Source organism: Bidens hawaiensis, unplaced genomic scaffold (assembly GCF_021521415.1).
Source record: "Bidens hawaiensis isolate Kalapana, Puna unplaced genomic scaffold, B.hawaiensis_p1.1 tig00025353_1, whole genome shotgun sequence".
Taxonomy (NCBI): domain Eukaryota; kingdom Viridiplantae; phylum Streptophyta; class Magnoliopsida; order Asterales; family Asteraceae; genus Bidens; species Bidens hawaiensis.
The window spans coordinates 200,247-269,256 of NW_027494039.1; the positions used below are offsets into that span (position 1 = coordinate 200,247).

Sequence of the window (69,010 nt, forward strand, 5' to 3'; positions counted from 1 at the left end):
GCTCCGCGCGCCTGTGAACATGGCGCCTGGAGCCAGAGCCGATCTGGATCTGCACATGCCGTACAGCCCACCAGTCAGAGGGCAAGTGGACGTAACCACACCCTACAGACCAGCCATCTTGGTGAAACACTCAAAGTTCACTGCGCGCATCGCGCAGGCTCCCATCCAGCACAAGACCAAGATGCCAAGTGGTTTGGGTAAATATGACGGCACGACAGATCCAGACGATTTCTTGCAAGGTTTTTACAACACGGGAAACCTAGAGAGCTGGACGATGCCAACATGGTGTCATATGTTTGCTCGCTGCCTAACGGGCGCGGCGCGAGTATGGTTCGAGAGCTTGCCGACTGGGCAAATTGATGGGTTCGAGGAACTATTAGAAAAGTTCCAAGCCCACTTCGTACAGCAGCGCAGGCACACGCGCGATCCTGATGACATCATGCACTGCGTGCGCAGGAATGATGAGACGATTGAAGATTACATCACTCGGTTCAATCAGGAGTCTTTGGCAATCGGAGGTATAACCGAGCAACTCCTGCGCGTGGCCTTTATACAAGGCGCGCGCAGTGATCAATTACGACGAGCTCTCGTAAGCAAAGATGGCATGCCCACCACGTGGGCCAAGTTAATGGAGGCATCGCGAGTTTTCGCGAGAAATGAAAAACAGATTGCCCAAGACAGGGCAAGAGAAAGAGCGCATCAGGCTGAATCACCGCGCAGCAAAGAGAAGAGGGCCAAACAGAACTCTGTATGGTCCAGGTTGCAGCCAACAAGTTTTTCTTCCGCAGAAAAGCAAGCGCAACCAAGCTCACCCCAGCCCCAAAAAGATGTTCGTAATCGCGGGGAGGGTGACAAGAGGGAGGGCGGCAGAGATCCTAGCAGACCTCTGCCAAGAATATGGACACCCCTCACTAAAACACCTTCACAGGTGTTAAGTACTGAGAATGTTCAATTCAAGCCCCCCAAGCAACTACACTACAAGGGACCGCAAAACAGTGGCAAATATTGTGAATTTCACAGGTCCTCGGGCCACAATACCGACGCATGCCATCATTTAAAGGATGCGATCGAGAAGGATGTAAAATCAGGCAGGCTGGCTTACTTGGTGAAAAACCAAAGAATAGAAGATGAGCAACCGGAAGGAGCCTCTGCCAGCAAGAAATACAAAAGAATCTGTGTGGCTGAGGGGGGACGACAAGGGCAGACGTCAAAAAAGAGAAGCGCGCAAATCCACGGAGATTGGCGCGAGCAGTAAGTCATCTTCCCAAGAATCAGGGGAGGCCCTTCAATAAGCAGTCCTCTCGTCATCACCACACACATTGCTCATTACGAAGTGTCAAAGGTCCTGGTGGACACTGGAAGCGAATCTGACATTATGTATGAGCAATGTTTCAGAAAGTTAGACCCGGCAGACCAAGCGCGGCTCGAAATTGTGAACGCACCAATCTGTGGTGTTTCAAATGAAATCATCCATCCCCTAGGCCAGATTCAGTTTGAACTAACTATGGGGGATGATGAGCACAAGCGAGCCGAAGTTGTCAACTTCTTGGTTTTGCCCACCACGTCATGCCACAATATGATCCTGGGTAGGGGAACGATTGCCCAATTTAATGCTGTACCGTCGCCAGCGCACGGCGCATTGGGGTTCCCTACACCAACAGGCGTAACATTTGTTTATCGCGATCATTTGTGCGCAGTGACAAGTACGCCGCGGGAAGGGAGAATGAAACTTCCAATGGCGGACAATGCGCCAGAGAAGTGGATTTTAAACCCACAATTCCCAGAGCAAACGGTCACAATTGGCGCTACCATTTCAGACGAAACGAGATTGAGAATGAAAAGGTTGCTCACAAAATACACGTCGGTTTTCGCGTGGCAACACTCCGATATGACGGGGGTCCCGCGAGACTTGGCGCAACATTCTCTTAACACGTTCAAGTCGGTGGAGCCAATTGCTCAGAAAAAGAGAATCATGGGGGATGAAAAGGCGAAGGCCATGAATGAGCAAGTGGAGGACCTGTTGCGCGCAAACATCATCCGCCCGATCCGATACCAGACGTGGGTAGCCAATCCTGTGATGGTAAAGAAAAGCAACGGGTCATGGAGGATGTGTATTGACTTCAAGGACCTCAACAAAGCATGTCCGAAAGACTGTTACCCCCTCCCAAACATCGACGCAAAGGTGGACTCCGTGACGCCATTCAAGCTCAAATGTTTCCTGGATGCCTACAAAGGCTATCACCAGATTCAAATGGCACCACGAGACGAAGACAAGACTGCCTTCAGAACCGACAAGGGTGTTTTTTGTTACACAAAAATGCCCTTTGGTTTAAAGAATGCGGGCGCCACCTATCAGAGACTTATGGATTCGGTTTTCAGTGAACAAATCGGAAGAAATCTAGAAGTCTACGTTGATGATTTGGTGATCAAGAGCAGGGAGGAGAGACAAATGCTCAAAGACATCGAGGAAACTCTTCAGCGCCTAACGGAAGTTAACATGAAGCTCAACCCGAGCAAATGTACTTTCGGCGCGGAAGAGGGGAAATTTCTTGGTGTAATGGTCACTAAGGATGGTTTCAAGGTGAACCCTGAAAAGGTGGAAGCCATCCTTGACATGCCTTCACCATCCACCATGAAAGAGGTTCAGAAGCTGAATGGTAGATTGGTGTCAATCAACAGGTTCCTAGCGAACCACGCCAGCAAATCTACTCCATTCGTTAACACTTTGAGGAACTGCTTGAAGAAGAGCCAATTCAAGTGGACGCCTGAGGCTGAGCAAGCTTTCAGTGAGATAAAAGAATGTCTCATAAAGCTGCCCGCGCTAACAGCTCCACTTCCTGGCGAAACCCTTACATTGTACCTGTCAGCTGGAGACCGCGCCATCGGCGCAGTATTATTGGTGGATCGCAAGGGGATCCAAACGCCAATATACTATGTGAGTCGGGTGCTGACAGACCCTGAGACGCGCTATTCCATCATGGAAAAGTTAGTTTTGTCACTAACACACGCGTCGCGCAAGCTCCATAGATACTTCAATGGTCATCCTATTGAAGTTCTGACTGGTTACAACATCCAGCAAGTCTTGCGACGCCCCGCGCTCTCCGGAAGGCTGACAAAGTGGGCGCTGGAATTAGGTGAACACACGATCACCTATAAGCCCCGTCCAGCAATAAAGGGTCAAGTTTTAGCGGATTTCATCACGGAAATCCCAGAGGGAAAGATTGAAGAAGCTCAGCGCGAGGTAGACCCTCCGCGAGCAAATGATGAAGAAGATGTTTGGAGGCTATTCACTGATGGAGCCTCCAACAGCGAAGGGTCCGGCGCAGGCCTCAAACTGGTGGACCCTGAAAATCATGAATATACTTATGCTATTAGATTGGACTTCAAGAGTACCAACAATGAGGCTGAGTATGAAGCCCTGCCGGCTGGTCTGCGCATTGCGCGCAAGTTTGGAGTTAAAAGGCTAGAGGCCCATGTTGATTCTTACTTGGTAGCTGCTCAGGTCAACGACCTTTATGACGCCAAGGAGAACACCATGCCTCTATATCTAGAGCAGGCAAAAAAGCTCGTTGAGCAGTTTGACTTCTTCAGAATCATACACATCTCGCGCAGCGAAAATAAGTCTGCTGACGCGTTGAGTAAGATGGCTTCAACTAATTTTGATCACTTTGGCAAAGATGTCAGGGTGGAAGTGATGAGCAACCCGTCAGTGCAAACGCAATCTGTCCTTGTAATTCATACAACCCCTTCATCCTGGATAACTCCAATAATGGAATTCCTGAAGGAGGGGAAGTTACCGGACGATCGCGCGCAGGCGAGAAAGATAAGACACAAGGCGCAGAACTATGAACTACTTGATGGTACATTATATCGACGCTCTTACCTTGGACCGCTCATGAAATGCCTGGATGCTGAAGAAGCAAGCTATGTGATTAGGGAGATTCACGAAGGAATCTGCGGAATACACGCTGGCCCGCGCATGGTGGTTGCCAAGGCAATGAGCTCAGGCTACTATTGGCCAGGCATGTACTTGGATGCGCTAAAAGAAATCCAAAAATGCAAGGCATGTCAGAGCTACGCGCCAAACACCATGCGGCCAAAGAACAACTTGATTCCGGTGACCTCTGCATGGCCTTTCCACAAATGGGCCATTGATATTGTGGGGCCCCTGCCGCAAGCGCAAGGGCGAGTGAAATTTTTGGTAGTGGCGATAGACTATTTCACGAAATGGGTCGAGGCCAAGCCACTAGCAAAAATCACAGCTGAGGCGATGAAGCAGTTTATCTGGAGCCACATCATTTGCCGTTTTGGCCTTCCTATGGAAATTGTGAGCGACAATGGCAAACAATTCACTGACAGGAAGATATCCAGCTGGCTCAAAGAATTGCACATCAACCAAATCTTCACTTCGGTCTACCACCCTCAAGGGAATGGCCAAGTGGAGCGCGCGAATCAAAGTTTGTTAAATGGGCTGAAGAAAAGGTTGGAGGGAGAATCCCATTCTTGGGTCGAAGAGTTACCTAATGTCCTGTGGGCGCACAGGACATTAAGCAAAACTAGCAATGGCGAATCACCGTTCAGCCTAACCTATGGGACAGAGGCTATGATCCCAGCAGAAATTGGATGCCCATCCCATAGGGTACTCATGATGAGCAAGACTGATAACGAGCGCGAAAGAAGATTGGACCTCAACTTGCTTGAAGGACGCAGAGAAGCGGCTATCATCAATGAAGCCAAATACAAGAAAAAGCTGGAAAAATATTATAATCAGCGCGTTAAAGAATGCCACTTCAAGAAAAATGATTTTGTCCTTCGAAACAATGAAGCTAGCCGCGCGATACCCCCAGGAAAAATGTCCCCCAATTGGGAGGGACCTTATCAAATTTCAGAAGATTTGGGGAAAGGCGCGTACACTTTAAAAGATTTGAATGGAAAAAAGATACCGCGAGCGTGGAACGCGGCACAGCTTAGAAAATGCTTCATGTAAAAGTTCAAATATGTAATCAAGGCTTTTAAGCCATCATGAATGATGATTCGCGCTATCTTTCAATATTTGTTCTATTACCTTTGCATACATGTTTCACACTTCCTTTATTAATTTGGAGCAATATGACAACACTATATTGACTTCAAAACAAAATAAAACGAAGTAAAACATACATGCGCGAGCCTTAGCTCAAACGCGTTAACGAGTCTTAACTCTAAAACGTCAGGGCCTTAGCCCAAACCTACGAGCTTTAGCTCAAACACGTTAATGAGTCTTAACTCTAAAAACGTCAGGGCCTTAGCCCAAAACAAAGAGCCTTAGCTCAAAACACTCACAAACATCCATCTTACATCCCGCGCAGCATGATCATAAAAATCCTTAAACACAACTAAGGCAAAGTACATGCCATATCATAGTTGTTAAGGTCTCAGGTCGAGGTCGCGCGCGGAATCATAGTGGATATCTGAGTAACACATGCTGACATGTAATGGCTAAAACTCATACTTCCATATAAAAACCGCGCGACAACGACGCGCAAAAAAGGAATTGAGAAAGATATCGCGCATGTCAGCATAAACAAGATACTGCGAAACCACTTACAAAATAGGACTATGGTTAAGTGAATAATTTCCTTACAACCTTGTTCTTATTTTAACGTGCAAGCATATCTTATATCTATACAAGCAAACATGAAGAGATGAATGGAAATGCGCAAGATGTGAAAAAGAGAAAACAAGTTTCATTCCATATAATTGAAATTTACAAGTATGATGAGTTACAAATTACAAGTATAAAAAAAATATATATAAAATTTGATGAAGGGCTTCTCAAGTCTCCACGTCGACGTCAGCCGCTTCATCACCCTCATCATCTCCCTCAGCATCTGGCGCGGCCCGCTCCTCATCTCCGAACTGACCATAGTCAAGTTCTTCCTCCTCAATGGAGTCTTCTATCACGACGGTGTCAGGAGCATATTCTTTCGCCGCGCCAGAGCCGCTGGCAGGGGCAACATCCCCCGCGCCACCATCATCGCCACCAGCCCTCTCGCATTCATCGAGCAACTTCTTTAGCGCGCCGAGGTCGGGCTGGTCAGCAAGCGCAGCTATCTGCAAATCATTAGAAAAGTATTGAGTACAAAACACTTGGAAAATTAATCAAGAAAAACTCATTAAGGTCGAGGTACCTGCATAAGGATGGGGATGGGAGTATTCATATACTTCTCCCCCACCGCGGCCATGTCCGCGCAGGCCGCGTCGCTCTTGTAAGGGTACTCGGATGGGTTCTTCTTCAACATGCCATATTCATACCCATCCGTAAACCCTTCAGCTCGACCCACCAAGCGCGCGGCAGCATTGCAGTCCATCACAAGGGCCTGAAACTCGGCGGAATATTTCATCGCCAAAGCGCAACGAGTCATGCCCTGTGACACCAGCCATTGGCGATCCTGCGCGAGGCCAGCAACAGACGTCTCGAGGGCAGGAACCTGCGAGTTTAATAACTCAACAGTTTCCTTGGTCTTTTTTAGCTCCTCCTTATCAGACGCTGCTGCCGCCAAAATTTTTTCTTTCTCCGCCTGCGCAGCATCAAGTGCCTCCTGGCTGGACGCTGCCGTCGCCAAGGCCTCATCTCTATCGGCCTGCGCGGCCGCCAACTCCTTCTTCAGGCGCGCAACCTCGCTCTCCAGTGATGATTTCTCAGTGATACTCTGGACGATAGCTTGGTCACGCGCCTCCGCCTGCTGTTCCAAGACACGCACTCTCCGCGCGTACTTGGCAACTTCGGCCTCCGCCACCTGCTGCTTCTCCCGCGCAGCTTGGAGCTCATGCCCGCGCTTAATAAAGGCGGTGTTGGCACTTGCTCGGTTTTCGCTGAGCTCCGCCTGGAGTTTCTCAGCTCGTGCGCGAGCATCAGAAAGGTTCCAGACGGCCACCTTAGCCTCTCGCTGGGCTTCCACAAGAGCATCGCGTATTTTAATATAATCACGACGAAGCTCCTGGGAGGCAGCAAAGAAAGCCGACCCAGCGAAAATATGGTCATTCAGCAAGTCCGCGCGGGTGCGCTCCTCCTGATACCTCCTTTCAGTAGGAGGCATGGCATGAGCCCAGAAGTCCTCGCATACGCCCATGGATTGGAAGGAACTGTCTTCATTAATATTCCATCTCGGGCGGTAAACGTGGTCACCTCCCTGCAAAACACAAGAAATGTTCTAAGTCATAAAACATACTTATATGGAGGTATGCGCAGCGGAGCAACAAATTAAAACATACCTGCGGGGATGAAGCAGAAAAGTCAGCGCCAGCCCCACCTGAAGTCTGCGCTGCGAAGTCTTGTGGCATCGCAGGGCTGGCGCGGTCTCCCAAGGAGTCCTCAGCTTGAGCCCCCTCATCCTCCTCATCTTCTTCAATAGGCCTCTTCTCCTGCGACCTGGAGGGCTCCAAACCAGTTTCGCGGGGAGGGCTGCGTGTAGGAGGAGGCGAGGGAGGTCTCGGCGTCGCCATTTCGGTGCGCAATACGGTTTCCTGCTCCTTTGTAATCCCAATAAGGGGAGACTCAGCACTAGCAGGAGCAGGAGCAGAACCAGCGGCGCCGGCAACGGCGCCAGGAGTGTCACCAGCAACTTGTACGCCAGCTACAACTCCTATGAACAAATCAACAAGGAAAATTGGTTTATGACTGGATCCAAAAGAAAAAATTCAGAAGACAAATGTGCAAAACATACCTTGGCGCAATTCTGTTCGCGCGGCGAACATCGCCATAAAGTTCATTCTACCCTTTTCAGAGGGTAGAACAGGGGACATAGAAGCAGACCCCGGCGCAGCCTCAGCACCTTGTGGCGCCTGCGGCTGATCTACGACCGTCGCCGGTCCTGCAAACATTCAAAGGAGCAAAGGTTTAATAATAATTCAATCAGATGAAGATAAGCAAAGTATACCTGTCGCAGGCGCGGCACTGCTTCTCTCTTCAGCCGCGCGAACGGAGGAGGTGACGCCACCATACCTCAAGTGGACAGGAGGTCTGCCCACTTTCACAGGCAGGGAAGCTAAAGAAACCTTGGTGGTAAACACCTGGGTTTCCTTAGGTCCCTTCGTTTGAGCATGGGGATGAGCGACAGGGGTGTCATCTTTCTTCTGTTTCTTGCTGCCCCCTGCGCCAGATTTCCCCTTAGCTTTGCGCTTTAGTAGGGGCGCCTCCTCTTCCTCCTCCTCCTCTTCCGCGAGCTCCAGCTCGTAGTTTTCGAGCGCATCTGCAAATACAAGCAACATAACTGTTAATAAACTTTGGTATTCTAAAGGAATAAGCATAAGTGCGAAGGCTTACCAGGCGCGTCACTATCAAAGTCAAATTCCAGATCCACTGGGATGAACATGTCATCGAAGCGATCTGGGAAACCAACCTCCCCAGCGCCAAGCGCGACGGAGCCACCCTCCACTTGATCATCATAAGCGGCGTGGATATAATCCTTGGTGACTGCGCAAAAACAAGTCAAGTGATATCAGCAAAAGAATTACGTTCGCGCAGAAAAAGAAATAAAGCAATGAAATAAACTTACACAACCCGTCGACTTGGATAACGGGCTCAAGCGCGCTGTCGGCCCACAGCCTACTCATGCCGACCCCCACCAGCGCCTCCTCGCAAATTTTCTTGGCGGGAGATGGTTCGGCGGTCAGTTTCTTAACCCAGGCGCCGGTTGGGTTCTTAATAACATCCGCATCCGCGGGCGCAGAATCGATCGCGCGCATCGTCATGCGGATGGGGATTACACCCGCCCGGATGTAGAAGAACCTCTCAGACCAGTCATGAAGGCTCTTGAATGACACGGTGCTGCACTTAACCTTCTGACTGCGAGGAATAAAGGAGATCCAAGAATCTTGGATCTTGGGCTTGTAAAAAAATTGAAAGCGCCGAGGGGTGGGCTCCTCGCGCTGTGATTTGCACATGAACTCGAAATGAGTCATGCGCACAAGTCCAAACGGATGGACTTGGGATATATGAATCCCGAAAAAACGTAACACCGCGCCTACAAACCTTGTCATCGGAAGACGAAGGTTGCAGTGGGTGAAAAAATGGGTGTATAATGAAATATAGCCGGCAGGCGGGTTCGCCGCCGTTTGCCCGGCCCCAGGCAACATGCAGCCAAACAGGGTGGGAAAGCCCTGAGAGGCGATGAGGCTGTCGAGATCGGCCTGCCTCAATTTGCAGGGGATTTCATTCCACCTTTTTGTGGCCTTGGTCCTCCCTACTTCCTCCGATGTGGTCTCAACAACCCTCTTCCCCTTCCCCTTTTGCTTCAATGTCGACATCACCACAGATTTCACACGGCGTCTTCGAGAGGCAATAGAGGTGATTGAGGGGCTAGACGAGTCTGAACTATCAGACATACAACTGCAGCAGCAGATAATCGAAGATTCGAAAGGATGAATACACTCAAATCAGAATATGAAAGGCAGAAATTCGAAAATTAGCAACAATGAAGATGAAGATAAAAAATTTCCTAAGGGCCTGCTTTTATAGGCCCAGGAGAGAGAAATGTGGCAACTGATCGGATTTCACGCGCCCCCACTCGCAGGTGCAAGCCAACGAGGGCGCGGCACGTGTCCCTAACACTGTTGAGGGGACATAAAAATGTAACCGACCTGCCACGGAGCAGAGACGCGCCCCCACTCGCAGGTGCAAACCAATGCGAGCGCGACACGTGTTCCAGACAGCTGTGCGAGGAGACATGAAAGGCAACTGTAGCACCTCGAGCACACGAAACGTCTGACACGTTTATGGCGCACGTCACCACCAACCAACCACGTGTTTGGACCCTTCGTTTCAACCAAATGGATAGAATTTCGCGCAACGATGGAAACAACCAAGAAAACGACAACACCACATTAAAAAGACCAAATCAGTAAGTCTAATATCTATCTTACCGCGCTAGCGCGAGATAAGATACACATTAGACTGGGGGGGCTTGAAGAGGTATGTACCCGCCTCAACACCGAGCAAGGCGGGTCAACCCACAAGATAAAGACATTATGAAGGCACAAAGCCAAAACCTATGCGCATAGCGCATACAAAACATGCTCAGGCATCATATGCCCAGGCACACATATGCTCGCGCATCACATATGCGCGCGGCGCATCAGCGCGGGGCGCATATCACATGCTCGTGCATACCACATCTGCCCAGGCACACATATGCTCGCGCATCACATATGCGCGCGGCGCATCAGCGCGCGGCGCATATCACATGCTCGTGCATACCACATCTGCCCAGGCACACATATGCTCGCGCATCACATATGCGCGCGGCGCATCAGCGCGCGGCGCATATCACATGCTCGTGCATATCACATCTGCGCATGAAATATCTGCGCGTGAGAATAAAGAGAAGACCTCGCGCATCCTCAGGATTGGCGCATATCACACATGCACATAATCGACCTCATCCTCATCCAAATCAGGATTAGGGCAACCTTGATTGTGCACGTCAGACAACCTTCCAGAAGGCATCTTTTTAAGGAGTAAGAATATGCTGATGTTGACAGCTGCCAAATGAAAGGTCGACAACTCAGCATGACACATGTGTTACCACGTGATTACAACCAACGAGAAAGCGCCAGGTGTCCCAGAGGACACGTGGCGCAGTGCGATTGGAGGAGGCCAACGAGGTTGAGCCCAACCAGTGGAAACCCTAGCACTATACACACAGCATCAACTCCACTTTGATGGGGACATTCATACTCAATCATTGACAGTTACAGGCAGTGATATCACATTCAATCATATTGAATTACATTCACTCACAGTCAGTTACATACAAACACACAGTCACACAATCATTACAGTATTCAGCTATTAAGCAATACTCTTGAGATTCCCTTACTCACACATTATTATCTTCTCCACCATATACTTATTCTCACGCCGGAGGGTTACCCCAAAGAGGACCCCTCTGTCCCTTTCTGAGGGGTAAGTTAACGGCGTTGTTCATTTTGTAGGTGGAAGAACACGGATCCAGAAGAACCATTGGTGAAATAGTACAATCAAAACCCGAGGAAAGTAGATCTGCTACCAGCGAGTAGATCCACGTTTCTTCAGTTATTAACATTGAAGGTTTTATTACATCAATAATACACGTGTATGAGTTTTGAATATTTGGGGTGTAACGAAATGAGTGTAGGTTTAGTCTTTTTCTCCCTCCTACTAAATCACCACATATAAAGTAGATAGTAATTTAAATTGCTACATCATAATTATAACTTTATATAAATATTAAACATTGGTGTCGTGAGAAGGCTATTTGTTTATTTGACGGTGTATTTTATTTTAAATCCTTTCTTTTTATTTCTCTTTTAAATTATTTATGTTACTTTTTAGAACCGGCCGAATTTATGTTAACATAACCGAAACCGATCTAATTCGCATTATTTCGCCGCAGCAAAGTCTGTGTTTTACCAATCGAACAAACGTCGTTTTAAATATGTTACTATTTTGTATCGTAAGCTACACGAGTATTCTGAACATTTACTAGTGTAATTTTTAGGTTTATAGTCAGTATCGTAACGAAGCTAACCGATAACCGTCAATTTGATTATAGTGTATTTCTTTGTCCCCTTCCGTTGTTCAATAATAATAAGAATAATACCACTTTCCTTATTAATCCTTGAAAATCTTCTCAACGATGAATTGAAGCCTGTATTAATGGAAACACAATCAAATCAAATCAAAACCAAAACCCTAACACCAATAATAATACTATTAATCATCACCGGCGACGATCCTACGGCACGGCCACATCAACGGCGGAAATGGAACCACAACATCACCGGACCACCGGCGAACTGCCCGCACTCGATTGCAACCTGACTTCTCTATGCGATCATATTCAATTGGAAGGATTTAATAATGGATCGTTTTCGGATGTAATTGTTCAGGCCATGGGCGCCACGTATCATCTTCACCGTCTAATTCTCTCTCGCAGCTCCTACTTTAGGTTAATTTCAATTGTTATTATTATTATGGATATTATTCTGTTTAGTTCTAGGTTTCAATTAGCTTAGTTAGTAGTTTTGTATGCTGAATAGGTCTAGTTTCAGAAATTATGAGAATTTGCAAGTTTTGATAAAAAAATAAAATAAATAATAATAATAATAATAATAACAAATAAAATAATAAGAAAGAAAAAAGACTACTTAATAACCGGATAAAGTAATAAGTAATGTACATGAAAATGAATTTTGTTTGATTAAGTGAGTGAGCGAACATGAACAGAGGCTGTGTTTGTTCAGTTGTGTTCGTGTACGCTTGATAATGTGTTTTTTATGTTTGTTCTTTTAAAGGTTTTGACTTTCGACCTTTGTTTCACATGAAGTATTCATATAATTAGGGCTGTAAACGAACCGAACATTCGGCAAACTGTTTGGCGGGAAGTTCGTTTTTTTTGATAAATGAACGAACATGAACATGGAATGTCGTTTGATTAACTAACTGAACGGATACGAACAGAGGCTATGTTTGTATAATTGTGTATGTGAATGTTTGATAATGTGTTCGTTTATGTCTGTTAACGTTTGTTCAATCAAGGTTTTTAATATTTTTTTAATGACCTTTCTAATCTTATTACATAGTTTTAAGCAAATTTATCAACTATGAAACAAAAAAATATTTGAGTATTATGTAATTAATTAATACGTAAAGTTAACATATTTGAGTATTATGAATATGAATGTTAAAGAAAAACACCAATACAAACTTGGTAGCCAGAGCGAACCGTTGACACTGACCGTTTTCTGTTAGCCAAACATTGTATGTGTTCATTTGTGTTTGTTTGTGTTCATGAAGTGCCCATGGGCAAGTTCATTACCTTAAATTCCGTCCGGTTAGGTGTTTGTGAAAGCTTAAAGAACGAACATGAACAAGACATTGTTCAGTTCAATTCGTTTACAGCCCTACATATAATGAAGGTGGCTTCCATTGTGCTCTGTAGGAACATGCTTCATGGTCCATGGAAAGATGCAAATGCACCAGTTTTGACCTTGCATGTGGATGACAACAATGTTAACAGAGAGGCCATTGCAATAGCCTTGGCATACCTTTATGGATATTACCCTAAACTTGATGACAATAATGCGTTCCGTGTTCTTGCTGCTGCATCTTTCCTTGATCTTCAGGTATCCCTATTTGTAAACTGTTCATTGTTCCTGTGTATGATTTAATCTTGTACAACTTTCTTGCAGGATTTATGTGAAATTTGCACCGACTTCATTATATCTGAACTCTGGACTACAAACTTCCTAGAATATCAGGTTTGAGGGCAATGCTTGTCAGAATGCATTTTTATGCTATCATAAGATTCACATCTTTTTTTGTTTATATTAGAATGCATTTTTATGTTTACTATAGGTGTTTGCTGAGGGCCAAGATTATGGCGAACATGGAGAGCGTGTTAGAAAAGCTTGTTGGGGATATCTTTGTCAAAGCGGGGCCATGGAGTTGAAAGAAGTAAGAAACATATCTCTTCACCTTGCAGCCCAGTTAACGTTTACGGTCTGATTTGTGTATTATATATATTAATATTTTCTATAATACTTACTAATAGGTGCTTCCAAAACTTTCCTCACAAACATTGCACGCTTTACTGACCTCTGATGAACTATGGGTCCCTAGTGAAGAAAACAGGTAAGGGACATTATTTTCAGAAAGTAAATTGCTATCGAAACAATATTTGAGTATTTTAACATTACCTTTTTATAAAGGTTTGAATTGGCATTGTACATCCTCCTCGCAAAAGGTGCATTTAGCAAGACACAACCTTTAGAACAAGTTGGTTTTGCTAAAGCAAAAGGAAAGAGTTTGATCAGTGGAGTCAATAGTCAAACAACATCATCTGAATTAGCCCGTCTGAGTTTGAAAGACGATAAAGAAGGTCGTGACACTGCTCAAACCATCTTAGTTGAGCTTGCAGACCAGGTAGTTCATTTCCAAACACAAGTACAAGAATCCGGAACCACCAATAAGTCAAACATTAACTCAAAAAGTCAATGTAGCAGTGAACAGACTACAACCACTAGTGCAAGTGAGAATAATAACTACTCTTCGTCATATCAAGACATGCCAACTGGCGGTGACATGACGGCAATGGAAGGGCCATCTGAAGAGGATCCATGTTATCAATTGAATAATAATAACTGGCTCGTTGGGGGCCAAAGATTTGGTAATGATGACATGTCAAATGAATGGGGAAGATGTGGCATGCCTATGTCATGGGGTGGAAGAGTTGTTGGCAGAAGGGAATATAAAACTTATGCTAAAGGGATTTGTGAGTTGAATAGTGATGATTATGACACATTTGTTAATATTTTTGAAGGTGGTTCTCTTTTATATTGTAATATGAGTTTTGAGGCCCTTTTAAATGTGAGGAAGCAGTTAGAAGAATTGGGCTTCCCTTGCAAATCTGTTAATGATGCTCTTTGGCTTCAGGTTTCAAACTAACTTATCAATTCTTTGTGATAAAATTTATTGTAATTCTAAAATTTTATATGTTTTTATGACTTTATGTTATCTTGTGACTTGTAGACACTTTTGAGTCAGCGGGTGCAGGAGATTGCAGCTGACACGTGCAAATGTTGTTGTCTTGTAAGTATGGCTTGTCAATGTAGGCCACAATACGGATTTGCACGCACAGGTTATTACATGCAAGATCATGATCAAAATACTGGAGCTACAGATGTGTATGTTACTGATGCCTCTCAAGGTGAAGTAAATGGACTATTTCGCCCTGTACGCGTGCATGTGCGGGGACCTATCGATGGGCTAGCGGGTATTGGACGTGGGTCTACTTATGTACCTGCAACCGCGTGGCCTCCAACGCGTCTTGTGTTTTCTCGGGTCCCGCTTAATATGGGGAACAGAAATTGTCAGCAGTCTCCTGGCAATGATGATTCTGAAATAGAGCTGATCATAACGGGGAGCATGGTGGTGATGGGTTGACTGCTTTGGTTGGACTTAGTCAAGGCAGTAACACGGATGAAGTTGGGTGTTCGGTTGCAGGCCCGAGTAGTAGTGGTGTACCCGTGCAGATGATGGATTCGTCTGATAATGATACCGCGGTTGAATGGGAGAACGAAAGTAATTCTATTATGTTGGATATGAAGACCCCTTTAAGTCATTTTCCTCCCTTCCGCTTTTCGTAAGTAAATAATTTTTTTTCATCTAAATATATTATATATTTGTTTTAACTATGTTTGTGTTTTGTTTGTTGCATAGGGTTGAATTTCAAGAAGTTCACCGACTTAATGATGGTCAAGTTAAACACTAGAGTATTTCTATGCTGGTTCCTTGTGGAAGGTATGTTTGTTATATATGTATTTTTTGTGTAAAATATTGAGGAAGTCTTTTAGACATTTTTCTTTTTTGGTTACCAAATTGGTTGTATAGGTAAGTGTTCAGGCTTTTAATGATGAAGATCCTCAAGGACGACGAACTCTTGGTAATTTTCTATCTAGTTTAATAATTTTACTTATTTAGCTGCAGTGTTTAGTGCCCATATATATCAAACTAGTTATATAATTTAATTTCAATTTTAATTTTCAGGACTATTTCTTCACAGAAGGAAGGCAGAGATACCTGAATACCTTAGAAAGGTTGGTTATAATAAAATAATGTGTTAATCTTGAGATATCGTTAATCAACTTATGACTAAGCTAACATAAGTCTTATTGTGTGTCTTTACAGGTTCATATGTATGTGGATGCTCGTGAGAAGGTTACTGCTCGTTATCAGGTAAAGTTCACGTAAAACAATACCAAAAGGGTTCCTTTTTTTAGTGAGAACTGGGCTGGTCGAGTGGGTTGGCTAATGGGTCAAAGTGTGGTGGGTCATGTTGACCCCTAAACAATGTCAAATTAGAAGAACATTTGGCAACATAACCTATATTGTATTTTTAAGTTGTAATGACTAATGACATTTTTTTTGTAAATATTTGCAGTTAATCTGTCCTTCAAAAAGAGAGGTGATGGTGTTTGGGAACTTTAAACAACCAGGAACCTTGCTGCCAAAAGCTCCAAAAGGATGGGGTTGGCGTACCGCTTTATATTTTGATGAGCTTGGAACCCATTTACAAAATGGGGCCTTGAGAATTGCTGCTGTATTGCAACTTATATAGATTTATAGTCTTGTAGTATTATAATATGTAATCATTGATTGTTAAGAAACTGTTAAAAGTAACTTAATAATTTTTCACCGTATATGTTGGCTTGAAGAGTACATTGACTGTTGTCTGTTCGCATTGGCCTTTTAAAATCTTTTTGTTGATATCTAGGTTATCTAAACACTATTACATGCAGTTGTTCAATACAAAACAAAATCACTCTTAGTCAAACCAATCTTAAACATAGAAGTTAAGTTTTAGCCTTTTGAACTTCTATGTATTAATTTCACAATGTACAGTCAAGCTTTGAGTCATTTATGCAGCAGGGCTCGAGGTGATGGGCCCAAGCCAAACTCCAGCTCTCAGCCAAGCTCAAGCCTAGTAGAACTCGGGTTCGGCTCATTTACATTCCTAGCATAGAATAAAGTAAACACGTTTTCGCCTAGGCTCAAGTTTATTATCAGTGAGCAGAATGTCATTAAAACCAATACAACAAAAACACTTTGTAATGCCATAAAAGGAACAATAGATAACCATGCAACTCAAAATAACAAAGGGTTTTTCAAAATAACATTGCATCTGGTTTAAAGTTCAAATTAAACTAACAATCACTCTTGAGGGGTCTTCATACTTTCAAAGCTATTTATGATGTCATCATTGTGAATCTTGCATAGAACTTCACTCTCTATATAAGTGACCGAACGATCGTTTAACAACTCGTCACTAACCTTATTCTTCAGTTCTTTCTTCACAAAACTCAAACCCGAAAAAGCTCTTTCAACACTAGCAGTCGCAACCGGAAGGATCAGCACCAATTTAATAAGCAGATAGACAAGATTATACACTTCATGTTTTTTCACCTCCACAAGCTTCTTAGACAGCTCTTTAACATCTTTTAATCCATTAAATCTTTCATCTTTCCGCACGTCACTAATATAGTTGTCGAGTTGATCATTGAGATGACACAGGTCAGCACTTGAAAACTCATTAGGATATAACTCTGCAAGTCTAACCAGCTTTTGCTTATCAAAGGAACAGAAAGAATCAGCGGGGCTTAAGCTGCCCATACAAACAAGCAACTCCATAACTACCTCATCAAACCGACTGTTGAGTTCTTGAAGGTGTAGATCAATGACTGCAAAAAACACATTAACTTGATAATGATGAAGGTTCGTTTTGGTTGGTTGTTTGCGTCTATCCTTAAACCGAGGGGTACGCACGTCTTCCATATTTAAAACTTTGATGTCGTTTTTGTTGCAAAACAAAACAACCGAGCTTAAGAGAGTTTCCCATCCTTCGTCTCTTATTATTTGCAATCGCTCCTTAACCGACTTCACAAGTGACATTGCAGCAACAATATTCTCGTCTTTTCTCTGCAAAAGAATGCACAACTCATTTGTTACCCCAAACACCGTCTTCATCAGATGTGCCGAGAACACAGAGTCAAAATTCTCGATCGTGCCACGCGTATCACCCCATAAAAGATAACTCGTCCCGATTCTATCACGGTGTCGAACTGAAAACGGAGACTCATTCACAACCTCGTCAATTATGTCAAGAATCACAGGATAAAACTCAATGAAATTCATAACCAACTTATAAGGCTCCCAACAGATAGTCTCTTGATGAAAACATTTTCCGTTTTCAATTTTTAAATCGTCAAAAGCTCGTGTAACTTTTTGGAACTTAGTTTCTTTCAGCATGTCATTTTCCTTCCAAGAAACTAAAACCACATTTAATAAATCTTCAAGATGGAAAAACAACTGACTTACATGCTCATTGTTTTCTTTGCTAACCTGAGCAAGTGTTGGTTCAAGTTCATTAGCAAAACAATGAATGTAGTAAGCCGATTGTGTTTCTTTCTTGATTAACGTTCGAAGACCACTAAAGTCACCCACCAGATTACTAACTCCATTATACTCTTGCCCACGGATATTAAACGGGCTTAATGAATGCTTCTCTAGCAACGCATAAACTGCGTTTTTCAAAGATGAATCCGTTCTATCTTCCATAACATTCATAATACCAAGAAACCTCTCTATAACATCACCGGTTTTATCAACATACCTCACACACATCACGATCGGATAGTTATCTTCGTAACAGAATAAGTATCCACCAATATGGCATAATAGTCACCACCAATGTCTTTCACAATGGATTTCGTTGTTACTTCTGAACACGACCGGATCAGATCTCTTTCGATTAATGGGACTTTCTTGATTACATCATCGGTAATATTATCATCATACGCAGCCAACATCTCTAGAAGCCCAACAACATCACCTTTGTCGGTTGGTCCAGGAAACCCTTCACCTTGTGGTTCCACTCCTTCGTCTAAGAAAAACCTTATGCAAAGAAGAGGGGCGGCTAGTGGATGTCGGGACTGTTTGATACTTAAGTAAGAGATCAATGCCGTTAAACTAGTAAACTGTCTATTGAAAATGCGAGCAAACGGGCCTGCGTTTTCCAAATACTGCGAATCAGTACTGTCATCTGAATCACTCGTTGTGTCCATTTCAGTTTCTTGTGTTTGGTTGTTAAGATCATTGTTAGAGTAAGTTGAGGATGAAGCATTTTCTCTCTTTGTTTTCGTAACGAACCCGTCCAGTGTCCCCTGCTTCTGTTTCTTCTTTTTTGATGAATCGTTGTCGTTCGCGTTCATTGTCTGGTAAATATAAAGACATAAGTACAGGTTTAGAAATACATATAGTCATATAGACTACAATGGTTTTCTTACTATTTGCATAAGGGTTGATTATTCATTAAACTTCAGATTCATTTGCGTTTGGTTAATGTTATGCCACTGACACTGCATCAAGAAACTTAATAAATAAAAAACATTTTTTTTCTAAAAAAATCAAAAATTAACATCTCTCTAATTAGTATTTTCTTTTGTATAAAACATATTTAAGAATATATCATATAACGTTTTTATAAAAATTTCAAATCAAATTTGACTATTCATTGTTTGGTTCAAGATTGATGTCATACAAGGAAATAACCAAACTTGTTGATTAAACCAAATACTATTTAATCTTTTTTTTATTTAATAACATACAGATCTTAAAAATGTGTTAAAAATATGTAAACAATCTCAAAAGCATTACTAAAACAATTATTGGAAAAAAAAACTTTTTCAAAATAAGAAAAAAAAGGTAATTATAAAAAAAAATTATAATATTATAAAAAATGCTGTGAAGATTTAAACAAAATTACTATTTTTTAAAACATTTTTAAAAAAATAAATACGTTTTTTTTTAAAGTATAACAATAAATAGTAACAAAATGACAAAGAAAAAAAAACATAAAAGGTTTGAAATGTAAAGGCACAAGTGATTTTAAAGCAACAAAGGCACAGTTGGTAGGGGTTTGTGTTTATGTTTAACTAACTTAACTGTCCACATTTTCACATAAAAATCAATATGAAATATTCGATTTATTTATCCAAGTAATAACATAATAATAATAATAATAATAATAATAATAATAAAATAAATGGAGAGTGTTTGTTTATGTGTTTACCTTTTGATTTTACAGAGAGAATCGGAGAAGACGGCAAGAAATGAAATGGTGAAAATTGACTGGTCAAATAGTAAGTAAAGACAAACTTGTGACTTACTTTATTATACAATTTAAAATCAAGAGGAGTATTTTTGGGATTTTTTATTTTATCTTTTTGTAACTTTTTAATAAGTTAATAAGTTACAAAAGTGTAACTTATTAACTATTTTTGCTCACACCAAAAGAAATCCCAAACACCTTATTCTTTTTCAAAAAGTTAATAAGTTATAAGTTGATAAAAATAAGCAAATCCCAAACACCCCCTAAATATGCATAAGATATAAGTACGTATTTCCGTTCCTTAATGTGTTACGCTAGAGAGTTATGCTTTTGTGGTGACACATCGATTGTCAGGTTAGGACAGTGTTGTGTATACTTGCACGATCCAACGGGCCAGGGCAGTGTTTTGTATACCCATGCGATGCTTCGTCTACATGACAAGTTATGTAAATGTATGTTATATGACCATCAATTAGATAATTAACCATCACGCATTATGGTTATAACCATATATGACCCCACCATATCTTGAAAATAGCATGTAACAATACTTAGTATATATACTTATATCGACATGTGAATTAAGAATCGACTGATCTCTCTCTCTCTCTCTCTCTCTATGTCACACCCCGACCAAAGGCGGCGGAACATGCCGGGGTGCAACGTGATTGGACAAATACACAAGACATTATTAAAGTGACAATATTTAATCAACTTATTAATTTCATTCAATCACCAAAGTAACACATATTGTTCATACAAATAACGTCAAAACATAAGAAATAGATATTGTTCATTCTTCTAATAACCTAGCGGTATCAAAATAGAATGACGTCTTCAAACTCCAACTCAAGTAATAATCAAACCTGTAACATGCATAAAATAACATTTGTCAACACGTATGTTGGTGAGCAATTTCATAGTTTTAAGTATATATAATATGAGTGAAATCCACAAACGTATATGAGACTATAAATAAAAGCATCAATCATGGTATATAAAACATATGTAAATAAGGATCCTTTCTAATCGGTAAGAATACCGACATACTTGGATAATGAGGCCCTATTCTACTAGCACAAGGCTAAGTAGTTAGGGGAGCGTATGATCATACTTAATGAGGCTCAACAACAACATAAAAATAAACACTCGCGCACGTAAAGCATATGAGACATATAACACACAATAGAGCAAGTATTCTAGCATCATATACCCTAAAGTTTGTGGTTTGAGAAATGAGTATAATATAAATCATTTTTGTTTGAATAAGTATGCATGTTACCCCCAAAAGATAAAAGTGAAAACGGGGGATCAAATGTACTCACGTTAACTAAGTAACTTGAAAGATTGATTCGTGAATAATCGGAGATCGGGTTTAACGAGCAAGACCTAGATTAAACGGGTCTTAAGTTAGTAGGTAGTCTTGGAAGGGTTTAAAATAAAATATGACAAGTAAAGTAAATAAATGAAGTTTATGGTTTAAAAATGTAAATACTTGGGAAATTAAAGACATGTTCTAAAAAGTAAGTTTACTCGAAACCGGGTCTTGGTATTTCATTCATAATTATTACTCAACCTATGTTAAGTAACTTATGTGGGTTATAATGCACTAATGCAAGACCCTTTGGGTATATGAACACCAAAACAAGGTTTTAATCGAGTGTTCGGATTTGTTAACTTGGGTCTAGATAATTAACTAAACTCAAAGTTAACTTTCCAAAATGTTTTGAGATAACTCAATAAAATCGAAAGACTTAACCAAGTATATAGTTCTATTATGAAGAACCTTAACGTCCGTTAAGTGTGTATTTGGTATCACCGGTCCAAGCTTGTTATAAGATCAAGTTGGATACCGACACACCAAGTAAGTTGATAAAATACTTAAAATTAGTTTAAAATACATTCTTAAAGAAAAGATGAGTTTCGATGGCCAAAAACACACTTGTGTGTCTTAGGCAAGTAAACTCGGTTTAGTTCGGTTTTGGTTCGGTCCTTGACTCGGAATGATACCGAGGATGGTTGCCACATACCCAAATACCATAGAACTATCAAAATGGTTTTAGAAGTTACTAGGTTCAAATCTTTCATAAACATGTTTATTTAACTATTTTAAACAAAACTAGTAAACAAAACTATTTAAAACAAAAGCTAGTAAACAAGAGTTCGGTCTTGGTTCGGTCTTGATTCGGGTCTAATCTCGGGATGAAACCGAGACTAGTGACTTCATACCCAACACCATGGAACTCTTTAAACATGAATTAAAACTAAACTACTTACAATATAAACAAAAGCATTAAAGGGAAATAGTATAAACAAGACTAGTAAACAAGAGTTTGGTCTTGGTTCGGTCTTGATTCGGGTCTAATCTCGGGATAAAACTGAGACTAGTGACTTCATAACCAATACCATGAAACTCTTTAAACATGAATAAAAAGCTAAACTACTTACAATATGAACAAGACTAGGAAAACATTAAAGGCAAATAGTATAAACAAGAACTACAAAGAGTTCTCCATGTAGCCTTGCCTTGTAGCATATCACCTCCCGAAGAAGATGAAAGCCGAAGGAAACAAGGGGTGCATATTATATATATGTTGTGCCACAAGATATGAATTAATAAGTAACAAACAAGAATTAAAGAAGGTTATTGCTTGATTATTAAGAACCTTAGAGGTTGGAGATATGAACTTTATTTGGGAGAGAAAGAAGATGAATGAGCAAATAATAATGAAGAGGATGTGGTTGTTTATATAGGGAAGGAGTTTTCCTTGTTTTCCTTGTTTTATATCAATACTTGCATGTGTTTTTTTTTAAAAAAAAGGTTTAAATAATACAATCTAGTAACAAATCCAAAAGGTAAGAGATGATTATGAAACATAAAAATCCAACATTTTATATTAGTGAAAGATTTGGTTTACAAATCGGGTCGGGTTTTGATACAAATACAAATACAAAAAAGATCGAAAATGACGAATGTTACACTCTATATATGTGTGTGTGTGTGTGTGTGTGTGTGTACGCACACTATCATTCTCTCGCTTACATATTTGTTATATTCGTGTAATGCTCACTTCGTGTTTCTTTTGCTCCCATAGGCTTCGTAGAGAGCTCTCTTACATCGTTTAATCTCGTAAATCTTGCATCATTCTGCACATCGCGAATATAGTTATCGTGTTGATCATTTAAATGACGCAAATCAACACTTAGGATAAAATGTTGCAGTCTAAGAAGCTTTTGCTTAACAATTTTTTTTTATTATTTTTTATAATAAATAGCATATGTTTTCGTTTCATATCAAAGAATTCGAATGTTCAGTTTTTCATATATTAAATAAAAGGATCCGATTACAATAAAGAGGTAGATAAACGGGCAACAAGCTGTGCCCGCTTGTGTATTTATGATTTCATAGTAGACAATTATATAGATAGTTAGATTAGCTATCAAAGTTACATTTGTGTATTTATGGTTTTCTATATGGTTTTTACGCAACTTTTTCATTATTAAAGCCAGGGTTATTGTGATTTTCTCATGTATTCGCATTGTTTTATTATGGTTAGTAGTTGAAAGTTGTTTATGTTGAGTGTTTGTGATAACCTTGTTTGTTTGACTAAAGTAAAAAATATTTAGTGCTCAATAACATTTTCATGGTTTAATGATACTACATTATCAATGATATGTCGCTTAATCCCGGATTAAAAAATCCAAGACAAAACTAAAAAGGTTAGGAGGAAAATTGGAAATAACAGTGATTACTTTATACCCACAACACCCAGTTCCAGCGGGTCGACACCGTGTTTTGTATACTCACACTACTTCATCTACATGACAAGTTATGTGAGTGCATGTTATATGACCATCTATTAGATCCTTAGCCATCACATTCATTACAACTATGACCATATATAGCTCAGTTCTAATAATGGCACGTTTGATTGAGAAATGAAAAGAATTGACATGAATTTCACCAAATTTCTTCAGAATTTCAACATAATGACAGAAATTGGGATCTTTGACTCCCAAGTTGTTGTCGTTGCCACAACACCCCCAACGCTGTGACAGTTGTCGTTAGGACCTCCACGCTTTCCATTCCTGGTAGCCACCACCCACTACTGTCACACCACCTTGTTATAGATCGTCGCTGCAAACATTGTCGCCTCACGTCACCACTATTTATCAGTCCAGTGGCATAGTCAGAAATTTTTTCCTACAGGTTTGGAAAATTTCGAGGGACAGCCCAATTGTTGATCACTTAGATTTGGGTTTTCTACGGGTTCGCTGTTGAAATTTCTACGGGTTCGATGTCAAAATATGATGACCGTCGTTTGAGTCATGCAAAAACCTAATTAACCTAAGTAGCTAAGATAAGCAAGGTATCGTATCCACCAGGATTAGGTGGTCAATGCAAATCGTGTAAACAATTTCAATATTATGAAGTAACAAGTTTTAGTGCTGATCACACAAGCAAATAGTTTAGTTTATAATTAAGCAAACGAACAAGTAAGCAAGTTTCAATCAAATAGTAAAAGCAAATCGCACCCGGGACTTCAAGTAAGCAACTTACAGTAATCTCATGCAACCTAAAGTTTAATCATTAACGGTTAGTTATAGACTGATCAACTAGACAAAACCTTAGGCATCAATAATCGCTCTACACACGGCACTGGTTATCAAACAGTCCCTGTCAGTGTGACTCAGTTAAGGGCATTTATATGCTTTATCGTATTCAGCCTAATCAAACAACTCTATGATTAATTATTATAGCAACTGGTAGCTAATCGTTCAGATCAACGTAAACTTAAACCGATTGAACACACAGAAATACTAAACATCAATAATCATAGATTAACCATAAACAATTATACATAAACGTTCTTAGTTACATGAGAAAACCGAATCGTTACAAACTTTACATCTCGGGTGAGATTCTAAGAGTTTAGCCGCGTCTTGGCATCCTAGGATCTTCAATCTGGATTATATGGATCATACGTGGGTTCTCAGGTTGACTTGGAATGATGGAATCGCCTCAGCTAATCCCTGGAAATCGTATTCTTGATGTGTGTGAATATAGGGTCGTCATAAGATGAAATTGATATAGACCCTAACTTTCCCGCCTGCACCCCCATCGCGATACGCGATGGGGTTTTCACTGGTCCATCGCGTATCACGATGGACCCAAGTCAAACTTCATTAAACAGCCCATCCTGATACGCGATGGGTCTTCAAGCATGCCCATCGAGTATCGTGATGGGTCTTGTCACCAGCATACTTCATTAATCTTTCTCATTTTGCGTGCTGGACGTCTCGGGTCTTCATCCCGTGCCACAACATGTCCAAATTAAGTACTTTAATGCCTGTGACCTGAAATACAATAACACGTATTAAGTATCGAAGTTCCTACAATAAACGATTAAAACTAATAAATAAACGAACTAAACTATATTCACATTAACCAACCATCAAAATACACTAAAACAAAATTTTGTACGGGGCCGAACCCGTTCCCCTAAAGCTGCCTACGCCCATGTATCAGTCTTTCCAACCATCAACACCTAGGTATGTAATGTTATAATGGTCTCAATATACTTTGTATATTGAACTTGATTTCTGAATAATAAAACGAGGCAAAGGCCTTTTCAATACTAGAAAGGTCAATAAGAAAATAAAGAAATATCATATAACTAATTTTTATCCTTCGTATTACGGGGGTCGTGTTTCTTTTTCTTGTCTAATATATTTTTTTATTGTAAGAAAGTTAATAATTTACTTAGGGTTTGATGATGAAAGGGTTTCATAATTAAACGAGATGTTATAACCCGTTTAAAATCTATGGGTTTGGTAAGACCCATGACCCGCTTACTTTTTTTACTACAAAATTGTTTCTTAATATAAATAATATCTTTTTCTTAAAAAAATTGCATTAATTTTTAGTATATCCCTATTTTATATGATTTTCATATCAAATACATGTTGAAATTAATTTTTAATATAATGAGATGTTATAACCCGTTTAAGGTTATATGGGTTTGGTGAGACCTATACCCGTGACATCGAGTCAAATACATGAGAAGTTTTCATTTACAAATAAAAAAATATGGTGGCTTGAGAGAATGTAAGAAACAACCAGATATCTTTTAAAAGTTTCGTTTATATATATTTAAGATTAAGATTCTTAGTTCTATAGTTTTTCTTTTCTTTTTGTTTTTCTTTCATTTTCCTTTTTTTGCACGCAACATGTATTGTAATCTATTTATATCCTCATATGTTGTTTTACATTATTCGTTTATAATATTTATATATATTTTTAAATTTTAATTTTATTTATTGTAAGTAAGTTAATAATATACTTAGGATTTAATGATAAAAAGATTTCATAAATAAATGAGATGTTATACCGGTTTAAAAGCTATTTGGGTTTAGTGAGACCCATGACCCGGTTATTTATTTATTTTACTATAAATTGTTTCTTAATTATAATTATATCTTTTTTTTTAAATGGCTATTAATTTTTAGTTTGTCCATATTTTATTGGATTTTCATATCAAATATTTGATAAGATTAATTTTTAATATAATGAGATGTTATAACCCGTTTAAGGGCTATATGGGTTTGGTGAGACATATACCCATGAAATCGGGTCAAATGCATGAGAAGCCTTCATTTAAGAAAAAAGCAATCTAGTGACTTGAATAATTTATGGAGCTTTCGTTTATATATATTTAAGATATGACAGACATATTACTCCTAATTTAGGAGATAATATTGTTGATGATTTGACCCAATCGTCTCTATATAAAATGATCTAACGACACTACTGATTACCTTGGTTCAAGACAACTCAGAACCCTACTGATCAGTGGCGAAGCTTGGATGAAGATGTCGAGGGGGGCGGACGAAAATACGTATTAAAAAAACCGTAAACGGAGGGGGCCGGGATCAAATTTTCAGTTAACAACGGGAAAATTTACACTACGTATAAAAAATGTCGGGCGAAAACGGGTAAATTTACACTACTACGCAATAAAACAGAGGGGGTCGGGGCCACCCCTGGCCCCAACTATCCTTCGCCCCTGCTATTGATTACAAGGTTAAACAGCCTCACTGTGGAGGATCCCTCCCGAAAATCCCCGACACATAAGAAGGGCAGGCCTAGTCCAGCTACAAAACAACCATGGAAGACCCAAGGGAGAAAGAAGCCCATTAGGTCTCTACTCACCTCCACCTATAAAGAAGATGCTCTCCAGTTCCACTACTTTGTTCCTCCATCTCTCTACCCATACTCTCTCTTATGCTTTACACATTTGTATTCACAGAGAGACCACCATGATGGCGGCAATGACCGCGGTTCTGAGCCGGAATCGTCTCTCCCCGCTGACCCACATCACACTATATATATTTCCACTATATTTTTTATACATAGCGGATCTGAAACGATCTGGATAGGATGATATGTAGCTTCGTTCATTTTGAAGACTAGAGAACATCGAATAAGATATTTCTTGTATTTTTCCATGCTTCTTCACCCACAACTACAAGATCAACTTGGTAATGTCAAACAACAAACCAAATTCATATTCTAAATCCATGCACTAACAACCATCATCTTAATAGTACATACCAAAACACAAAACCAATTTTAAGTTTTCAAGACAAACAATAAAACCCTCAATATCATCCTACAGTATCATCGTGTAGTATCATCCTACAATATCATCCTACAAGCTTATTGTTACTGTTGCAGAACCACAGAAGCACAAAACCAATTTTAAGTTCTCAAGAAAAACAATAAAACCCTCAATATCATCATACAATATCATCGTGCAGTATCTTCGTGCAATATCATCCTACAAGCTGCCTGTTACTGTTGCAGAACAACGGAAGCACAAAACCAATTTTAAGTTCTCAAGACAAACAATAAAACCCTCAATATCATCCTACAGTATCATCGTGCAATATCATCCTGCAAGTTGCATGTTGCTGCTGCAGAACCACGAAAGCAAATTCAATCGAGCGTAAAACCTTTTTTTAGCTCCAAGTTCACACTACATAACCAAAATGGAAGGATTAATTATAACTAGTGATTAAAAAATATACTAATAACTACATATAATATAATAATGACTAGTTAAATTTATTATTTATTGAAGATTAACGCTACTTATATAGTTATACAATTTTCCCACCCACCTCATTTTGGTAAAAAAAAACTTTCAAAATGTAAACAAGATATACCTGCACGGTGACTCGATTTAACCTGGAAGACTAACAGTTGGCCAATCAGTGAACATTCCTCCATCATTACGTGGACGGATCGCACATTAATTATCATTCTTTTATCACAAATGGCCTCCCAATTAATATCCAAGAGCATGAGAATGGATCCAATCTTCATCTTTAAATTCTCAATCAAGAATTTGATATTTGAAACATCGGTTATGACGTGGGTTAACTCAACCCCGTCAGAGACTTGGAGCAGAAAACGGTCACTTAGTAACTCTGTTGTGACATTCGTCAATTTTGGGTCTCGAATAGTATTCGTTTTGTAATTGTTTATTATGTAAACCAACCCGTTTCGTAAACCGAAACCTTCAATATAATCAAAATGATGGATTTTATGTTACATTATTGTTTTATACTTGTCGGGTCTCAAAAACACCCTTTTCGGTCCCTAAAATGGGCTTAAAACGCTTAAAAACAACTCCGGGGGCCAAAACTGCCAATTTTGAAAGTTCGGAATTTTCTCTTTGTGACCTTAGCGCCGCGCTAAGATCAAGGGGTAGAGACCTTAGCGATGCGCTAAGGGAGGTCTTCACAGCTGCGTATTTTTGTTTGTTTATGCCTTGTTTTGATCCATTTTTATGCAAATACTTGATAAAAACACCCATCTTTGACCCAACTCCTTCCCCTATATATATACACCACTATTCTCATCCATAATTCCCTGCTACATCTCTCATTTCTCTCTCAAAACATCAAAGATTCAATGGTTGTTCATTAGTTGTTCTTGAGTGTTTGACTTCTAAAAGTCAAATTGAGTTTAATCTTTCATTTTAATTTGTTTATCTAACCTTATTAATACTTGTTTATGTGGTACAACATATATATAATACACACCCCTTGTTACTTCTCCGACTACGGTTGGTTAAGTTTCGGACCTCGAAAGGCAAGGCTTTATGAAGGACTTCGTGTTCTTAATACATATACACTCGCATAACTTGCTTGCACATATTATTTATGTTCAACTTCTGTTCATTTTAGTTTGTTAGTCACATTTACAAGTCATGGGTATGTGGAGACCATCTATGAACTCATTGTGAGATGAAACCGAACCAAACCGAACTTTTGATAAAAAGACTTGTTGTTGACTTTTTAGTTGTAGAACTTAAATATTTCCATTTGTACATTATTATACAAGATCTATGATATATGGGTATGTGGAATCCATCTATGAACTTGTTGTGAGATGGAAACCGAACCGATCCGATTTTTACTCGCTTAAGACACACATGTGTGTTTTTAGCTATCAAAACTTGTATATTTCTTTAAAAATAGTTTACAAAATGATTTTAATTATTTTCTTAAGTACTTGGAAATGTTGGATCCAACTTGATCTCATAACAAAGTTTGGACCGACAAAACCGAACACTCGCTTAACGTACGTTATTAGTTCTAAAACAATAGATCTACATACTTGGTTAAGTCTTATAAATTTTTATTGAGTTATCTCATAACATTCATTATTTTGGAAAGTTGACTTTTGGTTTGACCAATTATCAAGACCCGAACCAACAACCCGAACACTCGTTAAAGACCCGTTTTAGTATCTATAGCCCAATGGAACTTGCATTTTAGCATTTTTCTCACCTTATTACTTTATATTGGTTAAGTAAATATTAAGGTTAGATACTTTAACCCGGTTTTAAGCAAACTTACATTTTTAAAGGGTTATTATTATAAATTCTTAAATAGTTACATTTTAAACTTTGAACTTTAATTGTTTACTTTTTGCAACAATTATTTTATTTAAAGATCTTCAAGACAACCTTTCTAAATCCAAGATTTTCTTTTATTTAGGCTTCATACGTTAAACCCATCGTTCCGACAAATCTTCAAATTACCAACTTTTCAAGTTTATTACTTGAACGTGAGTATTTTCATACCCCGTTTTCTATCTTTTATTTTGGGGGTGACATTTCATCTTATCTAAACTAAATGTTTTATACTTGGGTCTTAAACCACAAACGATTTGGTGTTCTATGATTATATGCCTATGTGTTTATCGCTTTTGGTTGGTTGATCTATAAATCCTAGACTACTTGGCATCCCCTTGTAGCAAGGCGTCGTTAACGTAATGCAATTAACAATAACTATTAAATCCTAGACTATTTGGCATCCACTCATGGCTAGGTGTCGCTAACGTAAATCTATTAGTGATTTTATCCAAATTAATGCTTTTATTTATTGTTTCGTATACTAGTTTTGTGGCTTTTCTTATTATATACATATTGCTCAAACTTATGAATTGCTCACCACCTTTGTGTTGACAAACTTTATTTTATGAAATGTTACATGTTTACATCTTGGTTGATTATGGATGCTTGAAGAAAACGTCACAAATACCTTTAGGATATTAGCAAAAATGAAAATATATTATTTGCTATGTTTTGTTGTATTTGTCTTATGAATATTCGTTATGTGACATTTTCTATGTTGTAAAATGAAATGAGGTTATTAAATATTGTCACTTTAAATAGTGTCATGTGCTTATGGGCAATCGTTACACCTCGGCATGTCTCGCCGCCTTTGGTCGGGGTGTGACATCTGTGTTTAAGGTTTGGGTGGCGTCATACTGTATGTCTCTAATTTGGACCACCTGTTGCATGTCGGTGGTGCCAGAGAGAAACTGGGTAATGCACGGGATCAATCTCAGTGACGACATTCAGAAGAAATGAATTGAATTCAATTTGGAGGGAAAATTAGCGGTGGATTACGGTGGTGGAGGGGATGGAAGAGAAAGGATGTACAGTGGCGTGGGTGGGTGAGTAGGTGGGTGGCGTACGGTGGTATGTGGTGGTGATTCAGTGTGATTTTCTTGGTTTGGTTTGGTTTGGTTTGGTTTGTTAGAATAGACGAAGAGTTAGTTAGTGTGGGTTAGTTGATCTTAATATATACGCTTTCTCCTCACTCCTTAGTTAAAAAATGAATTAAACTAGGTAACCGTAATACGCCCAATAAGTAAACAAACATTATTACTATTATTATTTTTATTTTTATTATTATTATTAAATAAAAACATTCAGAGAGAAACTGGGTAATGCACGGGATCAATCTCAGTGACGACATTCAGAAGAAATGAATTGAATTCAATTTGGAGGGAAAATTAGCGGTGGATTACGGTGGTGGAGGGGATGGAAGAGAAAGGATGTACAGTGGCGTGGGTGGGTGAGTAGGTGGGTGGCGTACGGTGGTATGTGGTGGTGATTCAGTGTGATTTTCTTGGTTTGGTTTGGTTTGGTTTGGTTTGTTAGAATAGACGAAGAGTTAGTTAGTGTGGGTTAGTTGATCTTAATATATACGCTTTCTCCTCACTCCTTAGTTAAAAAATGAATTAAACTAGGTAACCGTAATACGCCCAATAAGTAAACAAACATTATTACTATTATTATTTTTATTTTTATTATTATTATTAAATAAAAACTTTGGTACCGCAACTGGCTTATTGGTGGTTTATTGGGTCACTTGGTGGCATGTATTGGTCGTTGAGTTTTGTTTTTTATTTATTTTTATTTTTAGTTAAATAACCATAATAAACGTAACAGAAACCGATCAAACGTCAAAAATTTTTTGTCTTAGTTCTGGTACCATAGCAAACCTGAAAGAAACCGACCAAGTTCGCGCAGACTCGCGGCCTTATTTAAAGCCTATGACCGACAACACTTGGTTTTTACCAATGCGCAAGTTTACCGACCGACCCCCCCCCCCCCCACCCCCTCAAAAAAAATAATGATAAATAAATAAATAATAATAATAATAATAATAATAATAATAATAATAATAAAATTTGGTTGTTGGTCCACCTTAATTTTTAGATTTTTCATTTTTTAGTTCTAGTATCGTAACGTACATAATCTAAACCGACCAAATTCGTGGCAAGTTACCTCCTCAATTAGAGCTATAAGCGAACCGGACGTCCGATCGTCCGTTCGGCAAGAAGTTCGTTTGTGTTTGTCCGTTTAATAAATGAACCGGACATGGACAAAAAAATTCCGTTCGGTAAGCCTAATGGACGAACACGGACAAAGGCCATGTCCATTCAATAGTGTCCGTGAACGTCCGCTCGATTACGTCCGGTAATATCCATCCGGTAACGTCCGTATAGATAGGTTTGTGTATGTTCGTTCGTCGTTAAAGAGCAGTTTATATATTTTAATTTTTTTATATGTTGTCTTTAAAAATGTTAAATTGACGTAATATTTTTGTTAATTATAGTACATTTACGAACGTAACCGATACCGACCGTATATACGTCAAATTGCCACTGCACACTCGGGTTTTACGGACCTAATACAAATTTTTTTAAATATGTTAATTTATTTTAATAATACGTTACACAAGTGTAGCTACTTTTTTGGGGTCTTTTATTTTGATTATTTTAATTTGACGAATTTGTTTTCGGGTTTAGCTACGGTATCGTAACAGATGTAGCTAATACTGACTGAACTCGCGTTGACTCATTGCAACAACGCCTAGTTTTACCGACCAAAATCTCCGCGCATGCATGCGGAAAAATCAGTGTCGTTACCGTTACGCCATTTGTAATATGTTAACTTTATTTGCATTAACTTATATCAGCGGCGCTACTGTTTCTTGAGTTGACAGGTTGATTTTTTTTAATTTATTGTCAGTATCTTTACGAACATAACCCATACCGACCAAACCCACATCATACCATTGCCGCACGCGACGGGTACATAAAAATAACATATTTAAAATGATTTGTAGTCAGTTGGTAAAACTTGCATTGTGTGGCTATGAGTCGAGGCAAATCGGACGGTATTAGGTTACGGCATTAAAACTAGACCAAAAATAAAATTCATCAACGCCCAAACACAAATTTGAATATCTAAAAAACACGCAGGTTTTGTGGTTCATCGTGAGGTTGGTCCGCTTAAGGTTTCGTTTCTAGTGTTTTGAGGATCTTTTACAGAGGTGATTGGTTCGTCTTGTTCATGATGGAAGCAATTAGGGGAGAGAGGAAGCTAATACACGTGAGGTTCCACCGATTGGAGGTAGTGGGAGGAATGTGGAGGGAGTGATGGCACCTGCCATCGAAAAGTTTCGAAGGAGACGAGTGCTTCAGGGATTTGGTCTAAACTCGAGAGTTTTCACATGGCAAAAAGCACGTTTGAGATTGAGTTTGAAAAATGCTTATTGGTTTTTTCCAAAAGTCATTTAGAAAAGCCAGGATTTTGGGCTTTTGGAAAAATATTTTTTAACCATTATAAAAGTTAAAGATTAGAATGAAACTTAAACAGAAATATCAAAACCCAAAAGTTATAAAAATAAAAAAATTAAAAAAAATATAAAACTATTTTATGAGCTAAATTAGCAATTTATATTTGAGACATTTTACTAATTTTCATTAAGAGCCATCTCTATATCCATTTCTTTAAATTCATTAAAAAAAACACAACATTTTTCTCTTCTACACTTACAACCACTTTTAAAAGACATTTAAAAATTATCAAAAGTTTACTCATTAACAAAAGTTTCTATATCTCATCCAATCCTAACCACTTAAAACTAACTACTCTACATAATATAGGAAACCAACACACAATAATATGGAGAACTTGTTAGAAATGCTCCAATAAAATATATATTGAAATGCTTAACTATTAAATATCAATCTTATAAAATCATTCCTAAGGTTTGATTACAATTGTCATTTTCATCCAAACAAGTATACTGTTAAAGGGCTAAGATACCCATGACTTAACATTAAAAGACTAATGGAGTCAGTGAAACGAACAAAAATGGCAAGATTTAAAAACCTCAAGGGTCCATTTGCAAAACAAAATATTTTGTTTTAAAGTTACGTAACTGACCAAACATAAGGGGCGAAAATGAAACTTTACTCTTTAATCTGTTTTCAATAAGAATGAAATGTTCACACCAAATTAATCTATTCAAATTTAATAATGAACACACTGAAACAAAACATATATGATTACAAACATGAATGAATGTGCATCAATGTCTTTATTCACTTTGTTGTTCTATCAATGCGCGCAATGCTGACTCGACATCTTCGAGTGGTTGACCGACATATAGCTTAAGTTGACCTTTCTTCACTACAACTACCTTCATTTTCTGTGATTTAACATCCTGTTCTACCTCCTAAAAGAGATTAAAAAATGTTCTAATGTCACAATCTTCGTGATCAGTTTCAAACACACATTTATATAAGTTAACAATTGATGCCATAAAGATTGTATTTTGATACTCACATTTGTTAATAACGGTGTGATATTCGTGCTGAAATCTTGTAGATCTTCAAAGACGGATTCCAGAAGATAAGCTAGGTTTGTGGCATCAGAACGATCTTCAAAAGCAACAACGTGCTGTAATCCAGAAGCGCTCTTTATACTAAATAGTCCTTCTTCACCATCATTACGACGTTGCATGCCAACAGCCTGATAAAAACAACCCACAAATCAATTCAGCAGGAACAATATTGTATAATATTTTAAAACTTTAACGCTCGCAATTGTTCAAAATCTAAGTGTGGGAAAGTTAACGCTTTACGTGTTAAATGCATACCATAACAACAGGCAGACTAGTCCACCAAAAGTTATTTTGTGTTCTGGCAATTCTTTTAATCCCGCCTTTCTTGCCCTTTAAACTACCATTCTTGTTATCTTGTTTGGCAGTTATTGCAGCATCACTGCTTTCTTTACCGAAGCCTCGAGGCTTTTTAGTCTCCAGGTTGCTTGACTTTGCTGGCTTCTCGATTTTACTTGTTTGATTATCATATTTTTGCTCCTTTGAAGTACCTATGTATTAATAATTAACAAAAAAAATATAACAATTGCAACTCAAAGAAGTCTAAAAGTTTTAACACCTGACATGATCGAAATATGAATATTTCATACTTGTTACATATACGGTTAATTACACCAGCATGTAACTTACTTTCGCCTTTTGTCAGCGCGCGTAAAAAACATATCTTTTCAACATTGTAATTTGTATGTACTATGTAACAAACTTTCAATTTTATTCCACTAACTTTCCATAGCATGCATTTGATGATGCGCCACACATTTTACATGCTATTGAACATGCATACAATGGTAAACAATTAAAGTATGTTACATAAAATCGACAAGAAGGTGAAACCAAGTGACAGTTGGTGTAACTAACCCTTACAAAACAATAAGCAAGATATTATACTAACAAAGTAACAATCATAAATGCCACAAATAACTGTACATAGATTATATAACATACCTACTATCGATTCGGTTTTAGTTTCTCTAGCTTCTTGCTCTTTAACTTCATCCTTATTCAGCGTACTATCACGAACACCATTTACCGCAGTCCCATTAGCAACATTAACATCTTTCATTCCACCAAATCCCTTTGGCTTATCTCCCGAATCAAGCGATGGACTTTTAAACTTATACTTCTTTTTAAACATCAACAAATCCTCATCAACATCATTCCCAACACCATCTTCGTTTCTCGAAACCTTAGCTCCAGGTTTCTGATACTCGCCCTCTAAACTTTTCCTCAACTTATTTAACCGATCATCTATCTCCTTCTTCTTCACGGTTTGATCAACCGACTCATACTCACCATCCTCGTCTTCTTCTTCAACCAACCCTTTCCTCTTCCCCTCCACCCGTTCCTGCTCCCGAGCCCGCCTCGCATTTCTTGAATCTCAATTATCCTATTATCGATTTCCAACCCGTCACCCGATTTCATTTCTATAAAATCTTGATTAGAATCTTGATTCTGACTCAACAATAAATTCGGTTTCGTTTCGATCAAGTTCTCATCTTTATCGTCTAAATCTTGTGACCCGAATATCATAACAGCACACACAGTCTGAAAAACAAAAGCCCCAACCAAATACAGCCCAATTTTAGTAACCGACTTAGTCGAAAAACTACCGTAAACGCCATCGACAAACCCGGGGCTTTCGGAGACCGAAAAGCGGTCCGATTCAACAGGCTGCAGGGTTTCTTGGATGGGTATTGTGTTGGGTTTGAGTTGAATTTGTGGGTCAGGATAAGGTTTGTTTTCTAGGGTTTTAAGAATCTTTTTACGGAGGTGATTGGTGCGTCTTGTTCGTGATGGGAATGATGACGAAAGAGAGGAAGCTGAGATGTGGTTGGCGGTGGTTGGTGGTGGTGGGAGGATGACGGCGGCGGTGGTACCCGCCATTGTGAGTTTGAATTTGGTTTACAGGGAATAAGGTTGTTGCTTGTGAGTTGTGTTTGTGTTTGTGTTTGTGTTTGTGTTTGTGTTTTGTCTGATGAATTGATGATAAATCATTTTGTTGTGTAATTGTGTTGGTAATAAGTTGTATTATTTAAATGGGTTAATAGAAGATATAATCTTAGACTATTTGTTATGATTTAGCGTTTAAGTCATATCAAATTTGTAAAGACTAGAGACGTTAAATGCTATTTCATTATGGACACGAATGGAGCGTGAGTGTGCTAAATCATAAATGGCTCAAAGACAAAATACATAAGACGTTAACCTATTACACACAGTCTTATATAACAAATCTGGAATGTTTTTTATAACAAATCTGGAATGTTTTTTTAGGTGTAATTGGGAGTATTTAATGGCATTAATCAATGGTGTGGAATTCTCTCACTTGCTCTATACAAATAATCCCAACTATAATATGAAATTTGGTGTCTATTTTCAAAATAATACTAGGATCTTTCTATTTTTTATGAATTAAGAGTTATTTTTATTAAATCAACCACTGGGGTTCAACAGGGGACCCTTTTGGGCCTCTTCTTTTTGCCTTAGCTTTGCACCCACTTGTTCACCAAATCAGAGATCGGTGCAAGCTTCTCTTTCATGCTTGGTACTTGGATGATGGCACGATTATCGGGGATACTAGAGAGGTAGCCAAAGCATTAGATATTATCAGGTCTGAGGGACCTCGTTTGGGTCTTGAATTAAACGTTAAGAAAACAGAGTTATTTTGGCCAACATGCAATGGGGTGAAGGCACAGGAGGGGTTGTTATCTTGCGGGATTGGAAGGCCGGTGCTTGGCGTGAAACTCCTTGGTGGTGCTGTAAGCCAGGACGCGGGGTTTATCAGCAGTTTGGCTATGAAAAGGGCATCTAGCGCTGTGGAACTGATGAGCTGTCTCCCAAGACTTCGGGATCCTCAATGCGAGTTTCTTTTGCTTCGCTCATGTATGGGAGTCGCCAAGCTTTTGTTCGGTTTGAGAACGTGCCAACTTATGTATGTGGGGGAAGCTGTTTCTATATTTGACAATGGTCTTCGAAGGGCGATTGAGGACATCGTGGTTTGTGGAGGTCCGTTCTTTGGGGATCTCCAATGGAGGTTGGCATCACTTCCGACCCGTTATGGGGGGTTGGGTCTCTGTTCGGCCGAGGATGTATCTACATATGCTTTTGTGGCTTCGAAAGCACAGTCGTGGTGTTTGCAAGACCATATTCTTCGGGGTTGTGATATTTATGGGTTGGACTCTGATTATGGGTGTGCGATGGATCGTTTACGTACTTCACTTCCAGATTTTGATCTTAGCGGGTTCTCTAATAAGGACACCCCCCCCCCTAAAGCCCAACATGTTGTGGCGGGTGCCTTATTTAGTGGAATCGTCAAGAGTTTAGAAGTGAAGTTTGATCTATCCCCTCGCCAAAAGGCGGTGTTTGAATGCCTTCGGGCTCCTCGGGCTCAGGATTTTCTAACGGCCATCCCCATTGAAGGATTAGGCCAACGTATGTCGGGTTTGGAGTATCGGGCTATCCTTAAGTACCGGTTAATGATCTCTATGTTCTCGACGGATGAACCTTGCCCAATTTGCCGCAAGGTCTGTTTGGATTCTTTGGGTGACCATGCGGTGCATTGCAAAGAATTGTCTGGCTTTAAATACAGACATGATCTGGTTAGGGATGTTATGTGTGATGTTCTTAAACGGGCAGGGATTTCTGCTAAAAAGGAGGCCCCTGTTAACTTTCTCACGGATCCTCTTGAAGGGAGGTCTACTTTACGACCAGCTGATATTCTTGTGTTCGGGTGGGCAGGGGGGAAACACGCCTGTGTGGATCTTACAGGAGTGTCTCTTCTTGTTGGGCTCAGGGACCGTGAGTTTGTTGTGGGTCAGGCTGCGTTGAAGGCTGAATCGGGCAAAGTTGTTAAACACGAGAAAGCTTGTTTAGATAATCAACATGTCTTTCTACCATTTGCCTTTGATACATTTGATTTTCTGGCTCCAGAGGCTGTGAAATTTTTTAGTAGGGTTCAGCGCGTCGTACACGGAACCTCTTCAGCTTCTAGGTCCCAAAGCTTCGTTTTTAGCAGGATTGGCTTTGCTATTCAAAAGGGGATTGTGGCGCAGCTTGTTGCCCGTTTACCTGTCACTTTATTATAATCGTTTTATAGTAAATTATATAAAACTTCGTTATAGGTAGTAAAAAATAATAATAATAATAATAATATTGTTTTTCTATTGTCGTGGTTGAATTTGGAAACGTGACAAGCATTCTCCAATGCCAGAAAGATCTTTGTCATTTCATTATTTGGGCTTGCCGGTAAAACAACATGAACTCATGAAAAACTGGAGGCCGGTCATTGAAACTATTGAATCAAAGCTTTCCATGTAGAAATCAAAGACACTATCCTTATGGGTCATGTACGCATATTGCATAAACCTTGTCGTGAAACACTTTTACTACGCACCTTGACATGGAAGAATAAACCTTGAAGGAGTTTATAAATAAAAAGTCAAGATTCAGAAATTGTGTGAGAAGTTGTCTTACATAAACGGGTAAACAAGTAACCCAACCTTGAAGGGGTCTGTCTATAAGTAAAGTAGGGAGCAAAAATTCAGAAATAAGTTGTCCCATGTAAATAAAAGCCAAGATTCATGATAAGCACGTACATGGTGCAAAATTCGGGTTTGTTTACGTGTGATCATACAAACCCAATCATGTTTGTCTCAAATTTTGGCATTAAAACGCCCGAGAAAGTAAACTACAGGACTAAATGTTAGTACATTATAACCACTAACCAGTTTTAAGTAGAGACTGCGAGAACCATTGCACAAACACATGATTAGGAATACCTTAAACATGTATGAAACGGTTTTAGCTACTTTTCAATAATCCATTCCAACAAATCATTCACAAAACACGAATTTTCGTTCCCTAACCAACCTGATTCTTTAGCAAGTGATTCAACTACAGAATTCCACAAAACATAATCAGGAACATTACCTTTATCCACCATTATTTCCATAATTATATAAACATCTTCTATCCTCCCTCTTGAACAAAATCCACCAATTAGCGTATCATACGTCACCAAATTCCAACCAATTCCAACCATTTTCATCTCATCGAACATATCAAGAGCCGAATCCAACAAACCCGACTCACAAAACCCATATATCAACGAATTATAAGTCTCTGCAGTCGGAAGACACCCTTTCATCTCCATCTCCTTCAAGAACCTAACCGCAGCCTTTGCTTTCCTTAACTTACACAAACCTTTTATCAAAGTGTTATAAACAATCACATCCATCTCACCGCCTTTCTTCTCCACCCGTTCCAAAACTTCCACCGCTTCCATCGCCCGATCTTTATCACATAAAAGTTTTATAACTTTAGTGACTGTAATCACATCAGGAACAAGCCCAAGATCGAAACTTTTTTCAAGCATCACAAGTGCTTGTATCAGATTCTCTATATTACAATACGCACTTATCATAATATTAAAGGTAACACCATTCGGATCCACCATCTCACTCATCAAGCTCCGAGCCCGCCCAATCCCAAGCTTTCCATTTTTACAAAGAGCATGAAGCAGCGTGTTGTACACAACAGCGTTCGGTGTCACGCCTTTGTTCTTCATGGTCTGCAGAAGCTTAAAACCATCCGATATGCGGTTCGTTGAACAAAGCCCTTTCATCAATATACCATAAGTGTACATATCACCTTTAACACCACACCCCATCATCTTCCTTCTATAAAACCCCCTAGCTATATCAATATCCTCTTTAACAAGAACGTCGAGTATCGAATTGTAAACTTTCACCGTGGGCGTGACTTCGAATTTTGCAACCAAGTCAGGAACTTTAACCACTTCTCGGATCATTCGGGCTCTGCCCAACCCGCGGACAATGGTGATGAATATATCATCGTTCGGTGGCAGCCCGACTGAGCTGGGCATTTCGTCGAGCACTTGGTGGGCGGTGTCGAAACGATGAAAAACACAGAGCTTGTAGATTAAGGCTCTGTAGGTGGATTGAGTGTGTGTGAAATGGGGTAGTTTGGATGCCCATCTGAAAGTATTGAGGGCTTCAGTGGGTGAGTTTTGGTCTAGTATAAGGTGTGAAATTTGGTTATGGGTTGGAACAGGGGTGTTGCTTGATATGATGCATCTTGATTGATGATGATGATGATGATGATGATGATGAAAAGGCTTGTGATTTGTTATTGATTTGATGAATGTGGATATATTCTTGGATGAATTGAGCATGAATGAAAGCAAGATACAAAGAAATAAACTGAAGAGAGAAAAAAAATTATGATTTTACAATTGTATCTTGTGAAATTTTTATATAAATTGGATGGGTAAAAAGTAAAAACTAAATTAGGTAAATAACAAAATCTTATATTTTTGTATTTGATTACTTTATATCCATGGTGTTCAGATCCAGCGGGTCAAGGCCACATTTGGTGCACCGACGGTGCTTGTTATACATGACAAGTTGCGTGAAGTGCATGCTATACGAGTATCAATCGGATCATTAACCATCGCGTTCATTATGGTTATGCCCGTATGAGCCCCATCGCACCTTGATCATAACATATAACTTTACTTGGTATGTATGCTGGTAACGACATGTGAGAGGGGGCATTATCATTCTATCGTTTACATATTTGTTACTTTCGTGTAATATTTCAATACTTCCTTTCTAAATTTAAATTTATATTTTTGGTTGATTATTTACAATTTAAGAAACATGAATTAATAATCGCCAAATGGGTTTGGTCGATTATTCATGATTGGGTTAGATATCCAAATCTTGTATATTTTCGATTCTATGAAAGAATCATTGATTTTCCAAGCAAGCATAAAAACAATAAGGAATCATGTCTAGCTATTCAATCTATATTGGCAGTCACGTGTTGGATGATTTGAAAATCAAGAAATGATTTTATTCTTAACCATGTTCCTCTTTCAGCGTCCAAGATGGTAAATGACATAAAACTAACATCATTTTTATGGGTAAAGAAAAGAAGTAAGCGCTCAAGTTTAGAATGAGAGAAATGGTGCAAGTTTAATTTTGTGAATTTCCCATTATAGTTTGTTATATGTTTCCGCCTTATAAAGTTTATTTTTCTTTTCTTGTATGATGCTAGCCTTCTTACGTCTCGTGGGTAGCTTATTTTCCCTCTTTAATATTATTGGCCTTTTAAAAAAAATAGTAATAATTATTAAAATTTTACAATAAATGAAAAAAAAATGAAAGGTATAATAATATTGTTTTGAGGGACATATTTAACTTAGGATATTAATATTATCTATCCCCCAACACATACATTTCAATGACATAGATTGCACCAAATGGAATGACAAATAAACGAGGATGATGATGATGATTCATTAATCTTAACATTAACATCCTCTTGCAGAGAAACAAGCTGCTCTGCCATCACTTTACACTTATCCAAACAACACCCTTCGTCCTTAATGGAACCTCACAACTTGTAGCATCAATTCACATCACCAAATTCATCAACAATGGCGATGCAAACTTCTCACACCGTAAGTATTATACATACATGTTTGTGTTTGAGTTCATAATTTCAAAGCCCACTTCTGTAATACAAGGATTCCTCTTGTTTATTGGCTTGCACACCAACTGTTCGACTAAATGCCTGTTTAAAGTTACGCATTTTTAATAAGTGGTTATAAGGAGACTGATTTCTTAGTTTATAATAGGTGAACGTGGTGCGGTTAGGTTAGGTGCGGTTTTGGGCTAAAACCAAAATTTTGGATTTTTGTAATCACTCGGGTTCGGTTTTTCGGGTTGCCCGAAAATAATGAATTTAGTTATAAATAATTTTGTTAATCATTAACTAATTGACTGTTATACATTTCGCAAAAAATATTTGAGTTACATATTTATTAAATTCTTATATATTACTAATCTAAAAAAATACGAAAAATGAAAATCTAGAAATTCTGTTCAGTTCGGTTCGTTTTTTTTCGTTTTCTATTACATGCAAAACCAAAACCAAAACCGAAACGTTAGTTCGGTTTTTACAAAAACATAAAACCAAACCGTCCGTTTTTGTTTCGGATCGTTTTTTTCGGTTTCTTGCACACCCCTAGTTTGTATGATATTTTTTTAATTATTGCAACTCAAGTTTCATATGCTGTGTTGATATTTACATGGTATTTATTTTTTTATTTATGATGTGCAATATGTTGGTAATTTCATACTCCAAGTCACAAGTTGGTAAACTTGATGAACCAATATTGACAAGTCAGTCGTAGTTGGTTATGTTTTCTAATTGAATTGTAATTATAATAGGTAATGCCTTGGTTAGCAAGTTAGTTTTCTAATTGAATTGTAATTAAAATTGGTAAGAGTTGGTATATATAAACCGAGTTATATTTCCAATATAATATATTGAGAGTTATTCAATAACCGTTTGTGTGTGTTTTACGCTTTGGTGAGTCATATCAATTCGTTGACAATAACTGTGCAGGTTCTATCATTGAGAAGTTGCTCATCGTTTAGAAAAACATCCTCTCTTAGCATCATTGATTTCCAAAGACGCTCTGCGATTGAGCTCTCGTCTCTCTTCGATTTTACATACTGTCATATTAATCCTAGGAGTGCGTTTTGCACTCAATCGAAACGTAGGTCTCGCGGACCTGTGATGGCTGCCAAGAAAGAAGCCAAAGGTACAAACTTGGTTACTGTGTAGACCTTTGACCACATTTGACTTGTAAGTCTATAACTGATTGATGTGTATTCCGTGTGCTAGGAACAAAGCAAGGAGATGGTAAGTACAAGCATACCGTTGACCTTCCCAAAACAACTTTTGGGATGAGGGCTAATTCGGCTGTTAGGGAACCCGAAATCCAGAAATTATGGGATGAAAATCAGGTTTTTAAGAAAGTTGCTGAAAGGAATAATGGGGTCAGTTTTGAAGCTTATTTGAGTTCTTCTTTTTTTGTTTCAAAGTTCTTATCCAAAATCTTATATAATATTGATTTTCTTTTGATAGGCGAGTTTTATTCTTCATGATGGCCCCCCATATGCTAATGGTGATTTACACATGGGACATGCATTAAACAAGATTTTGAAGGATATTATTAACCGGTATAAGGTATGGTGATTTATGTTTATAATAGTATTAAGTACAGTGAATACGGTGAATGTGTATCTGAACTTTTGTTACGTGTTTTGCTTTTATGACAGCTTCTTCAAAACTGTAAAGTTAATTACATTCCCGGGTGGGACTGTCATGGTCTGCCAATTGAGTTAAAAGGCAAGTGATAGTTTGTGATTGTGTATTAAGCTTAAAATTTTCTGGAAGCTTCTAGCTTTAATAATTGGTAATTTTCCGTAAAATTATCTTAGTATTGCAGTCACTGGACCAAGAAACACGAAAGGAGCTAACACCATTAAAATTGAGAGCAAAAGCTGCTAAATTTGCCAAAGCAACTGTGAAGGCACAAATGGCATCATTCAAGGTCAGTTTAAACAGCTACTATACTTGTTTTAAGGTTATCTTTAAGGATTGATAGAAAATTAAAGTTTCATTACTTTCTGTCAACAGAGATTTGGAGTATGGGCTGATTGGGATAACCCTTATCTAACTCTTGATCCAGAATATGAGGCTGCTCAGGTAATTAAGCTTAAACTAGTATCACCTCTAGGTTATTTTTATTTGCTCCGTTATCATTATATTTGTAATTTTCTCCTTTTGGCCTTTAGATTGAAGTGTTTGGGCAAATGGTTTTCAAAGGATTCATATATCGAGGGAGAAAGCCAGTTCACTGGAGTCCGTCATCCCGCACTGCTCTTGCAGAGGCTGAGTTAGAGGTAAGTTAATTTCACAGCCTCTTATTTGATCTAATATTAACTCTTCCTACAGAAATAATAAATAAGATCTATTTAATCAAAGTTTGTAACTTTTTCATACGGGTGTTAAAGCTTCTTAGTCTTCTGAAATATTCTCACTCTGTTTGACCTTTTAATGCAGTATCCTGAAGGTCATGTTTCAAAGAGCATGTATGCAATTTTCAAAATATTACAAACTCCAACTAAAGATGGATTACTAGATGAATTTCTTCCCAAATTGTCCCTTGCAATTTGGACCACCACTCCCTGGACTATTCCTGCAAATGCTGGTATGTGTTTGTGTGTGTAAGTTTCCAAGCCTATCTACATATAAATATATAATCACATGTTTATATTTTCTTTCTTTCTTTTTTATTTTGCAGCTGTTGCAGTGAATCCAAAGCTCCAATACGCGGTTGTTGAAGCACTGCCCTTTTCACCTGACACTGATTCATCTCTCGGAGACAAAGATAAGAGATTTGGTAATGTTTTAAAAGGTCAAGAGTCACCCTTTTTCATAGTTGCATTGGATCTTGTGCCAACACTTGAAGCCAAATGGAATGTGAAGCTTGCTGTTAAGAAAACAGTTTTTGGTTCAGATCTTGAAAACTACAGGTCCTTATTGTTTGAATTAACTGAATAACTTATATTAAATTACTTACTAACTTAGTTATACGTATAATATCTGTACAAATAGATATGCACACCCAATAAATGGCCAAGAATGTCCTGTTGTGATTGGTGGGGATTATATTACAACAGAGTCAGGAACCGGGCTTGTTCACACGGCCCCGGGTCACGGGCAGGATGATTATATAACTGGCTTAAAATATGGGTTGCCTATAGTATCCCCAGTAGATGATGAAGGGAAGTTTACAGAAGAAGCCGGGATATTTAGTGGGCTTGATGTATTGGGTGATGGTAATGCATCTGTAATTGATCACTTGGATGAACGTTTATCAATTGTTATGGTGGAACCTTACAGTAAGTCATAAACAATTTATTTGTTATACCATTGAAATTCTTTACTTGAAATTCTAATTTAAATGTTATTGTTTATTAAACTTTAGAGCACAAGTATCCATATGATTGGCGAACAAAAAAGCCTACAATTTTTAGGGCAACCGCACAATGGTTTGCTTCTGTTGAAGGATTCCGTGAGTCTGCTATGAATGCCATTAATCAAGTTACATGGACCCCATCTCAGGTATTATGCACATATGCTTTCTATTTTGGAAATTGAAGATTGCTGATATGTTCAATAAATCCTAATCAGTTATCATTATTATTACTGTTATCTGTTTTGTCATTCAGGCAGAAAACAGAATATCTACAATGACTTCCAGCCGTTCAGATTGGTGTATATCGCGCCAGAGGACATGGGGCGTCCCGATTCCAGTTTTCTATCATGCAGATACGAAAGAGCCCCTGCTAAATGAAGAAACAGTTGATCATATCAAATGTAAGGCAAAAAAAGAATTTAATACATATTTTAAAGTGAACTTATATTATTATGGTTACATTTGCCAGCAATCATATCTCAAAAGGGCAGTGATGCATGGTGGTACATGTCATTAGAAGAATTGCTTCCTGAGAGTTATCGTGATAAAGCATCAGATTATGTGAAAGGAACCGATACAATGGATGTTTGGTTTGATTCAGGTATATTAATTACTGATTAAACATGAGTAATTCTTGTACAATTTACAACTTTGGACATTAAAAATGAGAAATATTTGCAGGTTCCTCATGGGCTGCGGTTTTGGAGAATAGAAATGGGCTTAGTTTTCCTGCAGATTTGTATGTTGAAGGTTCAGATCAACATCGGGGTTGGTTCCAAAGTTCTTTATTGACTAGTGTTGCAACAAAAGGTACAAATTGTTAATTCAACAACATCTCATTTGTTATATTATTTTTATTAAATTTTGATAAATATCACAGGAAAAGCTCCGTATTCTGGAGTTATAACACACGGATTTGTGCTTGATGATAAGGGTTTAAAAATGAGTAAATCTTTGGGTAATGTCGTTGATCCACGTACCATAATTGAAGGAGGGAAGAATCAAGGGGTTAGTGGTTGTTTTGCAGTAATTAATATCATAATACTTATAATAATCTGTTTATATTGAATTGTTTTTTTTTACTTTCTTCTAGGAAGCACCTTCTTATGGAGCAGATGTACTTAGACTTTGGGTCTCAAGTGTAGATTATACAGGAGACGTTTTAATTGGTCCTCAAGTTCTTCGCCAAATGTCTGATATGTATAGAAAATTAAGAGGAACTTTACGGTTTCTTTTGGGAAATCTTCATGATTGGAAAGTATGTCTTATTTTTGAAAATATTTCTTTGATATGTATTTAAAGTAAATAAAATTTTATGAAGTGTATTATCTTTTGTAGGCTGAAAATACTATTGCGTATGATGAACTTCCCGAGATTGATCAGCATGCTCTGTTTCAGCTTGAAAGTGTTGTAAAAAATATCAAAGAAAGCTATGAAAGCTATCAGTTCTTCAAAATATTTCAGGTAAGAATTTGTTTTAATTTTTGGTTTTAAAGATTTCTTATTGATTAATTGTAAATTTGTAATTGGTTAAGTGTAAATTGTTTCATTTCAGATCATTCAACGGTTTGCTATTGTGGATCTCTCGAATTTCTATTTCGATGTTGCCAAAGACCGCCTTTATGTTGGGTAAAAACTTTCTTACGATTTAATAAAGTTTGACTTTGTACAGTCAACTTGAGTTGACTTTGAGATGCTGCCTTTTATCTCAGGGGAGCTTCAAGTTTCACAAGGAGAAGTTGTCAAACAGTCCTTGCAGCTCATCTACTTTCAATAGTGAAAGTAATCGCTCCAATACTGCCTCATCTAGCTGAAGACGTGTGGCAAAATCTCCCTTTTGAATATAATATTGGCAACGCTGACATGGCAAAATTCGTATTTGAGTCAAAATGGCCTGAAGTAAACAAAAGATGGCTTACTTTTCCTCAGGAAGAAATTGATTTTTGGGAGAAAATACTTGAGGTAACCTCAATAGTATATTTTAATATTTTTATTGGTTATTTTATTAATTCTGCGTATGAATTTTGGTAGTTGAGAACCGAGGTAAATAAAGCTTTGGAGAGTGCTCGCACTGGCAAACTTATTGGTTCCAGCCTGGAGGCAAAGGTGTACCTTCATAGTTCTGATGATAATCTTGCTGCGAGATTAAGGAACAAGTGTGAAGCTAAAGTTGATGCGGACTCACTGCATCGCATATTCATAACGTCTCAGGTATTTCTGGCATAAGAAATCATTATTAGAATGACAATATTCTGAGTTTTGATGAAAGTTGTTTAAAAAGTTGACTGGTGAAACTGCAGGTTAAGATTCTTTCTACATTGGATGATTTATCAGCTAAAAACATACCATACTCTGGAGAATATTTGATTCAAGGAGAAAATAAAATATGGATCGGAGTATCGCGTGCTGAAGGGACAAAATGCGAAAGATGCTGGAATTTTTCACCTCAAGTTGGTTCGTTTATTGATCATCCTACACTTTGCAAACGTTGCTATGATGTTATTGCTGGCCAACCAGTTCCCGCTCTTGCAGCTGTCAGTTGACAAAGATAAATTCACACACTCGAACCGGCATAATGGGCAGATTTGATAACAGGTCAAAAAGGGGTTCTTTGTACGGATTGGGTTGGGTTGATCCAAAACAGATGTGTTTAGTGTCTGCAGATTATAAATCATAAAATGCAATCTGTGATGCAGAGTGAATTACTTTGCAATAATTTTTCTTGTGTTATTCATCATAATGTATTCCTTTTTCACACAGTGATTTGTAGCAACAATATTACAGGTGACAGTTTCATCTCATTTACTTATTTACAGTTGACAGTTTCATCGTATTTACTTATGAATGGGTCGGCTCGGGTTGTGTTGCATTTATGCAATAAAAATAATTCCTGGAGTCATCTTTTGTTCTTATCAATCTGATTGATCAGGTCATTAAAGATACTACTGTTCACAACAAACACAACCCAAGTTTTTTTTTTTAAAAAAAAAAAAAAAACCCACTACTCTTCCTTCATGTACAACCCACTACTCTTCCTTCATGTACAACCCGACCAAACTCAATTTTTCACACTAAAAACATCTCTAGTGGTAAATTGTTGCCCTCTAAAGTCTAAAGGGCATTATATGTCCTTGTTTCAAACCGCAACCTCACCATCTACTTTTCCCCTTATTTAATCAAATATCATTTTATATATTTTATAATTAAGTATTTTTTATATTTCGTAAATATTAAATAACTTAAATAATAAAAGATGAAAAAAACGTTAATAAAAATAAACAATTCTGAGATAAAAACACACTTTACAACTTATATTAAAACATACAACATTTAAAGAAATCTAGAATAAATTAAGAAACATACAACTTTTTAAAAATCAATCGACCAATATATTTTTTATTTTATTTAATTATATTTAAATATGAGTGGGTCCTACTCTCAACCGTTTGCTTTTGTCCGTGTCCACATACCAATGGTGTTAGACAGTATCACTCTAATGAGACAAGTGGTTTGTTACTTTCGTTTTTACATACAAACGACACCATATGGACACCCATGAACATATGCTCTAAATGCAAAAGACATTTTTGCATCTCTCTTCCAACCCATCAACATTTACTCACTAAATGCATGCTAAAATGCATTGGTGATGACCCATCCACCATTTTTTTATTAGAGGTTATTGTTTATTTTATAAAATTTTTTGTATGTTTTTGCGTTTAATGTACACTTTTCGATTTTACAATCATACTATCAAATCGTGTTTGTCACATTTCGGACTACAATTGCATCATATGTTTCTTTCTTATTTGACGAGAGACAACCATCGAATACGTACAGGTCATTTTAAAAAATGATAACTTTGGTTTATGTAATAACTACTTTAATAAAAAATGATATAGCTCACAACGTCTTGTTTTAAAAAATTTGTAGCGGATCAAAATAGTTGAGTCGGAAAGACAAATTTAAAAAAAAATGGTCCAAACAGTTTAACCTATTGGTTTGGATTTTAACCTAACACAATTATTGAATCTAAATGGATAATTTTAAAACTATAATTTTGGTTCATGTCAATACAATATTAATATAAACCATCACAATATATAATAACCAATAAGAGAATGCCATTGGTCAATAAAAATTTAAAAAATGGCCAACTAATAGTTGGTTGACCGACCGAGGTTTGCGTTGGTTGTTTGGGTTAATTACGTTTCTATTTTTATTCCGAAAATGACTGTTGGGTATGGCAACCCAGATGATTTAGTTGATTTAACACAACCCATAAATTTATTCATGCTAATGACAACCTCAATCCAAACACGCTTTAAGTCATGTAACCTAAACATGGTCGAATAATACCATCAAGTTATAACATGATCAGACGTTATAAAACCTATAGGTTAAACGAATTGAGCACGCATATTACATATTTTAGAAGTTTTGTAATTGTAGCTTTGAACGGGACGACCGAAACTTTACTGGTGTGACACATCCTTGTAATTTTTTCTCAAAGTAACAATTAATGATCAAATGAACTTCATTGACATCAAAGTCTACTTCCACTAGAAGCTAGAAATAAATTATTAGTCCAACTTTTTTAGCAGAAAGAACAAACACTCTAAAAAAATAAAAAGATAAAAGAAAGGTCAGCCTAATTTACAGGCATTGCACAAGAGTAAAGAACAGTCTTGGGCCTGACATTTCAGGGTGCCTTGTATAATGTTACATCATGGATCGATCACCTTCACCATTTGTAAACATCTCAAATGCAATTCTTCACGAAGACTGAATTTGGACGGTAGAATCATTTTGTGGTTGTTCGATAAAATCTGAACCGTCTTCGTCCAAAGACGGAAGTTGTAGATCCTGAAATAGCAGCCAACAAAATCCAGATCGACAGAGTATCAAAAAAGAGAATGTAGAACATTGTTTTTAAGGTTATGCGTACCTGTGACTGTAACAACTGATTTGATTGTTGATCTTGGGACGCTGAGTATGCTTGTGATTGAGACATACGATAATATGGTTCTTTTAGATCGAATCTGCCGCCTGATGTTTGTAATATTCCTCCTTGTTCAGCAACTGGCCCCCACATTTTAGCTACAAAACACAAATCTCAAACAGTCACATATAGTTACATGATTGAGTGTAGTTTATTAACTGATAATAATAATAATAATAACAACAATAATCTTTTAACTGACCTGACATGGTTAGGTTGATTGTGTAACTCTGAGCACTGTGAGCAATCATGTGAAGACGACCTGTAATTTCTTGACCAGGCATGACGTATACGGGTTGAGCCAGGACACAGCGTAGTTGGTACCAATGAGTTGTGGGTGCACCAGGAGCCGTGGTTAGCCACCTTTGGACAGTGCTGTAAGTCGACAAATTTAATATACAACTTAACTAGTGCACATACTACAGATCAAAGTTTCAGGCTTTCAGCCTATGTATAATGTGATATATCCAATGGAAGGTCACCCCAAATTGCAATTAATGCATACAACCTTTTGTATTGTTTTATTCAGATAGAATAAAATTGTGATATTATAGCTTTTAAATCATATTTAAGAGCCAACACAACCCAACCCGACCCATATAAATACGCAATTAACAGCATAAGATCATCACCTGCCATTAAATAGAACATCAAACCAACATGCCAGACCATGTATTCTTGTGCCGACAGACGCTGTGAATTTCAATGGTACATCAATTTCATACAAGTCCTCTTCCTGAAAATGAAATTATAAAGCAAGTGTAACGTGTATATTTAATGACAAACATGAATCGGCCAAAAATTGTTTTTGTAGGTTAACATTAAGGTCTACTCATGTTTATAAACACAGGCATTTTTAGATCTTTTAACCCTAAACAATGAACAACAGAGTTCCTTTTTTAGAAAAATGTACACAAATTCTTGAAGATGATTAAGATGTAAAATTGTAAGATTAATCGGTCATTATCAGTTGAAAATTGCAATACCTTGATAGTAGTAAAATTGATGACATGAGAAACTGCAGGAGCCACCAATAACCTTGGGTCAAAAGCATCAACCACAGGCTGCAAAACAATTTCAACCAAAAAACTTATATTAGATAAGAGAAAACAGAAATATCAAGAATGACAATCAAATATTGAAAAGTAATAAAGTAGCTGAGAACCATAGTTTAAAAAAAGATATAATTATAACAAATGGCACATAGTTAACAAGATTGTGATAATTGAACACAAGAAGCTTCTAGAAAACCTTACGAGAATCAATAGCATACAAGTTGGCCTATTTTATGTAAACAAGCAAGACAAACCTGTGAAAAATATCCTTGAAATGCAGTTCCATGTAATGATGTCAAATCAACCCCATAATAGTTCTGTTGCTGCCAAAATAGGGCCTGCATAACAAGCAAGTATAATTGAATCAAGTATACCTCTTATAGTGATATCATATATGCAGACCACTATGTGTGAATAACAATCAAGATACTATTGATCTATAATTATAAAAAGGACACATTAAACAAATAATATCAAAAACAATATAAAATACACATACCTTGTTTGCAACTTCAACATAAAGATACTCGTCGCTGAATGGTGCCATGTGGATTCTACAATATAAAGAAAAGAACGCGGAGAACCCGTATTAAATGGCATAACATCGTGTGTACATTGTTTCTCGTCTATAATACATGTGAGTTATGGGAATTTAGGAAAAAAATATCAACTACAACATTAGAATTGAACTTAACATGAATAAAAATCACCTTCCAACAGTTGGGAACATTTTCCCATTAGGAACAAGAAACCGATCTCTTGCAATAACATACGACTCAAGCATTCTTTCATTCACTAACAGAGTGCCTGTAAGTAAGAGGCAATAATGGCATAACATGTAAAAAAGAGTTTTTTTCAAATCATCAATAACAACATAATAGAAATATGGTAATAATGATTAATAAACTAACCCATAGGCTCTGATATTAATATATCGGCTTTCTCAGGCAACTCTACTTCTTCAACTTTGCCCTTGATAACCTGCATTTCAATGGCAGCATGTCCGCTAAGCATAACACATCCAAGATTTAAAGTGGTATAATATGTATTAAAAACAACCGTAATTCTTTGTGCCAGACTAGGGTTCCCAGCAATAAGCTTTTGAGCATAACCAGCCATTTCAGATGCTTCCACAGCATAAACATGCTTTGCACCAGCCTAACAAGTGCCAAGAACATGTGATTAATCGGTGTACGTGACAACACGTCGTAAAATGAGATGTATGTGAAGCACAGGAGTGTTTGGATGTGCGTTTTCAAGTGAGTGTGATACTGAAGTTGCAATAGTAAGTTTTTAATTGTTACAGACTTGCAGTTGTATGCAACCGGTCATCCAAAAGTGACTTTTTAACTCTAAATAAGCAAACAAATAATCTTTTTTATCAAACCAATAAAAAAAACTATTGCGACTTCAAGTTACAATAATCAGCTAATCAGTTTCAAAACGTGAATCCAAACACCCAACGTAAGTAGCAATTAGTACACACCTGTGCAGCAAACAGTGATAATATGCCACTTCCAGCACCAACATCAACCACTACCCTCCCAGCAAAATCTGCTTGATTCTCCATAACCGCGGCATAGTAGGAGCCTAAACAACAAACATTTATCTTGCAATTCAACTCCATAAAATCCCAAAACAAGCATTCAAACCATGCTTATTGAAATGAGCTAATACATCCTGGCATCACATTGTAATACATGCTAACACTAGCCTGGAAAAGCACAAGATGGTATAATGACCTGTTCTCACATAATCCTGCATCATATTTTGTTGATGAAGCAGTTGCCCGTAGTAATGGAAGTACATTTTAGCAGAAGATGATTCTATTTTATCATCAAACTTGCTTTTAGAAGAAATTGTTCCATTTGGTAAGGTTGATCCTGTGAAAAAAAAAACAATAAATAAACATGCCCATTTGCACTAGCATTTGCTGCTACAAAAATATAACCCCACTGTGATTAATATTTTCACTCTTTTGTTTCATCTCACTAGGTGTAATCATGTAATAAAATAAATTGCAAAAGTTAAACAAAATTATAACATCAATACATGATATATAATGGTTGCATAAGGCAACAAACCTTGAACATTCACTTTACTTTTCCATAGCTCAAATGCATTATGAAAGGAGCTACTTTCTTCCTCATCTTTAAATTGAATAGTAATCCCCTTTGAATAAGTTTTCTGATTCAAGCATAAAAATACTATTAATCACGGATGCATACATACTGCACATCATAATAACACAAACTAAAACTTTAAAATGTTAAACCAGTCAATTGGGTAAAATATGAATTGCAAGCGATAAAAGTTAATTCACATCGGCCTACCTCTTTGATGGTCTCAGAACCTTCCGATACACAAAGTGATTGAGATTCACCTAACTTGAAAAGCTGAAAGCCCCAAAATAGTAAGATACAAACACATGAATACAAACCAAATATTTTCTGTATGATGTCATACCATCATTTGAATTATCTCATCTCTATAACTCTATTCAAGTTTCAGCATACACCAACTCACAGATACGGGACCCACAATATGACAATGACATCAACCAAGTGCTAGTCAGATTTACAACTCAAACAGCATTATATACTTTCAAAGGTGGACTCTGACATATACAGCACTAGTCACTAGATCACTAATCCTTCATCCAATAACCATAAAACTTTACCAACTAATTCATAACAATATCAATATTCCAAGCATTCAGGAGTTAACAAACCAATCAAAACATAATCCAATTAATGCAAATCAAGCCCTAATTCGATGAAAACAACACGCATGCCTAACATACTTCAACCATGGTTCTAAACATCCCGACTAGTCAGCACCTTTAGCAGCTGATTAATTGTTATTTGGTCAAGATCAGTCAAAATTCTATAAGTTGTTATATCATAAATATGTACATTTAAATAATAAAAACAAATAAATTCCAATCCAATTAATCACTAGTCCGTACCGCACCACGGGACTAGCACCTAGAGGTTTCTACAACACGGCGAATTGAATAACAGAAAGAACAATAATAATAATAATAATAATAATAATAATAGAATACCTGAGTGGTAGTGAGGTGGAAGTTAAGCGAGTGTTGTCCGTCGGGTTCGAGGAAGAACTGGAGCTCCGGGAAACCAGAAGCGGAGCGGAAACTGGCGGACAGAGGACCGGAAAGATGTGTGGGAGGTGTGGAAGCGAGGAGATTGATGGAGGCTACGGTGAAAGTGTCAGTATTAGTATCATCCATGATTGATTGATTGATTGCGTGTGTATGTGAGTGTACGGAGAACAGAATGAATGTGAGAATAATAAGTGAAACAGAAGCTAGGGTTTATGTGTTGTGTTGTGTTGTGTTGTGTTGTGTTTAGAGAGTGAAAAAGAAAAAGAAAAGGTGGAGTTTGAAGGAGAGTGGAGATTTATTTAAGAGGGCCGCACTAATAACAAGCCTATGTTTGTTTTTGCCTCTTTTCTCTGAATAGAAAAAAACGTCTGATTCGGTCAGATGTAATCAGACGTGGGGCTGTTTGTTTTTTTTCTGGCATTAAGAGGTTCAGCGTCTTAATAGCATCTGAACCAGTAAGAGCTTTTAGTGGGTCTGAAAACCTCTTAACCCAAAAAAAACATATATTTGTCTCCGGCCTCCATTAACTTCTAACTCGGAGACTAGGCTCCATCTCCGACGACTATAGGTTCGTCTCTAGCCTCCACCTCTTAATGATTCAGATTTCAGACATTTGAACCACCTCTTAACATGATATGGTATTCAGATTCAGACTTAAATCTCTAAAAAATAACAAACGGGGCGTAACTTTACTTTGTTTTACTTTACTTACTTCACTCCCAAAGTAACAAACAACTAGAAACATATTATATACTTACCACATCTACTAGTAACTCACTAACTTGTTACCACTTTTTCTCTTTGGTTTTTACTTTTTCCTTTTTCCTTTTTCTTTTATGTATTTTGAGACAAGTATATGCTATAATAGACGGGTAAGTGATGAAACAGTAACATTTAGTAACTACGTAAAATGGGGGGAAAAATAATAAACATATCATATAATATATTGTTATGAGACTGGTAATTTAAAATTTTATTATTTAATTATTAGAATGTTTTTGCATCTCATAGCTTCGTTAGATCACTTAGTCTTGCTCATCTTCGGCGCAAGAGCGCTCGATTAATGAGTTATTATTCACTCTCGGTTGTCGCTTCTAGGCAAACCTCAGGGCCGACTCCGAGAAGACGAAATTTTGTTGGGCCGAAGACGAAATTTTTTTTGGGCCCTAAGTAAAAGGAATATTTTGTTGGGTTTAAACAATTTAATTTTAAATGGGTTTACTTAGTTAGGATTTGAGTTGTGTAAAAAACTTTTGTATAAAAATAAACTTAAAAATGTCTCAAATAAGAATATAACCCACAACCTCTTGGTTCTTTGTCATACCTCTTTGTCACTAGACCAAGCTATTGTTTATGTAATTGTGTTGAAACATTGATTATACATATTTTGTTTCATAAAAATACATATAATTTTTTTTTATAAAAACAACTTTCGGGCCTAGTGGGGTGTCGGACTTATGGCCGTCGACTAACCTGCCTCACCCTTGGGCCGGGCCGGGCAAACCTCACGGTTGTATGTACATCCTTGCCTTCTTTATCACTAGGAGTTCATTTAATGGTCTTAGACTCTTAGCTGGTGATTCAGGTTGTTTTCATCTCAACAAGGAAACTTATCACCAATCGTCACACTTGTTAACATTGACCATTTTTATTTTGAGGTCATATCTTGTATTCAAAGTTTGTTTCAATTTGGTACCGCTCTAGCGGCCCACACCGAATTAATGCTTTGCCTCTAGATGTTCGGTCAACTTTTGTGCCTCGGCGCGTTTCGAGGATAACCAACTAGCTCTGAGTTAGAGTGGCATTTCACACTTAATCACAACTCGTTCGTTGATTCTTCAAAATCGTTTGGTTTATATCTCCTCTTAATTTCGCCCAAGCTTCATGCTAATCTGCATCACCTAGGATCGGGTCCATAAGCAATGGCAATTTATTTAGGAAGACTCACATTTGTTAAGGCTCTGTTGAGTTCCTTTAACCAAACTATTGTGTATGAATTGGCCACTCACTCCTTAATCCTTAATAAGCACGTGGTCAAAACCCTGGCCCCCTCCCACTACTTAGGAGCTTACGATTTCATGTTCTATTTCACTACAATTTTTATTTAAGTTCTATCATTAGTTCACGAGTTATCGACACGCCCGCACCCGATCAAATCAAGCACCAAATCACTCTAAAACCACAAGTCATGCATGTAAAAATGTGTAATGCCCAAATTATTTAGTAGTTGCTTAATCCAAAATTTCCATACTTATTGCAACTAGTAGTTTCGTTAATGTGTTTACAATATAAACTCACCCCAAATCATTTGAACCATTACAAAAGCACATAGAACATGGAGTGTTCCCTCTCATGGAAACAAAATCAAAATTGATTGAAAGCATATGGTTGTCTTTATCAATGTTCAAAACTCCCCAAATTTCAGTCCCCAATCTTTATTCCAAAACTATGAATCTTGATTTTTGAAACAAAAATAACTACTAAAGATCTAAGATAACAATACAAGCCTTGCACGTTGGATTTTTAGCGTCATCAATTTTAGTCGATCAATCAAACTCACCACCTCAAGAACTAGACACTTATTAATACATGTAAATACATCATGAAGTTTCTTTTGTAAAAGCCATCCATTTATAAGATCACGGGATGTGGTTCCACCTTCCACAAGTGTGGAAACTATCACGTAGACGTCACATCATTCTCAATTTCGCACACAGTATTTACACGTAACCATATATGGAGGGCGTGGTTTCACTTTCCACACATGTAGAAACACTCCACGTATTTTTAGTTATAAATTATTTACGCAAATGGTCATGATGCTTTATCAGATGTTACAGGTTTGAGGCATGGTGTTGAGAAGTAACAAGTTTGAGATATGTGATTTCAGTTTTGTAACGCTTATGGATATCAACACTAACTTCTACATATTTTTAATAGAAATATATCATATGTAGCATGCACATGAATGTATTTTGGTCATTTTTATACAAGCTAAATTAAAAGACACATTATACTATATATATAGAAAAAATCATAGCTCCTTGAATCAATCTTCATCTACTTCAAAATTAAAATAGTAACACATAAAAAAAACAATTATTGATCATCCGGTATGGACCCCAATTTCACACCCAAATCCTACATTACATATTGATGTGAATGGGGAAAGCTTACATATTTGGTCAACTTTATGAAATTTTTTTAAAAAAATCCTTGTATTACACTAAGACAATAATCTAGTTATTGTAATGCAATTTAGACTTTAGAGGGAATCATTTTCTAAATTTACAAAATATCATATTTCATTATAGAGCATTATAACATTACCTACTAGAAACTTATGGTTTAAATTTTAAAACATAGGAAATAATCAACTACTTATTAAAATCCAAAAGACCGACAGATGACTTAAAAGCATTGGACCCAAGCCTACATGACCTGTTACCTAATTAGCCCATAATGAATACTCCAAAAATCTTCTTTTAGATCACACCTTAACTAGTAAAAGTAAACTTGTAAAGAGAAAAACCACAATTAACCTAAGCAAATAAATAAAAATTAAACGACTTTAGTGCAACTGGTTGTTGGGGGACTCTGAAAGGCTTACCACCTTCATAAATCTCACATTGCCCGAGTTCAAATCCTAGCACAGACGTACAATGGTATTCTCCCCTATTAGTGCCATACACTTATTGGAATAAAAAAGAGACCCCTCATTAGACGAGCCTTTATGGGCGCCCTTGGGGCACCGAGGGTGTGAAACACCGCCGGGAGGGGGCGCTGAGGGTGGGGGCTTCACAACGATGGGCGCCAATGAACTCCATCTCACACGCGCGTGCGCGCACACACACAGATATATATATGTGTGTGTGTGTGTACGTGTACGTATGTGTAATAGGGGCGTCAATGGGCTTTAAACCACAGCGAGACATCATTGGTTGGGGCTTCGATGCATCCTGGTGCTTACGTGGCACTGTGAAGGGCTTCGATGCAACCCACCATAGAGGATAGTCTTAGGTTACCATAAAATTCTTGCCGCATGCGTTGTGGTGCATCCCCCTTGCCTCACAGTTAAGCCAACTAACATTTGCAAGCTGAGCCAAGGATCATTGACGTTAACGTAAGCACCTAACCGCCATTAACCACCATGTGCCGTTATTCTAAGATCCTTGGATCCTAAACCTACGCATTGACTCAAACCCAACAAGAATAATTTTCATGAATCAAGATCTCATTAAAGTTTAGCCAGGTCAAACATCATTACAAATGATGAAATGAATCAAGATCTCATCTGAGTTGACTCACACCATGTTCTCTGATTTAACAAACATGTTGTATGATGCAAGCCTCATAACAATTCATAAAATGTATAAAACTATATTCTCTTATTTAACCCTTTCAACCAAAATCACACAAAAAAACACACTAGAAACAAGACATGTTTTCTTGATAATGTTTAGTAACAAAAGTTGGCTCAAACTATAGTTTGTTTTCCATATAAATTAAACTTTCTAGTAACAAGAAAAAAAAAACCAATACAGTCAACTGTTATGACATTCGAACGATACAAACGCCAACTCCAAAGTATCATAATGTAGACCACGATACCAACTCGTGGTCGAAAAACAACAAACTAGATCAAATATCAATCATCAAACTCTATTTCGTATTCCATTTCCCCTTCATGTTCAAGACGACGGTACCTTAACAACTTTATACGCAGGATGCAGCAAACCGAGCTCATCCTTCACTTCAAGCGGATTACTACTATCATTTCTCGTTTGTTTCACCCTCCTACTAGCAAGTGACTTATGAGTAAACCCATACATCTGCAAAATCTGATTATCCCCAAAGTTAAACGCGCGGTCCATTTGTTTCAAACATCTTTCAACCGGGTAATCACCAAACTTCCCACACGGTTTACACCCGACAAAATGAGTCACAAGTGGCCATCTGTGATCACCAAGACCCGGGTGGTAACTCGCGATCATTTCCTCGTACCGATCAACCAAAATCCCCCAATACCCGTGAAGATAATAATGATTCTCCAAATAAACCTTATCCGCCCATTTCTCCTTCTCCGAAGCCAATATCCAAACCATCGCCGACTGATCATCCGCTTCGAAAACCGGTCTATCCTTAAGCTCCCGTGTCAAAAGCCTCCCCGCTTCCTCCCTAATCTTCCCTTTCGGCCCCATCGGCGCCCACACGTCAATCAAATCCAACGACCACTGACAATTCCTCAACAAGAAACTCCCCGTGTTCAACCCGATCCAATTTTTCTGATCATACACCATCTCATTCCACCCGTGCATCACCAAGTTCCGATCTTTATACCTCTCCCACGGTATCTCAAACGCCATATCCGTAAACATGGCGTCACTATCCATCCACCACAAAAACTCGACCTCCGGATGACTCAACAACAACTTCCTAATCAACGGAAGCTTCGCCCAAAACCCCGCCATTTCGGCATCGAGCAACGCCATGTTATAAAAGATCTCAATCCCATGAATCCTACAATAATCAATCTTGTTCTTAATACTTTTCAACAGATAATGATCACCAACCGGGTTCTCGCACGGTTTCGGTGAAGACCCGGTTACCAACAACACCCTAGGCTTAAACCCATTAACATAATTACCAAAACCCGGGTTTTGCTTCAACCATTCACTCCTCTGTTCATCCCAATCGGAGATCTTGGGCCCAATACTGTACGGCCCATCTGGGTTCTTCTTAACATCATCTTCTTCATCTACAAACAGCTTATTAATATCAAATTCAGCGTAATTGTTAGTCGTTTGGTCGGTTGTGGTTTGTAATTGTTCGAGAACACGGCGTGGTTCGGCTCGCTTGGCGCGAAAGTGGGAAAAGGTGTGGCGGATGTCGTTGAAGTCTTGCTCCGGCGTGCCGAACTTGCCGGCGCCGAGATTGGCGCGAAGGATGACGAGGGTTAGGGCGAGACAGAGGAGGGTGACTTTGCTTTTGTGGAGGAGGCGGTGGAGGTGACGTGTCCGGCGAGGTCCGATGATGCGATCGAGCATGTTAATTGTGGATTCCGGTGACCGGAAAAGTAGTAGTGTAATTATTTGATGATTGATTGGGGGTTTAGGGTTTGAATTTTAATTTATTGGATTGAATTGATGTTGTGAAATTGGTAGATTAGAAATGTCGGTGGTGGCATAAGTAGTCCTTGACCTTATGAATAAGTAACAATGTTATGTTTATTTTATTTATTTTTTATGTTAAGTGATTTACTTTTGGAAAATACAAATTTGTCTAGCTGTTGGTACGCGTTGTGATGATTTAAAACTATTATGCACTTTTCCGCCGCATTAATTGACACATGTTCAAAAGAAAAAGAAATTACAAACTGAGAACGAAGATACATTCATTTATACGAGTCGTACATGCTGCGGTTTATTTAGATGGTATTCTACTTAGTATGAACAATGAAGAGGAAAAGCACAGTTTGAAGTCCTTTTCTTCATTTGACTTTCAAAAAGAAAGTTCTTTATTTCCTCAACTATTTACCGAGTATTAGAGCATTCTCAACCCGTTTCTCATTCCTATCTCTATAATTACACTAAAAAACACTACATTTCTCTCTCATGTTCAATTAAATAATATTTTTATACCTTTATCATTACAGTTTTCTCTCTCATCTACTAACAACTAGTCCAACAAATATTAAAAAATACAAAATCATTACATTTCTCTCTCTACCCTATCACTTATAACCTCACCCTATAATTTGCAAACTTCTTTCACATAATTATAGGGAATGGGATGAGAATGCTCTTAAGAAGTTAAAGGTTTGTCATGGACTTATTATGTCGCAAGAAAATTTGCTCAAGATACTCTCGTAGAGTTAATGCTTTTGATTCTTTTTTAACATCATGACCTTCGCCAGCTCATTTACAACTATATGTTGGCATGTTGCTGGTGGATCTCATGCAATATAGACCTTGGAAACTTACATGGCAAAAATGTCAATTTGACAGTTAACGGGTCAATGGGTAATTCTACAAAAGTTAAACCCTAATGTCTAAACTGAATATTAGTAAATTCTTAGCTAGACAAACTATCTAATCATTTGTGATGGTCTGATAAGGCTTAGAGGAATCTAGTGAAATTGTTGATTAGACAAACCGTTAAATCATGCGTGGCTGTATGCATAAAAGTTTGCATATTGGCAAAGACTTGGAGATTAGACGAACCATCTTATCTGTCAACAATTTTATGGCAGCCCGTCTAAAAGGGACTTGGCAAGCAAGCTTTGCTAATACAACGTTAATGTGTCCTAACCTATCAATGGCTATCCAGATGAATGTGGTTGTAATTACCCATTTGACCTCTCTTAAAACACACACACACACACTCCAAAGACCTTGTTCTTCATGTTCATAGACTGCCTCATCATTAAGGAAGCTTTGCTTTGCTAGAAAGACGTTATGAGCAATCACACTTTGGTGATATTAGTTTCTTTGTGTTTAAGCTATGATCTAGAGGATATATCAAATCCTGTTGGAATAATGTTAAAATGTATCTAAATGAGCTCATAGAGTATCTGAGAGCAATAAATGGCTTAAACAAGTGTTTTCATTTTTCAAAGTGTTTAAAATCATTTTTAAACAAGGCATATGCCAACAGTTAGAGCATTCCCATCCCAACCATCAAAACACCCACTATCTTTATAATTTAAAAAAATCATCCAATTACTCACTCCATCCTATCCCTTATTCATATTCTTCATCTCTAAATAATGAAAATATTGTACAGTAACTTTTCATATATGAAAAGCTACTGTAGCACACTCTATCTCAATTCTCAACTGCTATCATACTTTCACCCGCCTCATCACTTCTTCTCCCGCTCATCTTTCTAGGGTTCATCGGCCTTTCTAAGTAAACCAAAGGCAATTGATTCTCTCTGAAGCAAAATCGTCAGCCCTCTTTTCCATCTCCATTCCCTCTGAAGCAAATAAAATACCAAAATCAAAGAGTCTCGGTTCGAATCGAAGCAATTGGTGCCCTTGTGTTCACAGATACAAGCTGCAATAGGTACACCTCTCTCTATTTATCGCTCAATTTCATTATATTTATTATAGGATTCCAACTATCTTCATGTAATTTACCCTCACCCTTGTATACACTAGCAAGTTGAAGCCTTTATGCTGCAGATATTATTATTTTCGCTCATTAACATTAAATACACAAAATAGATTAATGCCCAAATTAGGTAAGATCAAATAAGTACCTGCATTGATTTCATTCATTGCTATACGCACAGAGGGGTCAGGTATAATGTCCACTATTAGAATGTGCTCTATCATGTATCCATATTCTCCCATCACCTGATATATTAGGGACACAATTGTAATTTCATAAGGTTCTAAACCATAAATATATTGCTAATACAATATAGTAATATACCTTCTTAAGTTCCTTCAATACTGTTTTTGCAACTTCATCTTTCTGTTCAAAGAGTTAATCCAAGGTCATTCTTGGAACTTGTGCAAGTACAACTGGGACGAAAGCCATCTTTAAAAGAATAAGATTTTTATTAAAGATTTTACAATTTTGGACAAAAAAATGTGATATTTACCATAAAAAACATAAGCTTGAATTTGTTCAGCAGGGTTCTGCAACTCGTAGAATGCATCATCGGCACTTTGCTTGATTACTCGATACTGAATTGATGAAATTATTTGCACAAACACATTGACCTGCAAATAAAAAAATTGTTTAAATCTTTTAAGTTAATAGACTAAAACACATGGTTCATTGTGAATGTATACTACAATCTTCAACATTTATGGAACGAAGATGATAATGAAAAAACGATCATGATAAATGATTACTTTGATTAACTGCGTGTAGGGGTGCAAACGAACCGTACCACCCAAGCTCGAGCTTCAGTAAGTGAAAACGAGACGAGCTCAAGCTTGGTCGTTTACACCAATGATGTAGCAATAAAAAGGCCTAATGTTTTAATAATTGACGATCAAGATTTTAAATTTGCTCATCGCACTAACCCTAAGAGCATTCCCATTCCATCCATTAAAACCGAACAGTTTATAATAGCTTCCATATTATAAATTACTTGAATACATTATTATATTATTAATGCTTTTATAATGCTTCTCTATGTAACTGCACATTGTTTGACTGGTTAAAGGTAAACTGTTGTCATTCTGCTGCTCTTATAACTGCGCTTTATCAGTCTTATGACGGCTGGGTTGTCATTTGTGGCAGTTTACCCATGAATTGGGTATAATTGCAAGGAGAAACAAAAAGTGGCATGCAGATAGGTCTAGCAATTGCCAACAATCCAACATTTATAACGCCGAGAAAAATTGAAGCGACTCGTGAAATTACTTAATCATTTCATTACAGAATGTGTAGCTTTATTATAATTCCAGTTTCATGGCAAAAACTTGCATGATCAGCAGCTTATTTGTTCATTTTTTGTTTGTGAATTACAAATAAAAAGCAATATAGTTGTTGCAACATATTTCATCTTTGGCGTTGATAAAACTCGTATATATTTTGACAGGTTGAGTTAATTGCATATTTGATCACATGCCTCGTACATTCTTTCGCAAATTGTTAACATACATATCTTCTGAAGATGATAGTGATGTTGATCTTAACGAAGATGGCGAAGGACAATGTATTCGCAAGCGTCGTAGGTTTATTCGGCGTAATCATATTCAGGGACATCAGCGTCTATATCGCGATTATTTTGCAGAAAATCTCATATATCCTGCAAATCTATTTCGACGAAGATTTCGTATGCGTCGTCCTTTATTTCTCCGTATTCTAAATGAGGTAGTGACTCACAAGCCATACTTTGTCCAAAGAAGAGATAATGTCGGAAGACTCGGTTTATCTTCTATGCAAAAGATAACTGCAGCACTTAGAATGATGGCATATGGGGTTACCACAGATTTTATGGACGAATACATAAGCATTGGTGAGAGCACCGCAATGGAGAGCCTCAAAAAATTCTGTGAGACGATAGTAAATATCTTTTCAACTGAATATCTACGTTCACCAAACACCAATGATATTACTCGATTGCTTGCTGTTGCGGATCAACGGGGATTCCCTGGAATGCTCGGAAGCATCGACTGCATGCATTGGAAGTGGAAAAATTGTCCCACAGCTTGGAAAGGTATGTACTCTGGCCACATTCGTGAACCTACTATTATTTCAGAGGCGGTTGCCTCGTATGATCTCTGGATATGGCATGCATTTTTTGGCATGCCCGGTTCCACATAACTACATTAACGTGCTAGAGAGGTCTTTCATTTTCACGGAACTTGCGCAAGGGCGTGCTCCTCCAGTCAATTACACAGTTAATGGCAACGACTATACTATGGGGTATTACCTTGCAGATGGCATTTATCCTAAGTGGCAAACTTTTGTAAAGACGATTCCAGCACCAAGAGGGAACAAGCACAAACATTTTACAAAAGCACAAGAATCTGTAAGAAAAGATGTCGAGCGAGCATTTGGAGTACTTCAACAACGATTTGCAATCATTCGAGACCTTCACGAATGTTCAAAGTGAGTGTGCTAACAAATATAATGAAAGCATGTGTTATTCTTCATAATATGATCATTGAAGATGAACGTGATGATGGTGACAATCTTAATATGGAGTATGATCAACTTGATGATGATCTCCCTGAATTGTCGCGCACTCATACATGTGATTTTATGGACTTCATTGAACGTCATCTTCGTATTAGAGATAACTCGGCTCATCATCAACTTCAAGAAGATCTAGTTGAACATCAATGGCTACTCTATTCTCAACAATAAACGATATCGCGTTATATTTTATTATTTCGTGAATGTTATTGGTTTGAGTTAGAAGCATGCTATGTGATGATCATTAGAATTGTTTATGTAAGAACATAACTTATTAGCTCAACTTTTGTTTTAATTTGCATCTATTTGGGTCATTTGCTTGTAATGTGTTAGGAGTGTGCAACGGATACGACCCGGCCCGACCAACAATTTATTGCTTTTGTTAATCTTTTGTTTGACTGATTAATGCTTTTGTAATGCTTCTCTAGATGTTCAATAGTCAAACTTGTTTTTCCTTTTTTTTATCGTTAAAACATAGTCAGTTGCCATTTTCACTTGTATATAACTTCCATATTTTTTTGTCAGTCATATAGTGTATAAATGGAAATTCAGACTACTATAAATTATAAATAGATAGCTTATATCATTTTAAATCCATATATTGATTATAATGTTTGGTTAAGAATACTTCACGAGTTTGAGCCGAGTTTTGGTTCGTTTAATGTTTAATTCGATTTTTCTAAATATTTAGAAACTTTTTAAAAGAAGAATATAATATGACAAAATAGCAAGTAGTTAATATTGTAAGTGAGTAGAAAGAGAAAAATTAATAAAAAAATAATATAGAGATAGATTTAGAGGATAGGATGTGAGGTGTTTTCTAAAATGAAAGGTAAATTTTAAAAAGTAGTGATTTTTTGTTAAATTATAGGAATAAAGATGATGGAGGGGATAAGAATGCTCTTAGACAACACTCTCAAGTGTGATAGTTATCTTTTTAAGAAGATGTTTTGTCCCTAAAATACGAGGATGGGGAATGGAGTAGAGTAGTTTTTTAACTTAATTTCTTTAACTTTTTAAGGTTTGTGAATATGTTCAAAGAGCATTCCCAACCCATTTCATATCCATATCCTAGAAACATCACTCCATATTGTTCCCTATCCCTCCATCCATAATTTTAGCGAAAACTATATTCATCCCCTAAATTTGGGGATTTACAGACTATTCAACCTCCAAAATTCAGAAAAGGAATATAGAGAGAGTGATGAGAATGCAATGTGGAAATTCATAGTTAATGTGAGACTAATTGAAGGAATGTTGTTTTTCACACATAAGGACGCAACAAGGATGGTCTAGAAATGAGTGTGGGCTCTAGACATGGATTTGGTACCGATCGGTATTAGTGGGAGCATCACGCTAGGCACCACCCCCTAATCCATGAAAGAACAAGGGCAAAAAGCATCCCGAAGGCTTTCGAGGATCATAAAGAATGATGAAAGATGTACAGGACCACCATCTCGTGAATTCGAATTCCAACTCAAAATGCTTTTACTTATTTATTCGATAATATTATTATAACTTTTTTAGGCGTATAAACATTCAGATACTAGAGTAGACCCTCAACCAACTTGACACGTTAAGTAGATTTTCCATCCAAGCATTCTATGGATCCTAACTCCTAACACACGTCACGGTCCTATACCCGACCCGACCCGTTTCCTAATACACATTCGATCCTGACAACGACCCTCACCCATGATCATGACGGTGCTTATATTCCAACAACTGCATGATCGTGACCGTCTATTCCTTTTAATTTATATGCTAAGGTTAGTTAGTTAGCACACACTATATGTTACCAAGGCAAGTCAACATTACCAAAAAGTCAATGTAACAAACAAGATACAACTTCTAATGCACAACGTACAGGTCAATAATACACGAAATTAAACAATCAAATCAATTGAACTCAAAAGTACATCAGATTTTATTCAGAATCAGCATGCCAAATTGTATGATATGATGAATGTATAATAAAAAAAAGTATATGATCTAATTACTTCACATAACATTATATATATATATTTTTTTTAATAAATAAAACAATAATAATAAAACGGTATCGTTAACGACGGCAGCGCGTGATGGCACTGCAACCACGGGTGTAAGGGTTAGCCTGACCTCCAGACCGGCAATTGTAGTACGACGCGCCACGTCTCGAGCACGGGACGTTGTTCTTGCTCAGCGCACCGTAGCTGATGTACCTGCGGTTAGTTGCTAAAATGCGCCGGTTGATCTCGCTGTCCATTGTGAACTCCATGTCGTCAATTTCCAGATCTGAGTCTTGGGTGGTTCGGATCCAGCCGATGTGGTGGTCTCCGGCAGCGAGTGAGAGGGTGATGAGGATGAGAGCGTAAATCACGAGCAGATTGATGGGTTTGGACATTTTTGCACTGGTTTTGTTTTGGTTTCTCTCTCTATAGATATAGATTGAATTTAAGTTTGGTTTTGTGTTGTTTTGTTTTGTTTTGTTTTGGGGTGAGTGATGAAGGGTGCAATAAAGAGGGTTTTAAAGGTGAGAATATTGTTGGAAAATGAGAATGTGTGTTTTTTGTCCTTCAATTTTTGGATAAATATCATTTCATTCACATAAAATTGAAATTATATTATTATTGTTATAAGAACGTGACTGGGTATGGATGAGCAAAATCGGTACCGGTACCGATACAGATATCGAAATCGGTACCGATTTGGTATCATCGATATTGAATCGGTACCAAAGTTTTAAGTTTCGGGATCTGTACGGTACCGGTATTTCCCGAATTTTTACCCTCGATACCGGTACCGTATCGAAACCGGTACCAAAAATTTCCGATTTTCGGGAACAGTATTTTCGGTACCGGTACGGTACCGTGCTCATCCCTATGACTGGGTGTAAAGTAAAAAAGTTGTTCAGTTTGAACGATGAAAAGTTGAAATATGGTTAAGTACAAACCGGTTTCTTAATAGTTTGGTGATCAGTTTCTTGACCGGTTTTGCTCAGTAAGCCGTCGAGTTTTAACTATTTCAATTTCATCGGTTTGGAACTGGTTTCATTGGAGAGTATTCCAAACCGGTCTCAAATCCATAGTTTCAATCGGTTTAAGAAACTACTAGTTCAGTTTTGATACAGGTTGATTGCCTATTTGGTTCAAAAACCATTTTTTATCAAGTTTATACTTATGTGCCATAGAGCGCAAACCATTGAGTTTATGCTTTTTTGGTGTAAAAGTAACAAAATTTCTTATCTAGCTATTGATTTCCTTTAAGTTGAATATTCAAAAATAAAAAATGCAAATACTTGTTTTGTTTAAAATAGATACTCTAGCCATCTACATGGTTTTCATAACTTTATAGTCCAACTTTGAAAAAAAAAACATATACGAACTAGGTAATTATCAGCAACATGTTACAAACTTATACAATACAAGTCACATAATGTATGATTGTATTTATAACAATAAAAAAAATGGAACATGCTTTTAAATATCCTACACCTGTAAAGGACTAAATGGTCATTAAACAAAGTTTAAGGGGCAAACGTAAAGAATGATATGATAGAACATCAGCATGCGCAATTATCGTCGAAGTTGAAGATAATTACGAAAATGACACGAGAATTTGGTGCCGTTTACGAATTTGACCTTAGTGATGCTTGCCCACTAACTTTGAGCTGGTTTTCTGTTTCCTTTTTCTCCTTTTTTTTATTACTTTAATACTTTTATTATTCTTTTAGTTCAATTTCTCATATATTTATTATTGTTCAAATTTATTTAACTAAATGTATTTTTATCAAGTAATTTTATGTATTCAAATTTTTAAGTAATATTTATAAAGTGTTAACATTAATTCTTACGCGAGTTATACAAATTATATAAAAATATTAGTTTTAAGAAAAAAACGGAATGTCAATAACCTAGTAATATACATTGTTCATTCCTACCCATATTTGATTATTAATATGAACAATAAATGAATATTTAGGAGATGTGAGCTAGCATTTAGGATGAAATGGGTGTAATCAAACATTGACACCTATTTGAATTAAAATTACACTGACGCGTTTTTGAAA

The 69,010-nt window shown here is 37.7% G+C and overlaps 4 protein-coding genes and 5 pseudogenes across 5 annotated transcripts; 3 read left to right on the forward strand and 6 right to left on the reverse strand.

Moving 5' to 3' along the window:
- The first annotated feature begins 11,657 nt into the window (after nucleotides 1–11,657).
- On the forward strand, nucleotides 11,658–16,230 carry LOC143571339 (uncharacterized; annotated as a pseudogene). The gene is made up of 12 exons (XR_013142078.1): nucleotides 11,658–11,969; nucleotides 12,963–13,146; nucleotides 13,213–13,281; nucleotides 13,379–13,477; nucleotides 13,575–13,654; nucleotides 13,732–14,455; nucleotides 14,552–15,164; nucleotides 15,242–15,322; nucleotides 15,413–15,464; nucleotides 15,569–15,618; nucleotides 15,710–15,757; nucleotides 15,963–16,230. The product of XR_013142078.1 is annotated as an uncharacterized LOC143571339 (transcript).
- Nucleotides 16,231–16,732: 502 nt separating this feature from the next.
- On the reverse strand, nucleotides 16,733–18,202 carry LOC143571347 (uncharacterized). The gene has a single exon (XM_077056792.1). It carries the CDS (start codon nucleotides 18,200–18,202, stop codon nucleotides 16,733–16,735), a length of 1,470 nt encoding a protein of 489 aa, XP_076912907.1.
- A 15,605-nt stretch (nucleotides 18,203–33,807) lies between these two features.
- Nucleotides 33,808–36,203, reverse strand: LOC143571330 (uncharacterized). The gene is made up of 4 exons (XM_077056784.1): nucleotides 35,196–36,203; nucleotides 34,509–34,741; nucleotides 34,196–34,381; nucleotides 33,808–34,085 (listed from the first exon to the last, which is right to left on the reverse strand). Exons 1-4 carry the CDS (start codon nucleotides 35,383–35,385, stop codon nucleotides 33,948–33,950), a joined length of 747 nt encoding a protein of 248 aa, XP_076912899.1. The 5' UTR covers nucleotides 35,386–36,203; the 3' UTR covers nucleotides 33,808–33,947.
- A 2,619-nt stretch (nucleotides 36,204–38,822) lies between these two features.
- LOC143571331 (pentatricopeptide repeat-containing protein At2g17525, mitochondrial pseudogene) lies at nucleotides 38,823–40,292 on the reverse strand (annotated as a pseudogene).
- Nucleotides 40,293–41,485: 1,193 nt separating this feature from the next.
- On the forward strand, nucleotides 41,486–47,864 carry LOC143571340 (isoleucine--tRNA ligase, chloroplastic/mitochondrial-like). The gene is made up of 22 exons (XM_077056790.1): nucleotides 41,486–41,736; nucleotides 42,687–42,885; nucleotides 42,969–43,123; nucleotides 43,212–43,313; nucleotides 43,406–43,475; nucleotides 43,568–43,680; nucleotides 43,767–43,835; nucleotides 43,925–44,032; nucleotides 44,193–44,340; nucleotides 44,434–44,665; nucleotides 44,748–45,034; nucleotides 45,121–45,257; nucleotides 45,365–45,512; nucleotides 45,581–45,712; nucleotides 45,793–45,921; nucleotides 45,992–46,119; nucleotides 46,205–46,369; nucleotides 46,450–46,575; nucleotides 46,667–46,740; nucleotides 46,824–47,073; nucleotides 47,143–47,322; nucleotides 47,412–47,864. Exons 1-22 carry the CDS (start codon nucleotides 41,713–41,715, stop codon nucleotides 47,652–47,654), a joined length of 3,219 nt encoding a protein of 1,072 aa, XP_076912905.1. The 5' UTR covers nucleotides 41,486–41,712; the 3' UTR covers nucleotides 47,655–47,864.
- Nucleotides 47,865–49,668: 1,804 nt separating this feature from the next.
- LOC143571341 (putative histone-arginine methyltransferase 1.3) lies at nucleotides 49,669–54,423 on the reverse strand. Its single transcript, XM_077056791.1, has 15 exons — nucleotides 54,236–54,423; nucleotides 53,502–53,564; nucleotides 53,253–53,355; nucleotides 52,911–53,051; nucleotides 52,655–52,758; nucleotides 52,228–52,326; nucleotides 52,080–52,149; nucleotides 51,879–51,975; nucleotides 51,668–51,722; nucleotides 51,423–51,506; nucleotides 51,100–51,177; nucleotides 50,746–50,849; nucleotides 50,316–50,488; nucleotides 50,060–50,211; nucleotides 49,669–49,977 (listed from the first exon to the last, which is right to left on the reverse strand). Exons 1-15 carry the CDS (start codon nucleotides 54,419–54,421, stop codon nucleotides 49,888–49,890), a joined length of 1,599 nt encoding a protein of 532 aa, XP_076912906.1. The 5' UTR covers nucleotides 54,422–54,423; the 3' UTR covers nucleotides 49,669–49,887.
- Nucleotides 54,424–58,926: 4,503 nt separating this feature from the next.
- LOC143571342 (xyloglucan 6-xylosyltransferase 2 pseudogene) lies at nucleotides 58,927–60,373 on the reverse strand (annotated as a pseudogene).
- Nucleotides 60,374–64,008: 3,635 nt separating this feature from the next.
- Nucleotides 64,009–65,232, forward strand: LOC143571332 (uncharacterized; annotated as a pseudogene).
- Nucleotides 65,233–66,891: 1,659 nt separating this feature from the next.
- On the reverse strand, nucleotides 66,892–67,377 carry LOC143571333 (protein RALF-like 33 pseudogene; annotated as a pseudogene).
- Between the last annotated feature and the right edge of the window lie 1,633 nt (nucleotides 67,378–69,010).

Excerpts from the sequence above, each read along its gene's own strand:
- LOC143571347 (XM_077056792.1), bottom strand. The coding sequence starts at position 18,202 with ATGTGTGTGAGGTATGTTGATAAAACCGGTGATGTTATAGAGAGGTTT.
- LOC143571330 (XM_077056784.1), bottom strand. The coding sequence starts at position 35,385 with ATGTTTAAAAAGAAGTATAAGTTTAAAAGTCCATCGCTTGATTCGGGA. Across the intron at positions 34,742-35,195 it reads TAAAACCGAATCGATAGTAG|GTACTTCAAAGGAGCAAAAA; the intron begins GTATGTTATATA and ends ATTAATACATAG. Across the intron at positions 34,382-34,508 it reads CTAGTCTGCCTGTTGTTATG|GCTGTTGGCATGCAACGTCG; the intron begins GTATGCATTTAA and ends TGTTTTTATCAG.
- LOC143571340 (XM_077056790.1), top strand. The coding sequence starts at position 41,713 with ATGGCGATGCAAACTTCTCACACC. Across the intron at positions 44,033-44,192 it reads TTGCAGAGGCTGAGTTAGAG|TATCCTGAAGGTCATGTTTC; the intron begins GTAAGTTAATTT and ends CTTTTAATGCAG. Across the intron at positions 45,713-45,792 it reads GGATGTTTGGTTTGATTCAG|GTTCCTCATGGGCTGCGGTT; the intron begins GTATATTAATTA and ends AAATATTTGCAG.
- LOC143571341 (XM_077056791.1), bottom strand. The coding sequence starts at position 54,421 with ATGGATGATACTAATACTGACACTTTCACCGTAGCCTCCATCAATCTC. Across the intron at positions 53,565-54,235 it reads TCCACCTCACTACCACTCAG|CTTTTCAAGTTAGGTGAATC; the intron begins GTATTCTATTAT and ends TGGGGCTTTCAG. Across the intron at positions 53,356-53,501 it reads GTTCTGAGACCATCAAAGAG|AAAACTTATTCAAAGGGGAT; the intron begins GTAGGCCGATGT and ends TGCTTGAATCAG.